The 70,501-nt window shown below is 45.7% G+C and overlaps 4 protein-coding genes across 5 annotated transcripts; 3 read left to right on the forward strand and 1 right to left on the reverse strand.

The window, feature by feature from the left end:
- The first annotated feature begins 5,117 nt into the window (after positions 1-5,117).
- On the forward strand, positions 5,118-8,573 carry HMX3 (H6 family homeobox 3). Its single transcript, XM_002821233.4, has 2 exons — positions 5,118-5,598; positions 6,212-8,573. The coding sequence occupies exons 1-2, from the start codon at positions 5,199-5,201 to the stop codon at positions 6,883-6,885; spliced, it is 1,074 nt and encodes a 357-aa protein (XP_002821279.1). The 5' UTR covers positions 5,118-5,198; the 3' UTR covers positions 6,886-8,573.
- Positions 8,574-17,294: 8,721 nt separating this feature from the next.
- Positions 17,295-19,851, forward strand: HMX2 (H6 family homeobox 2). Its single transcript, XM_002821234.3, has 2 exons — positions 17,295-17,805; positions 18,728-19,851. Exons 1-2 carry the CDS (start codon positions 17,538-17,540, stop codon positions 19,279-19,281), a joined length of 822 nt encoding a protein of 273 aa, XP_002821280.1. The 5' UTR covers positions 17,295-17,537; the 3' UTR covers positions 19,282-19,851.
- A 3,551-nt stretch (positions 19,852-23,402) lies between these two features.
- BUB3 (BUB3 mitotic checkpoint protein) lies at positions 23,403-34,595 on the forward strand. 2 transcript variants are annotated; one of them, XM_009245877.3, is made up of 8 exons: positions 23,403-23,643; positions 24,078-24,272; positions 24,818-24,887; positions 26,921-27,072; positions 29,623-29,781; positions 31,458-31,635; positions 31,834-32,050; positions 34,273-34,595. In XM_009245877.3, exons 2-8 carry the CDS (start codon positions 24,078-24,080, stop codon positions 34,280-34,282), a joined length of 981 nt encoding a protein of 326 aa, XP_009244152.1. In that variant the 5' UTR covers positions 23,403-23,643; the 3' UTR covers positions 34,283-34,595.
- Positions 34,596-40,779: 6,184 nt separating this feature from the next.
- LOC100443670 (small ribosomal subunit protein eS26-like) lies at positions 40,780-41,137 on the reverse strand. The gene has a single exon (XM_063727789.1). The coding sequence runs from the start codon at positions 41,125-41,127 to the stop codon at positions 40,780-40,782; it is 348 nt and encodes a 115-aa protein (XP_063583859.1). The 5' UTR covers positions 41,128-41,137.
- Between the last annotated feature and the right edge of the window lie 29,364 nt (positions 41,138-70,501).

The raw sequence follows: 70,501 nt of genomic DNA on the forward strand, positions 1-70,501 counted from the left end.
GGGCCAGGAGAAAACTTTCAGGGTGGGGAAATACAGTTGATAATTACTCAGGGGTATACATTTGTCAAAGTTTATGAGGTTGTATTCTCAAAATTGTGGATTTTATTGCATTGTAAATTATACTTCTTCTCCCCTAATGAGAACTCTGAGGATAGAGAGAAACCTGCAAATAATTACACTTGAAAGATTCTTGGTTTGGGGAGAAAGACTTTTTAAAAAATGTTTTGTAGAGACAGGGTCTCACTGTGTTGTTCAGGTTGGTCTCAAACTCCTAGTCTTCAAATGAGGTGGCCCTCCCATCTCAGCTTCCCAAAGTGCTGGGATTACGGATGTGAGCCACTGTGCCTCACTATAAGAAGAACTTTTAAAGAAGACAAGGGAACCAGGAAGAGAAACGGGGACATGGGAGAGAGCTGGCTCATTTCTGGATAGAAGAGTAAGGCCTCCTTGAAGCAAGGAGGCAACTCTTGGGGCATCTCTCCATTGTAGAACTGTGTTAGCTTTCTCAAGGCAACACTGCAAGAACAGACTTTGGCCTGTGGGTTCATCTTGAAGAATGAGTGAATGAGGAATAACAGCACAATAGCTAGGACTTACATAGCACTTACTGTAGGCCAGCCCTGTCCTTGTAACAACCCTATGAGGCTAAATGTTTTAATACTCTCTCCAGCTCTTCTTGTCATACTTGGGACCTCAGTTTCCCCATCTATCAATTAGAAATAATAATAGTACCTACCTCACCAAGTTATAGTGCCTGGCTTCTAATAAGGATTCAATGACCGTGAGCCGATATTACCTCTATATAACTGTCACCCTCACTGTCATGAAAGGGTAAGGCATTCAGTCACTCTAAGGACATTGTACGTGATGCAGGAAACATATGTGATCAGGCACAGCTTGGCTATGACCTGTCTCCCAGGGCTGTGTATTTTCTAAGCGTCAGTCTTTAGTCAGAGGGAGACATCATTGGCAGCATTCCTGGTGGCATTGAGAAAGATGGGAGAGAACTTTCCAGGAAAGTTCCAGTAAAGAGCTTGTGTAGCATGTGTAGGTAGCACAGTTTCCCCAGGATCACAGTTCCAGGCTTTTGTCCATTCTGCCTTCAAAGCAAGGATCTGCAGGTCAGAAGAGATAGGTGGTAAAATGAGGCCATCAGGACCAGGGCAAACTCTCTATGTCAATTGTGGGGGCCTCCAGCCTGGGAGTTTTGCAGCTTTGGCTAGAAGCCTAAGCAGTCCCCACCCCCTCCATGGATAAGGAGGTGGGCTGTGCCAGGAAGCTGCTCCAAGGAGAAGGACTGTAGTATGGCTACGGAGGGAAGGAAGCAGCCTTCTCTTAGGTGAAGTACTGAAAAATATGGAAATGCTCCCCTCCTTTGGGAAGCGCCTTGCTTACTGACTTGTGTGTGTGCACAAACGTGTATGTGCTTTGTATCTGTGGTGGGCCTGGGGCAGGTGAGAACGCCATGCCAAGCACTCCTGTATCAGGCTTCATGCTTTTGTGTAAAAGTTGGGTGTTAATCACTGGCATTCTCCAGGCCCCTTCTGCCCTCTTGGCTCCTTGTCCCAAGGGTGGCTGGTGTAGAGACCCGCTCTCACAGCCCATTTGCCTGAGATTAGCCTGGGAAAGGTCCCCCAAAGGTCCTATTCCTTGGGCTCCTTTAGGTTTTGTAAAATGCAGCATCAAAAGATCTCAGATTTTCATTAAACTCTTTAAAAACAGCTTTTGGGTATGATCAGGCTATTTGAAGGTCCCTAATCAAGTGGGCCAATTCTCTGTAAGGGAACTGTGAATCCATTCATTCATTCATCCATTCATTCATTCGTCTCACTCAGGCATTCAGGCATTAACACAAGCGTTTCCTGAGCACAAGCGTTTCCTGAGCACAAGCGTTTCCTGAGCACAAGCGTCTCGTCCGCTGGTTGGCCGACGGCGCTGAGTCCTGTGAAGATGAATGAGGCAGGCCGGTCCCCTCCCCGAGTCCTTCCTGGAGAACACCTAGCCTGAGGTTAGGACCGGCACCTAAAGGATAGAACGAGACGGGGACCACAGAATGGGCCCTAAAACAGGCAGGAAAAGCGGGAAGGAGGATGACAGGCAGGCGAGACCACTTCCTGTCGTGGCCAGGTAGAGATCAGCAGAGATCTGAAAGCGATTTCACCCACTTCTCCCGGGATCCAGAGAAAAAAATGCTTTTGTTCTCTAACTGCGGCGGCGAAGGGCGAGACCTCAATGGCTTTTAAACGTCCTGCGCCGGGACAGTGGTTTCTCCAGCGGAACCTGCAGGCTTGGTTCAGAGGCTGTCCCATAGAGGGCGCTGTCTGCCTGACTTTGAATGGAGTCGTGAGTGCAAGAATGCTGGCAACACCTCTCGCCAGAGGGCGAGTGAAGGGCTGAGTCCGCGCCCAGACCCGACTCCCACCAGCTTTCTCGAAGGGGAAGGGAAAGATCTACTCAATACATCCCGCTTTTCAAGCCCAGCAATCCCTAAAACTGAGAGGATGGGCTGAGAGTGCTGACACTGGAGAAGCTCCTCTCCCTGGCCAAACACAAGCACATAACAGCGCCCCTGCGCGCCCCTGGGAGGGGAGTCAACCGGAGAACTTGGGGCGACAACCGGAAAGCCGGGATCCGGTAGCCGCACAGCAGGGATGCGGGCGGCTGTCCCGGACTCTTCTCCCGCCACACTGGGCCTGTCCCCTCCCCATCTGAGTCTAGCCCTGGAGTTGTGATCAGCCACGAGTCTCCCTCCCCAGACTGAACCCTCAGCATTCCCAGTTTAAAGGCGACTTTCGTGCGTCAGAACTGTAGCCAAGTTTGCATGCGTCTGCCCTGAATGGCGGAGCTCCCAAAACACACAGGCATACACGCCGGGGTCTCTCCACGCATACTCGGCCGCGTGGCAGGCTGTGTGTAGGCGGTGCCCACCCAAACCTCATAGACCTACGTGCATCGAGCTACTTCTGCGGTTGGGGGAAAATGACCTCTGGGTATCCAGCAGCGGTTGGGCGACCTAGGCCCAGTTTCCTCCTCTCTGGGCACGGTTTTCCACTTACAAAATCCAAGTATGAGACCCACCCTGCTGGGGTCTCAGGGCAGTGATCCGTTCCAACCCAGATTTTGGATGGCGTAGCGTTTTGCATTCCAGTAAAGCCCTGTGTTAAACTCAAGGGAGTAATAACAGTAATTGTTTATGGAAGCGCCATTTACGTTTCCAGATTTCCAAAGCAAAAATGGGGTTCGCTGCTGTAGATGAATGCAAAAAGAAACATTACATATGCCCGTCGAGATTTGGTGGGGGAGGGTCTGACGCCCCAGGACCGAAAAACAAAATCTACGTCTCAAGTGGGGACCCCACACGGTCACGTCTGCCAATGCAGGGCGGCCTTGAATTAGGCGAGGCTCAATCTAACGAAAAAGAAAGCGGTGGGGAGGTGAAGGGATCCCCAAAAGCCCTCGTGTGCGGGAGCTTCACCAGGGTGGAAGAGGGTGAGGCCAGTTTGTCACCTTTCTCTGATAAGAAAGCTGTCTCTCGGAAGGGGACCTCACAAACAATTCTGATTTACTTGATGCTTAAATCTAGAGTCTTAAGTGTCTGCCTCACGGGCTTCTCGTGCGAACCGGGGAGCTGTTTTTAAAGCCAGTGGAGTGGAATGTCCTTTCACTAAGCCGTTCTGCAAAGGTCCAGTGTGGTTCTCTAAGGACTTGGCTGCTGTCGAGACGCGCAGCGGATGCCGCTGCTTGCCGCGGCGGGGGAAGCTACGCCGCTGCGCCTTCGGTTCACCTTGCCCCTATTAAAGCGTTAGTTGGGCAGCTCCAAAAGCCAGCCGGCAGGAAAGACTTCCTGGGAGAAAGTGCTGTCGTCGGGGTCACAGACTCGGAGTTGATCCGCAAGCCTTGGCACCGGCGGCCAGAGCAGAGGAGTGCCCTTCCGAGAGCAGCCGTCGGTGCCGAGAAGCTGTTGCCCCAGGAGCCCCACCGAGTGACGCGCGGGTTTTGGCCCCGGTCAGCGCGCATACGCACACAGGCACACCCACTCCTGGTCCCGGGGGAAGGCTCACTCTTCGGTTTTCCAGGGCTAAAGGCCAGGGCCACGCGGATTTCTGAGTCCGAAGACGCAGTGCGAGGACTTACACTCGGATTCCCTTACTATCGGCTGGACGGTGGGTGGGGAACCCAAATCCCTCTCTTCTTGGCCTCGCCCTTCCTAGCAGGCTTTAGGAAAGATACTGAGGTCGCCGGACCCCAAAGGGTAGGAAAGTGATGAGTTCTCCGCGGGCCGAGGTCACGTCCTGCCTCTTGGGCCGGCGCTGCGTGGCTCTCCAGCCGCGTGGGGGCGGCGGGCCCCTGTCCAGCCCCAGGGGGCGGGGGAGCGGCAGCTGCGAGCGCAGATAACCCCGAGGTGACCCGGGAGGGCCTGGTCCGCCCCTCCCCCCTCCCGCAGGCCTGGCGGCGGGAAGCTGGTCCCTGCGCCGCAGGGGGGAGAGGCAGGCGCGGTCTCCGGGCTCGCGGCTGTCAGTGCGCTTCGGCCAGGGGCGCCGCCTGCTCCGCGTCCCTCGCTCGCCTCCTGCGCTCGCAGGAGCGCTCCGAGTGCCTCTTTAGCGGGAGCCAATATCCTTTTGTGCTAATAGGCTTGTCCTCATTTGCTACCTAATTGGACTATATAAAGCCAATAACAGGCGGGCTCTTATAGCCCGAAGCCAAAGCGCCAAAATCCGAGGGAAGGCGAGGAGGGGGCGGTGGCGGAGGCGGCTGCGGGGCCGGGGCTCGGCTGAGCCTTCGCCTGCCTAATCCCATTTGCCATTGTACGCGCCCAATCGCCGTATACTCCCCGCATTTAACTTGGATGACATTTTGATTTCATCATTAGCATCCGGCGCCGGATTGACGCAGCCTCGAGCCGGGGACTGCTCTTGCTGCCTCCTCCGCGGGAGCCGCAGCCGCAGCCGAGCCGCCTCGATCCCTCTGTGCGGCTGCAGGGCCGCTCCCCGCCTGGCCGCACCCCTCCCCCATGCGAGTCCGCCCGACTGGGTCCTCACCCCGCCCTCCTGCCGTTGGATTTGCGCCCGGGGCGGCCCCCGACTTTGCGCCCCGTAGTTGAGTTCCGTTTATGGTCTGATTTCCGGCCTCTCGCCTGCTCGCCCCGCCGCCCGCCTGTCCCGCTCCCTCCCTCCCGGGGACCCGGAGGAGAGGGGACCATGCCGGAACCCGGGCTGGACGCTCCCGGCACCGCCAGCGCACAGCCCCCACCGCCGCCGCCCCCACCACCCGCTCCCAAGGAGTCCCCGTTCTCCATCAAGAACCTGCTCAACGGAGACCACCACCGGCCGCCCCCTAAGCCGCAGCCGCCCCCACGGACGCTCTTCGCGCCAGCCTCGGCTGCCGCAGCCGCCGCCGCTGCCGCCGCCGCGGCGGCCAAGGGGGCCCTGGAGGGCGCCGCGGGTTTCGCGCTCTCGCAGGTGGGCGACCTGGCTTTCCCCCGCTTTGAGATCCCGGCGCAGAGGTTTGCCCTGCCCGCGCACTACCTGGAGCGCTCCCCAGCCTGGTGGTACCCCTACACCCTGACCCCCGCCGGCGGCCACCTCCCGCGACCTGAAGGTACCGACCTCTCTTTGAACTTTCGTTGTCCCCCTGCGCGCCCGTCCCGTCCCGTCCCCGCCCCGCGCTGCTTCCCTCCGCAGCTCTGGGACCCCAGCACCCGCAAACCCTCTGTTCGGCCAGTTTTTTTCCGGCCCCTGGCCTGCCCTTGCGCTGGGTTGCGCTGCCCGTTAATCCAATCCCACTTGGTGAGAAAAGAAGTGGAATTGGAGCCCCGGGCACGGTGCTTCCCGGGAAAAGTGGCCTCGGGCGTGAATAGGGAGGCTTCGGACGGCCGGGGCTCGGGACACGGCCTGGAAGGAGGGGGTGATTCCAATGCGCCTAAGCCGAAAGGGAACCGTTCTGCCGGCCCCTGGCGAGGAAGCTGAGGGAATGGAAGGAGGTGGCCGCGCTGCCACCATCTGCTCGCCTGTCCTCGGGAGGAGGGGGATCCCAGGACCTGGCGTCCCTTCTCTAGCCCAGCCTAGAAGGAGGCAGCCCGCGGGGATGGTGAGGCCTCAAGGCCTGGGACCTGGAGGCCGGCGCGGGTTGAGCCTGCCGTCCCCAGGCGCCGGGCCTCGCTCAAGGCTGTGTCGGTGTGCATGTGTGTGCGTCCGTCTGTCTGTCTCCCCAGCCTCGGAGAAGGCCCTCCTGAGAGACTCCTCCCCCGCCTCAGGCACGGACCGCGACTCTCCGGAGCCACTGCTCAAGGCCGACCCCGACCACAAGGAGCTGGACTCCAAGAGCCCGGACGAGATCATTCTGGAGGAGAGCGACTCCGAGGAAAGCAAGAAGGAAGGCGAAGCGGCGCCAGGCGCGGCCGGGGCGGGCGTAGGGGCGGTGGCGGCCACTCCGGGCGCAGAGGACTGGAAGAAGGGCGCCGAGAGTCCGGAGAAGAAGCCGGCGTGCCGCAAGAAGAAGACGCGCACCGTCTTCTCGCGCAGCCAGGTCTTCCAGCTCGAGTCCACCTTCGACATGAAGCGCTACTTGAGCAGCTCGGAGCGAGCCGGCCTGGCCGCGTCCCTGCACCTCACCGAGACGCAGGTCAAGATCTGGTTCCAGAACCGCCGCAACAAGTGGAAGCGGCAGCTGGCGGCGGAGCTGGAGGCGGCCAACCTGAGCCACGCCGCGGCGCAGCGCATCGTGCGGGTGCCCATCCTCTACCACGAGAACTCGGCGGCCGAGGGCGCGGCGGCTGCAGCCGCGGGGGCCCCGGTGCCAGTCAGCCAGCCGCTGCTCACCTTCCCGCACCCCGTCTACTACTCGCACCCGGTGGTCTCTTCCGTGCCGCTGCTACGGCCGGTCTGAGGCCCCAGAGGGATGGGGGAGGGAGCGCCCGGCCTCCTTGTCCGGACCCCGGAGGAGACTGGGCTGGGCCGAGGGCGCCGAGACGTCCAGCGGCCTTCAGGAACTGGGGCTTCGGCGCGCAGCCTCGGCTTCCCCTCCCCCAGTCGGTAGCATTTTGTAAGTATTTGCAATGCATTTTCGTGCAATTCATCCCTAATGGATTGGAGGCGCTTCCCCTCTTACTTTTGGTTTTTGGCTTATATTAAGAGAAAGCAGGAACAAGACAAAATTTCCGGGTCAAATATTTCTGCCGATAGTTTTTGTAAAATGTGCAGCCCTCCCTTCCAAATTTCCATTGCGCTGTGGCTTTTTGGTTTTATTTTTATAGAAAGAAAATAAGCGCAAAACCTAAATCCCTCTAGTTTATTCTTTTTTGCTTTTTTTTTTTTTTTTTCGAGACGGAATGTTGCTCTATCTATCGCCCAAGCTGGAGTGCAGTGGCGCGATCTCGGCTCACTTCAACCTCCGCCTCCCGGGTTCAAGTGATTCTCCTGTCTCAGCCTCCCGAGTAGCTGGGATTGCAGGTGTGTGCCACCACGTCCGGCTAATTTTTGTATTTTTAGTAGAGACGCGGTTTCACCATGTTGGCCAGGCTGGTCTTGAGCTCCTGACCTCGTGATCCGCCCGCCTCGGCCTCCCAAAGTGCTGGGATTACAGGCATGAGCCACTGCGCCCGGCCTAGTTTATTCATTTTCTATAGAACTGTTTTCAGAATCCAGAGAAGGAGAGAATTCATATGATAGTACTTTTATTTCTGGATTTCTGGGTATGTTTCTTCCTCCCAACCCCCAAATCAATTATCCACCTTAATTTTCAGAATATGAGCAGCCTCTCATTAGAATCCCGACTCAGGCCGCTTTTCTCTTCTGGAGAGGTCTGTCACGATTAGCCTCTTCGTCGGTCTTACTTTGTGATGGAAGAATTCTCTAAGCGTTTAAAGGGAAAAGACAGCCAAAAATCAGAACTCTGACTATTGAAACAGCTCCATATCTGGCCTGGTCTAAGTGGTCTTATTTATTAGTAGCATTTATTTTGAGAATTTCATTTGTAAATTATTATTAATATTACTATTATTACTTTGTTCCCTGTTTTGAGAGAGTAATTTCAGTATTTTTAATATGATATCTTTTATCCTTTCCTCTTACTTTTCATGTTCTGCAGTAATTGTTGTACGTTGACCTGTGCAATATTGTACAAAATCTCCTGAGAAAGCTGTTTCCTCCTCCACCGTGGGAAACAGACCTTTTCACTGTATAATCATGGTCATTCATTTAGAAAGAAAAAATTAGGCAGGGGAAAGCGGGGAAGAAAGAAACAAGCTTAGGTAGTTATGCTAAAAGGAATAAGTTAGGCATACTGGAGCGCTTTAAGTGAAGGACAATCAATTTAGAAGAATTTTAACTTATTTGATAAATGTACAGATTTCTTGTAAAGTTCACCCTCTACTCCACAGGGCTCCTGGCTCTGTCACCCAATCTGTTTTCTTTCAGTCGGTACACCTGTTGTTCTGCGATAGTTTGTTTCTCCTCATCTCCCTCACCTCTGCCTGGGTTGAGTCCCTTTTTAAGAAAAAGAGAAAAAAACCCCACAAAATATTGTTACACTAATGTTGTCGTGACATTGAATTAATTAAAAAGAAAAGAAAAGCTTTTCATGTTGCCAGAGTGTGTAAGTTTGGACGATTTTCCCTAGAGCAAGTGTCTCCAAAACTCTTTTCTGTCTTGCTCGCTGACTGCCTCTGCGCTCCCTAAGTACAACCTGGACGCACAACCCTGTATTCCGGGAGGCGGTGGAGACAGAGGCGGCTTTGTTCGCGACCAGAGGCAGTCTCTCCCCTGTACCTTCCGCGGCCTGAAACGCCCAGCGAGCAGGGAAGAATGCTGGGCGGAAGGGGAGTGGACCTAGGCTTATCTAGTTGGCGAAATTGAGCAAAGCGACAGCGCACGAGGTGAGATACCAGAGACAGCTGGTATTTCCGAACACTGGTCTGCAGCCTCCTGTTCTGTTCTTAAACCTGGGTTCCTTCGGGAGCCGAGAGCTTTTGGGCAGGGCATCCCTGGGCATTCGTCAGTTGGTTAACTTTGGTGGGCTCTGGTTGGAGGGAAGAAGGGAGTGAGTTCAGAGTTTAGCTGCAGCCGTAGGCCGATTGCCAGGTCAGGCTAGGAAAGGCTGGGCCACAAGAGGACAACCCCAGGGACAGCCAGCTCTTGGGACAGCGGCTGCCACTACCAGGAGAGGGGAACTTCCGCAGGGCTTGCGGAGCTGAGATTCCCGGGGCTGCTCGAGCATGGGCGCGGTCCTGATGTACTAAGTGTGAGGGAACAGAGGCTACCTCCTAGCTGCGGCAGCTGCAATAGAGAAGACCTTGTTTCTTCCGTGCCAGGCTCTTCTCTTTCCCCTGGCGCCCAACACCTCCTGGGCGGCATCTCTAGATCCCCGACCCTGTCCTGGCAGACGCCGGGAAGCGTAGCGCTCACCACACCCGCCCGCTACTGGGCTCCAGGCCGCTGCGCTCTTAGTGAGCAGCCTGCGGAGGCACAGCGCTCCGGAACCGCCTGGGAAGGTGGGTCCGCCCGACAGAAGCAGGTGCCTGGGCGACACTCGCTGGCCGGGTGTGGCCTCCTGCCTTTAAGCTGGGGGTCTGCACGTACAATTCCTGGCGGGGCACCTTTGAACCTGGGGAGCCGAAAGGGGGAGATGAGGAACCTAGAGGCTGAAAAGATTCCAGAGAGCAGCCATAGGGCGCGACCGCTGGGGAGCGCCTGCACGCCTCCCTTTCCACTCGCAGTGCGTTGCTAGGCTCCTCAAATTCAATCGACACAATTGATTCTACTGCGGCTGAAACGTCCAGGATAGTTTTCTGTTAATGGAAAACTGCCCTCCGAATAAACCGACATGCGTATTTATGGCAAAATTTTAGCCTGGACCCCAGTGAAGATAGATCTCTCTTTATTTCCCTCTGGTTTGGAATAAAAACGAGGCCATGTGTCATAAATGAAAAATAAACAGAAATTCGGGTCAAAATATGTTGTTCCTTGTGTTACCTACAAACATGGTGATGCCTTTTACTGTTGGCAATACCAACCGCAGGACAGGCCAATAACAGCTCATTAAAAATAATGTTGCAATAGCAAACACGTTCTTAGATTTTTACAGCCAGAACACGATGTTATCAAAGGCCAAGAAAATGCTTCTTTATTTGTGTTTGGATTCTAGAAAACGGTTCTTGACTGACCAGGTCTTTACAAAGTCAGGAAATAACTGGTTCTCCACAAGCACAGTTTATCCTTTGTCCTGCTCCTACAGCCTCCCTTTTCCTCCTGTTGGGGAGCCCCACGGCCCTGGACCCCTGAGCATTCCTCCCCCAAACAGTGATGTGCGCCCTGGAGGAGGGAAGTGGTGCCAACTTGGCCTGGGGACTGGTGGCTGTGTGAGTCTAGAAGCTGGCCCAGGTGGGAAATGTCCCCTTCCCTCCTGTCAGGGGTCACCATATTTATCCCAGGGCAAGCGAGGGGGTTGAGCCAGGGTGCGGGGCTGTGGAGCACAGAAGCCACTCTACAGAAAGCATCCTAAGCTCAACTGCAAGTTTTTCTGTGGTTTTCACGCCAGGAGAAGCCAAGAAGGCACTTAGTGGGGCTGTCACAACTCCAGAGCTGGCCGTCTGCTTCCCCCACCCAGAATGCCCCCCTCCCTGCTGCCTCTGCAAAGATTACTGGGAGCTGCTGCCACCACTCACCAAAATGGGCCTTTTTTGGGAAAAGTGAATGTGCCTACACAAAATTCCTCCTGGACATTCCCTAGGGGAAGACAGGGCATCCCATGTCCTCTCTCCTAGGACACTGAACTGGCACTCTCGATTTTGTCTTTTCACCCCTCCTTCAGACTGTGGAGCCCAGCTTCTCTCTGCCAACCCTAGCTTTAGATTCTTCCCCATCTGCACCCCAATTAATCTTCAAGTCAATGCAAATGACTTCAGCTTCCAGGCTAAATCCTTTCTGCATCACCCAAAGAGACACACATGGAAACAACACACGGGATACACTCACATTTGATATAAACACTCACCATACACATCCACACACTGTAGACCTCCTAACACCATTTCCGTGGGTTCCTAGCATACCCAATCACAAATGTGTTTGGCATCACCACCATCGTTAAGGCACAGAGTAATTACACACATCTTGTTCGAAGTGACCCTTTTCTCCGATGGCCTTAGGCTTAGGCAAGCTGGGAAGAATCCTGGGAAAGGACTGGGCAGAGTGAGGTGGCGCTCCCACCTCTGCTGCAGGAAGCCTGAATGAACATCCTTTGGACCGGGATGCCTCGAAATCCCTCCTCACAAGCCATCTGGGATAAACTAGCGGAGCCTGCCACCATCCCACCGCAGACCCCCATGCTCTTGTAGGCTGGGATCCTACTCAGTGTTCGCCTCCTTACAGTGCCAGGCTCTGCCGCTCTGAGCACCCCCGAGGCCTCTGGACCCTGGGAGACCAAAGAGCCAGAACGCGAACTGTTTCTGTTGGCAACACAGATGTATTTCTTTTATTTGGTAGTAAATAGAGTGGGTGTGTGTACATCAAACAACAGCAAGACAGATATAAACTGCCCCCCCACCACCGGGCGCTCATTCTGAGCCGCGACGCCCCCTCAACAGGCTCCCGGCACCGCAGAGCCAGAGGCCACGCGGTGAGAACCCCAGTGCGTGCGCTCTTCTTGTGTGAGAGGCCGGAGGTAGAGTTGGGAGAAAGAGGAGCAGGCGAAAAGATCAGTGGAATCTGCTTTCCCTTCTGCGGCCTTCTGGGCCAGCTAGGGCCTGGGAGTTGGGGACCAGGGTCGGAGGCTTGGGGGCGGGAGGGCGGTGCTGCCGGCAGCTTCCTGCAAGCGCTTTGACGAAGCCTCGCGTTGTCCGGCCGCCTGCGCAAGGGCCACGCGCTGCTGCTTTCACCCCCTTGCGCCCGCGGGGCACCTGGACTCCCCTTGAGAGTCCCCGTGGGGCCTGAGCTTCTGCTGGGCGCTACCCTGCCCTCCACGATTCCATTTTGCCCCATTTATTCGGGTCGTCCACTTCCCGCGGCTCAGTGACCCAGCCAGGGGGCGTCTTCCGCTTAGCGGTCCAAATGTAGACTCTGCAAAGGGGCTAAGAAGACCTGTCTACCGGGGTGCGCACGATGGGGTCAGGGTGTAAGAACACAGGAGCCTCATAGAAACCTCTGCTTGGGGTCCAAAGCGCAGCCTGGCACTTCCAGAGGACAACATCCGCTCCCGCATGTACACGTGGCCCCTCAGGAGCCAGCCGCGGGGCTCCCACTCTCGGCTCCCCGCCCTCTTGCTGACCCCCACCCCCTAACCCGGGCTTTGAGGTGTGAGCGATTCCTTGCCTCTGGGCCTAGGACTCTGGAAGTGTGCACGGCCGTTGTGCTGGGTGGATGGTGTTGACCTTTTGACCTGAAAACAGTTTGGGGGCTGGGGAGCGGGGGAAGGATGGCGGAAGAGAGGAAAGAGCCACGAGAACAACTAGGCGGGATGTACTTTTGAGCCCTGCCGGGTGCCTCCGATCAGAGTCTGGGGTTGAGATTTGGGCTGCACTTGTCCCCGGTGTGTCTCCCCCGCGGAGTACCCTGAAGGTGCACGAGGTGGGGGGCATAGGCTGAGGTGGGTAATCGGATCCTGGATAGAAACACAACCCTCGTCCTCACTGGGGCCCATGTATGCGCCTGGGATTCCTCCCCACCCTTCCATCTCCAGGACCCCTAAGGGTATCACTCGAGCGACGGGGCGGTTCCGGAGACCCGAAGGAAGGGATAGCTGGAGACTGCAGCGCGCCTTCTCCGAGAGTCCCCTGGAGGTGCGCATGAGTTGTACTCGCCAAGATCTCTTCCTTGGCTGCTGCTCCTGACGATGCATTTCCGGGGGAAACTTCCCAAAGTCTGAGTTGCCGGGGTTCCAAAAGGATACCTTTGGGTTTAGGCCTGGGAGAGGTATAGATCCAGCGAGAGAGCGCGTTGCGCCTATCACTGAGGCAGGAGCGGTGAGGTGGAGTCACCTGCTGTGCCTCACCCAAGCGCTAATGTCTTAAAGAAATATAAAGAATCCCCTTCTTTCGTGAGCTCCTTCACCGCCCTCACCCCCGTTGGTGATGGAGTGCACGCATCAGATTTTCATCAAAGTTCTATTAAGTGAAACATAGGTTGCAGGGCACCCTTTGATTGAAACAGTTTAAATTTTAATTGTGTTTTTAATTTGACATATAGTTGCAGAAAGGAATGACACTGCGTCGCCAAGGGGCGGTCGATTTTCTTAATTTCTCCCAGAGGAATTGATGAGTCTATCAGGCCACTAGATTGGAAACCCATTAAAGCTCTCTGGTTAGGCTGTTAATTGGAACTTGATGGATGTGGGGGGGAGGGGGGTGGGGAGTGTCGGGACTCGGCTATGCTGATCCAATCTTCATGACTTTGTTTTCCAATAAATTACACAATTCATTTTCCAGCCGCAGATTACATAAATTGTACACCTCTGGGGCTCTCTTTTTCAAATAGGGAGCCCTTTTCCCCAAAAGCCTATTGTGAGATGTCATTTGCACCAAAGAACGAACAGCAGAGGCCCTTGAATGAAAATCGAAACATAATCAACGTTTATACTTAGAAAATTTATTGAGATCATTTTCTCTGCTATTTCCTTATTTTAAAGTTTGGACGCGCCATATATCATAATCCACTCGCGTGGGGGGGGGGCAGACTGTGTTTAATATTTATCGAAGCTTGATTCCAAGATCAAACTTGTTTATGACTTCATCTGTCATTTCGGAGGGAGCCTTCTTCTACTATTACCCGGCTCAGCCAGCCTATTTCCCAACTGCCGCAGAGCAGAGAGGATCAATTTTTATTAGGCTCCTCGGCAAGTTTGCTCTGGGCCGCTTTAATATTGAGCACTGGCATAATCTCGGGACCTAAACTTTAAGCGTTCTTTCAGGCTCAGAAAGTTTATCATTCCTTGGAACCTGGTTATGCCTAATTCCTAGGAGAGGGAGACAGGGGGTCGATCCCAAAGATGCAGAGGGGCCATTCTCCAAGGTGTGGGTATTAAACTGAGTAGGATTGGGCGGAGCTATCCCAAGGCTAGGGGGGTGGGCGGGGTGTGGGATAGTACTGAGTTGAAGGATTGCCACTCCTTAGGGGAGAGACACGAGGTGTCTGTGGGTGATGGTTCCAGGAACTGAGTGTTCCTGGGAGTGAGTTTTGTAGCTACACTGGGCCCAGGAGAGGGCGTCTGGGCCTCCGTGCTCCCGGTGAAGATCCCCATATGCTAGAAAGGGGTGGCAAGGCAGGTTGTTTCTTGTCCCTCCCGTCCTTGCGGTGTGACGGCTATAGGTGCTGGAGGGGCGGGAGGTCCCTCGGGCTATCAATCGAGGGGAGCTCAGGGGAGCTGCAGTCAGTCAGGCTGCAGAGCTGGGTCTCCACCACAGCCTTCCTTGCCCCAGCCCCGTGACCACCACCATCTCTTCCCTGGTTAAGTGCACACACTAGTAGGAGCTCAGTGAACGTTTGCTGAATGAATGTGTGAGTGTGCGTAGGCGTTTATGCAAGTGCCTTCATGGGAATTAATGCGTCCTTTGCCGGGTGTGGCAGCAGAGGAAGTGCCTCGGTGAAGATCAGACCCTCGAAGCGATTAGAGGGACGGGGCAGAGGAAATACAAGACAAGATGGATCTTTTTGACTTCCCAAACTATCCCTAGGGGAAGGAGAGACAGGGACACAAGGCTTCATAACTTCCTTGTTTAGAGTCTGCAAGCCAGGCTCCTTGCAAGGGTCGACTCCCCAGTCTCTCACTGTTTCAGGGCCTGGGAGTTGCTTTTCCGAGGCCCACTTCGAGGTCCCCTGTCCTGACAGAGATCACTCCTTGGGCTCTTGCCCCACCCATATACCCGCCCCCGCCATCCCGAGTCAGCAGGATCCTCACAGTCTCCCCCGCAGCCATCCTCCAAGCTCAATGCCAGTGTCTGCTCCTCTCTCCCTCCTCCCAAATGCGATGTATTGGCAGTGGAACAACCTTGAGCACGAGTCTTGCTTTCTCTGCCTGGGCTAGTCTCTTGTTTTCTTGAGCCTCAGTTTCCCGGCCTGTACATTGAGTGACTAGATCTGTGTCACTTGTTTGCCATCAGGATTAAAGCGAAAAATGATGGGGAGCTTCCAGCATGTTCCCGGCACGAAGTATTTACAGTTCAGGAAGGTTCGACCAACTCTCCCTACCTGCCCCCAGCTTTCTTCCCCAGCGGGGTGGCTGGCACTGCTCCCCGAGTTAGCTGGCCAGTTCCCCTCGGGGCTGCCTTGACCCTGGCTCTGGAGGCAGCGCCTAGCTCAGGATGCCTGCGAGAAGCGGATGGTTAGTGAGAATCGGACGATTCTTTCGCTGAACCTCCCGTGTACCCCCCAACAGCGCGGGAGCACGCGCGACCCGCTGCGACGTGGCCCAGGAGCCTGCGCCGCCGCGGCGCAGAGGAGAACGCACAAATTGTATTTCAGCGCCAGGTCCTTCCGGGTTAATGAGCTGACACCATGATTAAAGCTGACCATTTGTAATGTGTCTCGACCCTGCCGCTGAGCCCTGAAGAGGTTAATGCGGTGACGGAGGCAGGCACCTGCCCCTCGCTGGCCTCCCGGGCCGTGGCGCGCAACCCCTGGCCCCCGCCCCCTCGCCTGCCCCTGCCCCGGCTGCGCGGCCGATTCCTAATCAATTAGCCCATTAACGAGCCCTTCGAGGAGTTAAGTAGGGAGAGTTCTGCCACGGGCAGGGCCGCAGTCGGTAACTCACCGCGGCTAATGATATTATAAGCGCTTTACTTAATAACCCGGGCGCGGCGCAGGCGAGGAAGGAACTGCACCGTCATGGTGCAGCGTCTGGACATTTGTGGGGACTGATTCCAGAGTCTCCACTTACCCTTGGCTGCACTTGGGGGGCACCCTAAAGACAGGGCTTCCGGAATCTCTTGGCCAAGAGGTCCAGAGGCCACAGCCTGAGGGGGCGGGGTTGCTTGAGCACTTCGGGCCTTGCCTCATTTCAGTTTCCAGGAAGCTTGCGCAGACGACTGTGGCCCCAAACCGCTTTGCTTGGCTGGGCTAATTCTAGCTGGGGTAACAGCTGATCTAGGAATTAAAGGGGCGAGAGCCAGGGCACAGAAGGGGGCTATGAGAACACAGAGGGAATCACTACTTACTGAGCACCACGGTGTGCCAGGCTCGGTGCTGAGTAGTTTGACCTCACAACAGCCTCTGCGAGGGAGGCACTGCTTCCTCCAATTTTAGGAATAAAGAAACCGAGCCTCAGAATTTCCAAATGTCTTCCTCAAGATCACCTAGCCGAGATTTGAGTCGAGTCTGCTCAATTCTAAAACCGAGTCCTGTCACCAGCTCCTTATCTTCTTCCTGGGAGCAAAGCATCTATTTCTGCAGCAGTTCGGAAACCTTCAATATTTACAAAACAAAAACACAGATTCACTCAAAACACGGGTGGGCCGTGGGCTACCCGGCCAGGTTTATGGAGTACCTAATATGCGCTGCTAGTGCTTCGAGGCTTTTAATCCCTACCTGAGGCAATCCGAGAAGTTATTTTCAACTATGAGGGCAGAGAGGCTTTAATCGGTATGAGTTGTGCAAGTTCACGCAGTGTGTAAATAGTTGTGCCGGGATTTGAACCCAGATCTCCTGACTAGAGGTCTTACGGCTTCCTCCCTCCCCCTAAAGATTCCGTAGGTCCGTAGGACCTGTGACAGGGATGAGGCCTGCAGACGGGGAAGGGGACTGTCTGCTCCCAAGACTCCTGGCCATGCTGGAGAGGATGAACGTCCGCCTGGAGACGCCTGCTCCTAACCCACCTCACCCCCACGCAGGGCGCCACGGTCCCAGGAGTGCCGGCTTTGCCCGCCCACTGAGGCTAGAAGGGGTGGAGGGCTAGGGGAGGATCGTGGAGCAGACTGTACAAGCCCCTGGGAGGCGCGGAGACCCGTCGCCTGCGGAGGCGTCGAGCCACTCCAGCTCCAAGTCCCGCACCGCCCCTGCCTCTGGAGAGAGGGGTCCAAGGGGTCCAAGGAGTCGGAGTCGCCACAGCTGCCGCAGCCGCCAGGGACCTGGGCTGGAATCTGCAGCTGCTTTCAGCCCTGGCTGCCCCTGGTTAGACACCGCTGATGCCCGCCAGGCCCTCGGTGCGCTCTAGGGGCGCACCGGTGCTGTGTGCCTGGCCGGAGCGTTTTGAAATTTTCCGGGGCCGCTCGGCGGCGCTGCGATTGGCCGCGTTCGGGTAACCTCTATGCAAATAAGGCCGCGCCGCCTCCGCGCCGCCGGAGACCCGGCGAGCTGGCAGGCGAGGAAGGGGCATTTGCACCGGGGCTGGGCGGGCGCACCCAGAGCCGGGCGGGCAGGAACCCCTGCGCAGCCATCCGGTGCCCGCATGTCCCTGGCGCGGAAGGGACGGCTCACCAGTCTCGGCGCCCCCTCCCCCTAGATTCCCTCCCCGCCCCTCCCCGCTGCCTGCCTGCTGCACCACCTTCCACCCAGATCACCCAGATCGTCTCTGAAGGGAGTTCTTGGTTTCCTTCGATTTCTTATGAACCCAGGATGGGCAGCAAAGAAGATGCGGGCAAGGGGTGTCCGGCGGCCGGTGGCGTCTCCAGCTTCACCATCCAGTCCATCCTGGGCGGGGGCCCCTCGGAGGCACCGCGGGAGCCCATCAGCTGGCCAGCCAGGAAGCGCAGCCTGTCGGTGTCCTCGGAGGAGGAGGAGCCGGACGACGGCTGGAAGGCGGCCGCCTGCTTCTGCCCAGACCCGCACGGCCCTAAGGAGCAGGGCCCCAAGCACCACCCCCCCATCCCTTTTCCTTGCCTGGGTAAGGATCGCACGTCGCCAGTGTGGCAGCGAGCGAGCGCGAGGGGAGGGAGGCTGAGCGCCCCGCCAAGACTCCCGCGCTGGGACCCCTCTGGCCAGAGCTGCGGCAGCCGGGGTTCGGGACCGCGGGGAGAGGGGCGCGCACTGTGGTGCCTCCTCCGCCCGGTGGGCCCCTGGGAGGAGGCGAACACAGACCCGTGCGGGCTTGGGCTTCTTGGGGAAGGTTGAGTTGTTAAGAGAGTGGACCACAGCGAGAGGGACGCGCGGCCGGCCTTACACGCGGCTGTCCTCAATCACTGCACATCTGGTACTTTCTTTCCGGACACGAGGTGGAGATCTGCAAGTCGGGTCTGGGCAGTCTGTCTCCACCGTAATCTCTTTCTGAGTCTTCTTCCTCACTCGCTCCGTATCTCTGCCTTTCTCTCTCTCTCCTCCTTGGAATGATTAGCACTCCAAGATGATTGACAATGGTACATTTCAGAGACGGTTCCTCTTTACAACATTTGACGAAGGGGAGCCCTGCGTTAGTCCTTAGCGTGATTTCCAAACAAACGGCCTGTGAAATGATGCCACCTTATAAAGCTCGATGAACTCTTCCAGCTCAGTTACCACCAGGCAAATTCGCCTTTTAAAACTATGCTAATGTTTCCCCTTCCAGATCTCCTCTCCCTGTTGCCCCTGGCCCGCTCATAAAGGTGGGAGCACAGAGACCCCATACTCCAAGTAGCTGGGTCCGTCTCTTGTCGCTTTTAAGGGACGGGGTGCTGGGTTTGGGGGGCCAGTGAGAGGGATAAGAGGAGGGGATTGGTAAGGTGGGACCAAGACTGCAGGCGCTTGCCAACCGCTTGGTCCCAGGGAGAGCTGGCGGTCTCCGAGGCTCCCCAACCAACTCCATGGCCTTTCTGTCTGCTCTCGCTCCTTAGGTACCCCCAAGGGCAGCGGAGGCTCGGGCCCGGGCGGCTCTGAGCGCACGCCTTTCCTCTCTCCTTCGCACTCGGACTTTAAAGAAGAGAAAGAGAGGCTCCTGCCCGCGGGCTCGCCCTCGCCGGGGTCCGAGCGGCCGCGGGACGGCGGCGCTGAGCGGCAGGCCGGCGCGGCCAAGAAGAAGACGCGCACCGTCTTTTCGCGCAGCCAGGTGTACCAGCTCGAGTCCACCTTCGACATGAAGCGCTACCTGAGCAGCTCGGAGCGCGCCTGCCTCGCCTCCAGCCTGCAGCTCACGGAGACCCAGGTCAAGACTTGGTTCCAGAACCGCCGCAACAAGTGGAAGCGGCAGCTCTCGGCTGAGCTGGAGGCGGCCAACATGGCGCACGCGTCGGCGCAGACTCTGGTGAGCATGCCGCTGGTGTTCCGGGACAGTTCGCTGCTGCGCGTGCCGGTGCCGCGCTCGCTCGCCTTTCCCGCGCCGCTCTACTACCCGGGCAGCAACCTCTCAGCCTTACCTCTCTACAACCTATACAACAAGCTCGACTACTGACCCGACCGCCGCCCCGTGTCGCCCGCCTGCTCCCCGGGCCGCCTCCAGCTGCCCGCAGAGCCGGGCGCGGACTGTACTCTAAGCAGGGCTCCGGAGCAAGGCGACGTGTTTCCAGAAATATGAAGTGATACACCATGTGTATTCATTAGCTCTTATTTATGGCCTCTGCCTTACTTTTTGTTTTGATTATTTCGGGTATTTATCGGCATTCCTTAAGTCAGAGCGCCTGCTTTCTACCTAGACCGAACCAGTACCCTTTGAAAACCATTCGGAGTGGGATGTTCTCAGGTGGTGGTGGGAAAGGGAGATTTGGCCAGACAGGCTGTGGTTGGTAGGGAAAAAAATCAGGAAAACACCTACAAAACCAGGTACACTCCTCCCCCATATATACACCTGTATATATGTACATGCATACACGCTTGGCCAAGCCAGGCTCTCAGAGGCTTTGGACAATTACCAAATTGCTTCTTTTCGTTTCCCTCATCCCGAGGATGGGTAGGGACGAAAAGGGGAGAGTTCAGATCTGTAAATATTTTTAAAAAGCAAAAAAAATAAAACATTTTAAACATCTTTGCTAACTTTGGTGGGATTGGTTGCCCGGCATGATAACGCACGGAAGGTTTTCAGGTTTTTCGGTGGAAAGACTTGCATGCGTCTGCCTGCAGAAGCCTGGCTCGCTCCACGTGGAGGGTGGGACCGGGGTCAAGGGTTAAAGGTCGGGACCTTGGCGCCGCCCAGACTGCACGTGGCTGGAGCTGCCCGCCCACTCTCCCTCCTACGCCCAGAATCGTCGCGCGGGCTGGGGCGCACCCCGGCTGGAATCCAGCTCCAGAGTCCGCGCGGAGAAAGACAAAGACTGGGAGGCAGGCCTCGCCATTTAAGCGATTGCCTTACGGGAACAAGCGAGCCGGGTGCCCAGCGTCATATTCCCGGCACTGGTCTCGCCTTGAGCTTGGCCACAGCAGCTCAGGCTACTACATGCCCTGTGCCGCGCACTTCCTCTCCAGGGGTATAAAGCAGGCGATGGCGCTGCTTGTATCTGGTAAAGCCTCCACTTTGCTCGCCGCGAGCTTGGCGCGACCAGCTTGTCGCTGCGCCCAGCTACCCGGCCGGTGGCAGAGTTATGTGTCTCGCGCGGAGAGGGAACTGGGCGCGGTGAGGCAGTTCTTCGGCTCAGGAGAGATCCAGGGCCCGGGACCAGGCAAAGAAGGTGAGGGAGGCAAAGGCGCTTCCCTACACTCTTTTGTTGTTAATAGTTTGCATTGGTTCAGCGTGTGGCTGGATCACCGGCTAGCACGCTGCCGCTTGCTCTGAATGGAACCGTGATGCGCGGCGGGGGCGCCCACGGACTTCCTCGCCCTGACACCTGCGGCCGCGCAGGGGCTGGGAGGGCGCTGCATCGGGAGAATAGCCGCGGGAGTATCGTGCAAATTGCAGATTCTCGCTCCCGATAGATTGCAGCCACCTGTTCTTGGCAAAACCTCGGAAAAGGAAGCCTGAGCTTGGAGGAAGCCGGTGGTTCAGCACCACCTGGGGCGAGCTCCTCCGGCCTCTGGCTCGGCAGAGCGGATGCAAAGGAGCCTGGAGTCAGCAGCGCTGAGACCCTATCTCATCCGCTAGAAGGAAAACATTTGCGTGTGAGAGTTGACTCTGAGCTGCAAGTCATCGAAATCATCTACATTTGTGAATATATACAGGATATCTGTAAACGTCTATGTGACTCGCAGTATTTTTTGTAAACTGGCCAAACATATTCTATCTCATGTCCATTTTGAGATCATGATTTTTCTTCTCACATTAGATTTCATAAAAATCACAATCTATTCCAAGGTGATGTCAGAAGGATGTTACCCAAGAACACATCTGCCGACACTAAGTTAGTTCAATTACATTTATTTCAACTGAGCTTACATCAGTAAATATTTACTGGGCCCTAGTACCTGCTGGGAAACTATGCTATTGGGTAGTCAGATAAAAGAGACAGTGGATTCGTTTTCTTGTGATTTATTGTATACGTATACTTCGTTTCAATGAAATTCTTTTGCTTCAGATGGCCCTTTTGAAATATTTTCTAATGTTCTTGGAATATTCCACGAAAAAACCAAACTGCGTCCAAAGAACTGCTTCTATAGGAATATTCCATCCATATCATTTTTGTTTGCATTTCAATAGATTACAGTTTTTACAAAAGATCATGGTTTTAACAGTATTGGGTCACTGTATCCTCTGTAGGTTTCCCTTATAGGAAGTGGTTTCTTATAGCCATTTCAGTCACTTAATGACAGTGATTTGTGCCCTTAAAATTTTAGAGAATGATCCTTTTCCAGTTTGTCATGATGTGTATATTTCATTCTTTTTACTAATCCAGAAACTAGCTGTCAACCGTGATCCAACAGTATAATTAGTTCTTAGGAATTCCTCTCTTACAGGTAACTAGGTTTTACACACACACACACACACACACAACTTTGCATTTGGATTTAAATGTTCAGGACTCCATTGTTGCCAGATTTCCTGTCTCAAGACTATCAATTCATTTGAATAATCAGCAAAATCATCAGCCTCCTTTCAGCCTCTAAACTGGATTTAAAAGATTGACGTTTCTTAAAACTCAAATCGAGTCGGGCTGCAACTGCACGCCCAGAGGGACCTGAATCATACACACACTGGATAATGAAATACACTTAGATTTTATTAGTGGGTAATTCATGCTCAGAATCTTGGAACAATAATATAATTAAATAAACAACTGGGAGAAGGAACCAGATAAGTCAGGAGGTAAAATTATTTAGGTAAAGTTAGAATGGAAGTAAGGAACTGCATTTCAAAATTTTGAATTCAGCCGTTAACTTGTGGAAAGAGAAGAGATAGAGAACCAAGTACCAGGACTGGCAAGGAAGGAGGGCAAGAGTCTTTCAGCAGTAATATCATCAATGCAGTAGGCAGAAAAGTTGCTGTTGTATGTATGTTTCTTGTGTCAAGAATCATACAAAGAGGTGCATCCAATTCAGGGTGTGTGAATGCATAAAGATCATCAATACTTTCTCATTAATGTCCCTTAAAAGTTAATCACTTTAACCCCACAATTTTCTCTCACTTCATACAAAATCAAATAAAACAATATATATTTTTCTTTTACAAAAGGCAGTGAAAAAGCAGTTAAAGCATGGATTAAATTGAAATTTTTCAGTGAGCCTTTGACATTCAAGAATAACTCAGTCACTTCATTCTACTGATTAAGTATTGCTTTTCTTTCATAGAGATAAAATAATTTGTCATTACTCAAGCAACCTTCTTGATCCTCATTTCTAGAGGATTCTAGAAAACAGCAAATGGAGCACACTGAGCCTGCAACTTTGGGGAGTGGCAGGACAGAGTGGAAGGGGAGAGGCTTGTAGCTGTCGTTTCAGGACCCTTTAAAAAACAGCTCTAAAAGAAGTGGTGGGAGCTTTAACACATTGCAGAGTACTGTCTCCCAGGCTGTTCACCCTTCTGAAGGGGGGTTCCTCGAGGGCAAAGGCTGGTCTGATTACATGCATCTTTCCAGAGCCTCTCACCAGGCCTGGCGCCAGTGGAGGCTCAATAAATGTTTGTGGAAAGATGGGGTGGAGAGATAAAGCATAATATAAATATGAATGGGTTTCTTCAGCAGAACTTGAGACAATGGGAAATGGGAGACCCTGGTTTATAGGTGGAAATTCCAAAGAAATGAGAAAAAAAAATCAAGGCAAAATAATGCAGTTGATAGAGCAAATATTTCCTTCTCTACATCAACTTTTGGTTAGCTTCATGGGCGTGTGCACGCCCAGGCATAGGGAGAAAACTTTAGCACTATAGAAGTATTGACCAAAATGGGATTCTTGTGTTTCAGAGACTAACTTCAAGAGGAGGGCGCCATGGACAGAGCTGTAAAGATCTTTCCCGCTTTCTATTAAGAGGGCGGGCAGAGCGTCAGCCCCTAGAAAACTACATTTTCCAGAATGCCATACGCGGGCGGGAGACGGCGCGAACAGAGCCTTGGCGCGATGCTCCTTGGGAGGTGTAGTTTCCACGCCTCCAGCTCGCACGCCGATGCCTCAGCGCAGTGGTAAAATGAGCCCACGTGATCGGAAAAGCAGCGGTTTCCCTTTGAGCCGGAACAGGATGACTGGGTTGACCGATGCTCGGCAGCTGAGCAGACCAATCGGTCGCCTAGACTGAGACGTTGGCGTTTGAAATCAGCCAATGGCAGGTCTACACTGGAGCTTCCTCTCCGCCTCCTTCGCCCAGCCTGAGAGTGCTCTGAGGAAAGCAAGGAGGCGGCGGCGGCGGCGAGCGGCGAGCGGCGAGTAGTGGAAACGTTGCTTCTGAGGAGAGCCCAAGGTAGGGAGGCGAGGCGACGGTGTGTGGGAGCGGGCTCTCCAGGGACTTCCCGGGTCCGCAACTGGCAGGGCCATTCGATTCGCAGGGGATCCCGTTTCGTTTCTATTGTTTTCCCTTTATCTTTAGGAGTGCCCGGGGCGACGGGACCCGGGAGAGGGGAAAGGGAACAGTCTGGGGTCCGGGCATCGCTGCGGGCCGGGCTGGGTTTAGGGGGACGGCGGTGCGGGCTGGGCCGGTTTGGGCGCGGCGGGGGCCGGGTGATGGGGCGAGTCTCGACCTTGGCGGGCGAGTGCTCGGCGCAGGCGCAAGCGCAGAGGCTCCTCGTGGTCATTCCCTCGGCCCCTCCCTTTGGGGGTCCCCCAATGCCAGGCTATCAGTGCGCAGCCCCAGCCCGCGGGACCCCTGGGGACTCTGACTGAGCGCCTGTTCTGCAGATGACCGGTTCTAACGAGTTCAAGCTGAACCAGCCACCCGAGGATGGCATCTCCTCAGTGAAGTTTAGCCCCAACACCTCCCAGTTCCTGCTTGTCTCCTCCTGGGACACGTCCGTGCGTCTCTACGATGTGCCGGCCAACTCCATGCGGCTCAAGTACCAGCACACCGGCGCCGTCCTGGACTGCGCCTTCTACGTAGGTGCCCTCCCGCCCCGCTTCTGCCCTCTTACTGTGTTAACGATTCTCCATGTTCGGAGCGTTTCTTTTCCAGTGTTGGGTAGAGGCGTCTGTCGGTGGGATTATTTGGACAATTCTTTAGCTTTTCAGGAGCACCTACCTTGAACCGGTACCGTTTTGGGCTGAGGACATGCAGACATTGGAAACTCCGTCTCCCCTTTCCGTTACAGGCTTGTGGAGTAACTCTGTAAACTTCCTGAACATATGATCATTATATTTGCAACAATACTGTTTTGGCTGCCGTATTGAAAGGGACCGTTTAGGGGAAATGTATGTTTACCCTGAGCTAGCGTGTTGGCTAGAATAAAGCAGCCCTCCTTTAATTTCCTGACACAGGAGTTTAGTGACCACTTGCTTTTGATGCTGTTTTTTGGTTTGTTTACCGTGAATAGTTGAGCCCAGTGCATATCCCGAGCGTAAACTGAACACTTAGTTGTAGAAATAGGAATGTTGAAACCCTTTCAAAAGTTCTAGTTTTTAAATGGTTCAAAACTATTTTATAGGATCCAACGCATGCCTGGAGTGGAGGACTAGATCATCAGTTGAAAATGCATGATTTGAACACTGATCAAGGTAATGTGACCATATCTTTACCAGTTTGTTTTCTTGGCTAGTGTTCTAAAGTATAAATGTTTATATAGGAAGAGTAGTTCCTAAATTAATTAGTTACGAAGTTGCTTAAGTACAGGTGGCTTGAATTTAGGATTTTTTTATTTAAATGATAACCATTAAGTTACTGATTACAGAATATTATGCATGTATTTTTGCAGTAAAGCCAGTTATGGTCACCATTGTCAGTGTTTACATAAATTGACACTTAAGTATTTGGCCTTTATTTTGTCCTTAGAAGTGGGCTGGATCCCAGACTGGCCAGCGTTTCATTAGGATTTTCCACTACAATGCTGATGTTTTGAGAGTTCAGTTTTCAGAAGCTAATTTAGTTTTCAGAAGCTAAAGGTAGATTTAAAACCTGACAAAAAATAGGCAGTCATGTCTATATTAATTGTGTTTGTTTTAGGTATTTAGCAAAATATGTTTCTGTTGCATTGTTTGAATGAGTAACTAGATGATACATTTCTTTTCAGTTAAGTAATTTCTTAGAGGTCCAGATATGAAATGACTTACTCAGATTTTTTTGGTGACATTGGCACAGTGTAGAGATTGGACTGGAACCCAAATGCATAGAGCTCTCTAGCTGAGCATTTGTTTGCATGTGTATTCATCAGACATAGATATCCTAAGGAGATAGGAGGGTACAGAGATATGACTAGATAGAAGATGAGTTGAGCAACAGGAGAATGGATGGAGGATGGCCACATTTTGTCAAAAAACTAAGCACCCAATTAGAAGAGGCTTTTGCATGAAAGCTACTTTCTTCTGTAACTTATACTGCAGGTATTTGGTTTTGTTTGCCAGTAGCTTACCTTGTGTAATAAGTAAGCTTGTAGGTCTAGGTTCTATTTTTTGAGAAACTTGTAGGGGTAGGGAGAAACACTGAAAATCAAGAAGTTTGCTTTTCAGTGTTTCTCCCTACCCCTACAAGTTTCTGAACAAATATTCCCTACATAGAGAATTAGCTGTTTATTCTGTGAAAGTCACTGCCAAACTTCATGAAATCCTTTTTCTTTCTTGTTTTTTTTTTTTTTTTTTTGAGATGGAGTCTCACTCTGTTGACCAGGCTGGAGTGCAGTGGTGTGATCTTGGCTCACCACAGCCTCCGCCTCCCGCATTCAGGCAATTCTGCCTCAGCCTCCCGAGTAGCTGGGACCACAGGCGTGCTTGGCTAATTTTTGTATTTTTTAGTAGAGGCGGGGTTTCACTGTGTTGTCCAGGATGGTCTTGAACTCCTGATCTCATGATCCGCCCACCTTGGCCTCCCAAAGTGCTGGGACTAATCTTACTGTTTGCAGGTCAGGACCATATATTGTTCATTCCTATATCCTTAGCAGTTGGCACAGATTCTGGTACACAGTAGATGTTAGTTGAAGGAATAAATGAGATATAGTGAGAAGGTTCAAATTGAAAAGAAAGAAAATGTCTATTGAAAATTTGAACCACAGTGGAACCAAGTGGAGTAATGAGAGGACTTTGCTCCCAGTTCTCATACCCTTTAGCCATGTAAATAAGTTTCTTAGCAGCATTGGCTTAATGTTCAACATAAATGTTGTTGATCCAGAAGACCAGAGTTCTCCATTCATTTGTTCATTCAACAGATATTTCTTGAGCTCCTAGCCTGTACCAGACCTTGCACTAGATACGGGCAGAGATAACAGAGTTAAACGTAGTTCCTGGTAGGAAATCTAGAATCAAGTGAGGAAGATAACAGACATGCCACTATGTTAATGTAATCTGAAATTCAAGACAGCCTTTGGTATGTGCCATACTAGTGAGTCATGTGAAGTGTGCACTATAAGGTGAACAGAGAGGAATGGATAACTTTGTAGTCATGGAGAGATTTTTCTGTCTGTAGACATTTCCATGGGGTTGGATGAGGCAAATTCATTACAGTTGAATGAATGTTTCTTTTAATTGTTTATTTTAGGAATCTTTAGTAAAGGTAGTAAGCTAGATGTTGGGGATTTTTTCCCCTTTTTTTTTCCCTATAGAAAATCTTGTTGGGACCCATGATGCCCCTATCAGATGTGTTGAATACTGTCCAGAAGTGAATGTGATGGTCACTGGAAGTTGGGATCAGACAGTTAAACTGTGGGATCCCAGAACTCCTTGTAATGCCGGGACCTTCTCTCAGCCTGAAAAGGTAGGCTCTTTATATTCATTGCAGGAGTTGATGGTTTTGGGGTGATTTTTGTCTTGATACATGATTGTTGACTATGCTTGTTGAATTTAAAGGTGAAAAGTCAACATGGGGGAAAAAAAGTTGACAGTTGGTTTTATAAATCCAACTACATAGAAATGCTTTAATGCAAAAGAAAATTAACTTTGGGATTTTGGGCCAACTTTTATTTGTCAGTTGTTATATTTGCTTCCATGTATTGTTAATGCTTTAAATCGCAGAATTGAGAAGCAACTCGCTGCCTTTTCAGAGAAGTCATTTAGCAGACTGTTCGATTGTCTTAAATTGACACTCAGTCCCAAACCAGAAAATTGGATGGAGCATCACTTATTTTCATTTGTTATCTGAGGTTTCTTTTGAGTTGACTGTTGAGAGGGCAAAATGGGTTATCTTTTCAAGTTCAGTGAGAAAGGTGTTTTATGTTCCCTGGCTTCTACTGTTTGTATATTTATTTTTTAATACTGACAGATGTAGTTTCAAGGTGCCTTAGTGAACAAAGCTTTTTAAAACCAAAACTTTGTGTATTATTCTAACCTTTTGATCTGTATGATAAAAGTGTAATTGAGTATTCCTTCTGTATCCTCATCAGACTTTATCAGGTGGTAGTTAATTTTAAAGATTGATTGTTTAAGCAGTTTAAAGGTATCCTTCACTTGAGTCTATTTCCTTAGCGTAAATATACTATTCAATTCCTGTTAGCCATCATTATATACAATAGTGCATCCAAAGAGCCATTATTTTTGTCACATCATAGTCGAATCTACTCCTGGCAAGACCTTTGTTCAGAATAAAATAATTGCATTGTTTCTAGTTTTGATTTATGGTTGTATGTAACATGTTAAGAACTGTGATAAATTGCTGACAGAATATCATATAATGGACAGCCACACTGAATCAAGCTGCTTATTGGTTCAGCAAGGTTCATTATGTCACTTTTTTTAATACTTCCTTTGATAAATGTATATACCTAGTCAGTAGCATGACAGCGGTTTCACTTGATTTATGATCAGTGGGGATAGAAAGCACTATTAGAAGCTTGTGTGTCACCTATATAGTAAAGATTTAAGATAAAATTCCCAGTATGATTGTACCATTATAAATCGATCTGTTTCTGGATTCTCCATTTTTAAAGTTTGGTACTTTATACGTCTTAGATTAATTTTCATTTTACTGCAAACATTTTGTTTTCTGAGTAAGCTATGATAAATCTTAACATTTCTGACATTTAAATCTGCTTATATTAAAGCTATTGTTTTGAATCTTAATTTTAATTCCTTATTTTTCCTTGGTCACATTAATTGTTGAATTTTAAGGCCAGATTCTAGAGAGGGATGGGACATGGCATTGTTAAAGCTAACTTGGTTCTTCAGCTGATGGTATGTGGTTAACATACTAGTGATTATTAACATATGGCTTAAGTATTGAATGTTGAAGAGACATCTTACTTTGCCATGGGGCCTCTCTACATTTTTTATGGCGGTTCTTCAGGTTTGAAAATGCTAAGTCAGATTAGAGTTTCTTATTAATTGAAAATAATAGAGCACAGTTGTGAATCGCAAGTCTAGAGTTTTTAAGAGTGACTGAACATGATCAGGAGAATATTTTTTTGCCACCTTTTTAATGAGTTGGCTACCTCTGTTTTGTTTCCAAGTAACATTATATTTGCGAATAAACCACTAAATGTTTGCTTGTAGGAAATTCTATGGTTTATTTTAAAGGAATTTTTGTGGAAAGTTTAATATTGAAGAAAGACATTGTAAGGGGAAAAATAGGGGATACACTACTTTTAAAAATTTTCCCTAATGTTGAACTTCTATCTTGAATGCGTAGTATTACGTCAGGGCACAAGAATTGCTTTGTCATATGTCAGACCACTATCTTGTCTTTTAATTTTGAGTTTGTATGCCACCAAAGGCTACTAAACATCTAATTAGTGGTGGCTCCCTCACCCTTCCTGGAAAGGCCTATTGATTCCATGTAACAACTGGGGAGAAAAAATCAAGATTTTTAGAGTTGCAAAATGAAATATTCTAAAAGGTGGTTATAGAAAAATAATTTTGAAAATGATTGTTTTATGAAAAGCCAGAAACCCATTAAACTCTACCTTGAATTATTTTATGGCTCTATTATCTCATTTTTCAATTTTCTTTACACTTTTATGTTGTCTCTAAATGAAACATGAAGGCTGGGAAAAATAGTTTAATTTGTTTTAGTAGTGGAGAGAATTAAGACTTCAAAAGCTCCTTTACAGAATTACTTAGAATGTACATTATATGATGCTTGGTGAAGTATGAAGAGCATCATGGATTTGCTATTTTGTGTGAATTACTTGGTTTGAATAGTTGCAGTATCTAAAATTGGTTTGAATAATTGCAGTATCTAAAATTGTTACCTGTGGGGAATTCAGTCAGCTAATTTTTTATGGTCTTATGATCAGATGGGCTTTATTTTGGGGCAAAATGCCATTTTCAGGCAAGAAGGTGATTTTTAGCAAGTTTTGATCTTTTTTAAAAGGTATATACCCTCTCAGTGTCTGGAGACCGGCTGATTGTGGGAACAGCAGGCCGCAGAGTGTTGGTGTGGGACTTACGGAACATGGGTTACGTGCAGCAGCGGAGGGAGTCCAGCCTGAAATACCAGACTCGCTGCATACGAGCGTTTCCAAACAAGCAGGTACTGAACTATACCTCCTCTTCTTTCTGGAATTTGAAAATAATATGATCTTATATTAAAATGATTTGGCGACTAGCCCCTGAAGCCTTCTTTTTTTTTTTTTCAGTAGTGATTTAGAATTTGCTGTTAGGTGTATTCTTCCTTGATATTTTTGACAGCCATGTGTTAAAAGGAAGTGTGTTAACCCCCATTTTAGAGACGACCTTGATGTTCAGAGAGACCAAGTAACCTGCTCGGGAAGTGGTTTGAATAGAGGAGGTCTTCTGATCTTTTGTTGATCCTGGTCCAGGATGCTTCATAGGTATACAGTAATCAAAGAGGGCTTTGCAGATATTTCAATTTACAAAATGCTGAATTAAAATTTATATCTGGATTTTAAGCTTATGGAATTTGCTGTTTTCTTTTTGCCTTTTTGTAACCCTAATGCTCATAGAGTTCTTTCCTCAGTTTGACAATAGAACTTTGATAGTTTTTTTTTTTCTTAAACTCAACTGAGGTTAGAGAGGCAGGGCCCCTCTTATGACTGACTCTTGATGTACAGGGTGGGTCACCTTCCATCATTGCTAAATGATATTAGCCTGTTTATTAGTGAGCTCCGTTCTCCCTCAAGTCCTTAAAGCTCTAAGAGGAGATGGTGGTGTGGTCAGGTGCAATAGGAATTTTGCAAGAGGAAAAGTCATTAAAAACAGAAGGTGTCTCTGGTATCTTATTGCTGTCCTTTGGTGGTTGTAGAACTTGAAGCAGGTATGTTATTCTCTTTGCTTTTTAACCTGCAAAGGCCAGTACCTCAAATGGTGATCACAGTTCCTTTTTTTAGGAAATTGTAAGTTTCCATTGAAGATAAAAAATTGCAGTTATGTGAAACTTTAGAGATATAAATATGTGATTAAAATATGCTTACATTGTGAACATTATTTTAATGCCATTATATCTAATATTTTCTATAGGATTATTTTTACTTTGTAATGGAAGTTAAAAAGTAGGATTTTACTGACTTATTTATTTCTTCATAAACAGTTTTCAGGAATCTTTTTCATACCTTGAAGGATTAAAAAATCACAGATGTCATATTTGGTGTGTTATCTCTTATTTTTTAAGATACTGTCATTTCAACGAAAGATGAAAAAACGTTTGAAATTGTAAACCACTTTTGAATGTCCCTGAAAGTCTTTGTGCAAACCTGATTTGCTATATTAAATGCAAGAAGTAGTATGACTGAGATGGAAGACTGGTGTTCTAGTTGATTTGGATTATTGATGCCCCCAATGAAGGAAACACAATTCTTAACAGTTGTTCGTGATGAAGAGGCACAGAACATAGAAGAATATATTTTAACTGAGGGAACAAACTTGAGTCTGCTGGGCAGGACAACAGGACAACAAATAAGCGACACTAAAACACTTTAAAATTTTCTTTAGGTTTGATGAAATAAGTAGACATTTTTTATTGTAATGTGCAAGGCCCTGGTACCTGTGAGGAAAGCATGTGATGACAGTCTTATTTTCTTTTTAAAGTCGTCATAGCTATGTTAGTACAGCCTAAACACTTCATTAAAGCCTGCTGTACTTCTCATTTCTGAAATAATCACTCTTTAGTGTGGGTTGAATTTGGGAATTAGCACCTTGTTTTTGGAAGCTGGAATTTACCATTTTCTTCCTCTGGTTCTCTCTTGGCAGGGTTATGTATTAAGCTCTATTGAAGGCCGAGTGGCAGTTGAGTATTTGGACCCAAGCCCTGAGGTACAGAAGAAGAAGTATGCCTTCAAATGTCACAGACTAAAAGAAAATAATATTGAGCAGATTTACCCAGTCAATGCCATTTCTTTTCACAATATCCACAATACATTTGCCACAGGTAAAGTATGGCATGCTGACCTATATTTAATTATTATATTATTTGGTGCTTGCTTTTTATGGTATTTAGTGAAAAAAAGTCTGTACAGTGCTTTAGGGAAATGTAACTTCTATGACCTTAAAAATTAACTGTTAAGAGAATGGTTATTTCTGTATCTGGTGTTAAGCACCATTTTAACTGTTTTCAAATTACTTCCAGGTGGTTCTGATGGCTTTGTAAATATTTGGGATCCATTTAACAAAAAGCGACTGTGCCAATTCCATCGGTACCCCACGAGCATCGCATCACTTGCCTTCAGTAATGATGGGACTACGCTTGCAATAGCATCATCATATATGTATGAAATGGATGACACAGAACATCCTGAAGATGGTATCTTCATTCGCCAAGTGACAGATGCAGAAACAAAACCCAAGTGAGTATGCTTCACCTGTATTTGAGCCTTTTCTTGCATTCAACCCAGGATTTATTAATTTTTCTAAATTCATGAATAGCATTGTTGATGCCTGCTCGATATTACAGCTGACTGTAGGGTTGGAGTTGATGTTATCATGTTCTCCCAAGCTTTCAATATCCGTAGGTTGATAGACGTCTGATGGATAAAATTGTGCCTAGTTGTTTTGTAGAGAAGAATGTCAAACTCTCATTCTTCTTGAATAGGCTCTATTATTTGAATCTCTGGAGTTATTACCAGCTCATTGCTTCAAAATTAAGTTGAGGAATTCAAGAATAATTTATTTTAGTAAATTCTATTTAAGATGTTTAAGAATTTGAACTGCCAAAAATCTTTCCTCTCCACAGAGGTTGTTTCTTTAATATTAACACAAAGTAAGTGACCTTCAGGTCTTATTGGAAACCCAGAGTAATATGGCCTTGCCTGGAATTGCAAATTTCCTTAGTTTTGAAATTTTCATAGATGTCTTTGGTTCTTGGTTGTAACTGTTGACTGAGAAGAGCCATTTACATTTTTTGATACCAACAGGGCAAAGCTTTTTACTTAATTACCTCCACCAGTCTTAAGGGAAATCTGATACTTCAGCATGTGTTAAACTATGAAATACCTACCCCAAGTATCTGCCCAGTTCCCTGTCCCCTCTCCCCAGGCCCTTAAAGGAAGTTTCTCGATACATATTTGTAGAATAACTGAATGTTTTCAGGATTCCTATACTTTGCTGAGTTAAAATGGGTATGGTACCCTTGCTGATTGGTTGAGCCCCTGAGAGGGGGCAGAATATTAAATATTCCATATCAGATATGCTTTTACAGGTTTGACTTTAGAAAAGTCTTAGCATGTGAAGCCTGTTGGATAAAGGGCTGTGTTTGCATTTAATCTGTCACTTTTGTATCTCCTGTCCTGGCTGGCCATTTTGATCTCATGCTGTTCTTTTTTTCTTTTGAACTTGTAGGTCACCATGTACTTGACAAGATTTCATTTACTTAAGTGCCATGTTGATGATAATAAAACAATTCGTACTCCCCAATGGTGGATTTATTACTATTAAAGAAACCAGGGAAAATATTAATTTTAATATTATAACAACCTGAAAATAATGGAAAAGAGGTTTTTGAATTTTTTTTTTTTAAATAAACACCTTCTTAAGTGCATGAGATGGTTTGATGGTTTGCTGCATTAAAGGTATTTGGGCAAACAAAATTGGAGGGCAAGTGACTGCAGTTTTGAGAATCAGTTTTGACCTTGGTGATTTTTTGTTTCCACTGTGGAAATAAATGTTTGTAAATAAGTGTAATAAAAATCCCTTTGCATTCTTCCTGGACCTTAAATGGTAGAGGAAAAGGCTCGTGAGCCATTTGTTTCTTTTGCTGGTTATAGTTGCTAATTCTAAAGCTGCTTCAGACTGCTTCATGAGGAGGTTAATCTACAATTAAACAATATTTCCTCTTGGCCGTCCATTATTTTCTGAAGCAGATGGTTCATCATTTCCTGGGCTGTTAAACAAAGCGAGGTTAAGGTTAGACTCTTGGGAATCAGCTAGTTTTCAATCTTATTAGGGTGCAGAAGGAAAACTAATAAGAAAACCTCCTAATATCATTTTGTGACTGTAAACAATTATTTATTAGCAAACAATTGATCCCAGAAGGGCAAATTGTTTGAGTCAGTAATGAGCTGAGAAAAGACAGAGCATATCTGTGTATTTGGAAAAATAATTGTAACGTAATTGCAGTGCATTTAGACAGGCATCTATTTGGACCTGTTTCTATCTCTAAATGAATTTTTGGAAACATTAATGAGGTTTACATATTTCTCTGACATTTATATAGTTCTCATGTCCATTTCAGTTGACCAGCCGCTGGTGATTAAGGTTAAAAAGAAAAAAATTATAGTGAGAATGAGATTCATTTCAATGTAATGCACTAAAGCAGAACACGAACTTAGCTTGGCCTATTCTAGGTAGTTCCAAATAGTATTTTTGTTGTCAAACTTTAAAATTTATATTAATTTGCAAATGTATGTCTCTGAATAGGACTTGGACCTTTCCTGAGATTTATTTTATCCGTGATGTATTTTTTTTTAAATTCTTTTGATACAGAGAAGGGTCTTTTTTTTTTTTAAGTATTTCGGTGAAAACTTGGTGTAAGTCTGAACCCATCTTTTGAAATGTATTTTCTTCATTGCAGGTCCACCTAATCATCCTGTGAAAGTGGTTTCTCTATGGAAAGCTTTGTTTGCTTCCTACAAATACATGCTTATTCCTTAAGGGATGTGTTAGAGTTACTGTGGATTTCTCTGTTTTCTGTCTTACAAGAAACTTGTCTATGTACCTTAATACTTTGTTTAGGATGAGGAGTCTTTGTGTCCCTGTACAGTAGTCTGACGTATTCCCCCTTCTGTCCCCTAGTAAGCCCAGTTGCTGTATCTGAACAGTTTGAGCTCTTTTTGTAATATACTCTAAACCTGTTATTTCTGTGCTGTCTAATAAACGAGATTCAGAACCCTTGAATGTTGGATGTTTTTGAATGTTGGTAATTAATATAATTTACTTAAAAAGGCTTGTGTAAGGCAAAACTCGTCATCACAGTCATGTTGGGGGATGACATTTTACCTTTAAGTCCACTCTCCCTCGTCTAATTGTCTCCTCTGATGTGCGTTGGGGATTCAGTCCTGCATAAAGTGATTTGTTGGAGTTCAGCCATTTCCCTCATGCCCCCTTGTGCCCTCTTGGTGGATCAGCAGGGCCTTTGAGCCAAGTGTGCAGCTTCACTCAGGATGGGCAGAGACTATGTGGCAGCCTCTGGGGACCTTTTGGCTCAGTGCTCTCCTACTAGTGCCGGTGCAGTAGTGCTTAGGTAGCTTGTGCATCCGTGTTGATGTAGTCATAGTCCACACGGAGCCAAATAACAGACCCTTCTGTACTTAGCCATCAAATACTAAATCACAGTGAAGCCCTTGGGATGGTAAATAATGTAATAGCCAGGGACTGATGGTATTAGTTCTTTAGTGTGATTATGTGCTTCTAAAAGTGCCTAACCACTTGGTTGAGGACAGACCATAAGTTTAAAACATTGTATAAGTGAAAGAATTAATGTAGTATTGTTATAGGTAACCAAATTAAAGTAATGTTGTGGACTTGTTTTTGAGGTGGTGAGGGAGTCTTTATTTTGTGGTTCCATGTGGATGTCCTCTTGTCTCTGGAAATCAAATGTGCCTCCCTGCCATCTCTACATACCCCTTAACCAGCTCTCCACAATTTACTTGTTTATGGTTATAGCTACCTTTTCCCGAAGTTACCCAGGTGTAGTTACCTTGGCCTTCTCATTGGTTTCCCTTACCCACATAATCTTTAAGTGTCTCTTCTGTTTATCTTTTCTTCCTACTGCTACCATCCCAGGGCCTTCTGGGTGAATGTGGCAGCCTCCAGTTTCTGCCTTAAGTCCTCCGTCTAATAAAGCAGTGACTTTTGAACCTTGTAGTTGTGACCCAAGTAAGAAATACATTTTGAACTACAGTTCAGAACACAGAGGTCAGTATATTATATATGACAGAAGGATCCTGAAACATGACTTGCCCTTCTTGCATGTGATGTATCTGGTGCATGCGTGCATTTTTTTCTTTGCTTTTTAAGAAATCCTGGTTATGTCACCTTGAATTGATTTTACAACAAAGGCCTGTCACCTGTAATTTGCAAAAACTGCTCGATCAGATTCTAAAAAATTTCTAAAAGATTTTTAAAAAATGTATTCTTATGTCATACTTGGAATCCTCCACTGCTTCCTGTTGCTCATAGTCGCCCTTCAGTGATTTCATAAGGAGGCGTGCTGCTTCCCAAGCTTCCAGATCATCAGGAAGGGGCCGCGGACTGTAAGGTGCTCTCAGAAGATGGGACTAACCTTCGTTGGGAATATAAGTAAGCGGATGGGATGGGAAGTGACAGCAATATCTGGTTCTGAGTTCTGTTGTGTAAAAACTTAAAGGTATATTAGCAGGTTAGCCTTTGTTCTGTGGGAGATCCAGGCCTTGTTAGAAGGACCAAGGCCAGAATGCCCAGTTTAGCCTTAGCATTCAAACCCTTCATTGTTTTTCCTCCATTATCTGTTAAACTCCTGCTTTGCCAAAGGTATTTTCTATACCCTAATAACACTAGCTTCCTTCCCTCAGTGGGGACTCAATGCACATTACCCTACTGAGAGCTTAGATCACTACAACGAATCCTTGTAAATTTGTTTAACTCAGTTTTCCCCAAATTCATTTGAGCCGGTTCTACTTTTTCTGGTCTTGTTCCCACAATCATTTTACCTTTTACCACTGCCCCAGAAAACACTGGGGTTCTTCTCTTACGCTGAGAGCCAGGTTACTTTCTTCACTATCACTCCGACGCTTGTGTTGATTCCCAAATCTCAGTCTGCCCAGGGTCATTCTCTTTCTGAATTGCTCTTTCAGGATTTGATTTGAATCCTGCAAAGTCCTGTTCAAGGCCCCCTTTTCCATGAAGCCCTTCTTCCTTGTTGCAGCTCACAAATAAGTGTGCCCTTCCTCAAAACATGTATGAAACACCTCCTGCTTGTATACCTTTAGCAGTAGTTACTCATATTGCCTAGCATTTAAACATTTTTGTATGCGTACATCTTGCTTTCCTACTTAAAGCAAGAGCAGGACTGCATCTTTTTGTATGCTCTCTGGCACATGACTGTTGGACCACTTTGATATTGCTGAATTATATAGACTCCTTTTAAAATAATTTGAAATATAATTTTGGAGTACAGACATCTTGTCCAGTGCACTAGACAGGTGACCTTTGGCTTTGTTCATTAAGCATTTAGTAAGTGTCTTAGAAGTGATATGTTTACTGCAGAAAAATTGGGATAGCATGCAAAAAATGAAACATACTATCGCAATCCTATGATACAACTTAAAATATTTCTTTCCAGCTTCATGGAGGTATTTGATGAAAATTGTATATATTTAAGGTATACAATGTTTTGATACATGTATACATTGTGAAATGATGATTACCACAATGAGGTTACTAAACATCTCCATCACCTTGTTAAATTGAGTTAAACAAATTTACAAGTTGACAAATTACATTTATAAATTTATGTAATTTTTTATTTTTATTTTTTTGTCTTTTTTTTTTTCCTTTTTCTGGAGAACGGGGTCTCGCTATATTGCCCAGGCAGGTCTCGAACTCCTGGGCACGAGCTATCCTCCCGCCTCTTGCCTCCCTAAGAGCTGGGATTACAGGCGTGAGCCACCGCACCTGGCCTATGTAATTTTTTTATGTGCTGAGAATAAATAATCTCAGCAAATTTCAAGTATACAATTCATTATTACTAAGATAGCCACCACACTGTATGTCAGGGCTCCAGAACTTACTCATCTCATGGGAGGCAGCTACTTTTAACATTTTTGGTGTATATCCATCCTTCAGGATTTTCTGTATATTTCTCTAACAGTAAAAGTTTTTGTTAGCTACATCATGTGAAATGGCTGGGTAGACAGATTTAAAGATGTTATTTGGGATGGTGTGACTTGTACAAGCCACAGAGCCTGCATGGTGTCCACTTTGAGGGGGATGCCCATAGCTATACTTAGAAGTCATCCCCTAGAGCAAGCTTGTCGAATTTGTTGTCCATGGGCCACATGGTGCCCAGGATGGCTTTGAAGGTGGCCCAAAACAAATTCATAAACTTTTGTAAAACGTGAGATTTTTTGCGATTTTTTTTTTTCCGAGACAGTCTCGTTCTGTCGCCGAGGCTGGAGTGCAAGTGGCGCGATCTCCGCTCATTGCAAGCTCCACCTCTCGGGTTCAAGCAATTCTCCTGCCTCAGCCACCCGAGTAGCTGGGATTACAGGCACCCGCCATCACGCCCGGCTAATTTTTGTATTTCTTTTAGTAGAGACGGGGTTTCACCATGTTGGCCAGGTTGGTCTGGAACTCCTGACCTCAGGTAATCCGCCCTCGTTGGTCTCCCAAAGTGCTGGGATACAGGCACAAGCCACTGCACCCAGCTGTGACTTTTTATTTTTTTAAGCTCATCAGCTATTGTTAGTATATTTTATGTGTAGCTCAAGACAGTTCTTCCAGTGTGGACCAGGAAAGCCAAAAGACTGGACACCCCTGCCCTAGAGCATCTGACGCCTGGATACAAAAGAGCCTGTGGCTATGACTAACAGGATTCTGGCCATGAGGAATTCCGTGACATGTAGGGAAAATGGCAACTTCAAATTTGCACCCCCAGGTATCATGTGGGCAGGTGCTCCATGTGGCTGGTGATAGTTGTGAGTGAGTGTTGCACGGGCTTTCCCTCTATCGGCTGTTCCAGAGCGAGAGGCTGCAGGTATCTACTTACATACCTATGGCTAAGATGCGCCTGAGCAAGTGAGGGCCAGTTAGTATACATAATTTTTACAAAATTTGGATATTACATAAATATCTTGCTTCATGCACTTAATATGAGATTTTGCCCATGATTTATTTTTTACCTTATTTTTAAGGGCTGCCTAGTTAGTATTTGATTATTTGAGCAACTATTTAGTGCCTGTGATGTGCCAGCCACTGCTAGGTTCTGGGGCTCAAAACACTGTGACAGACGCTGTGCTACCACAACGTGGCCACATTTTGTTTTCAAGACCTTGGCCAACCTTTGGTCTTCACAGCCACTGCCCTGGTAGTAAGGGACTTAGTTAAGTTTGGTGACTGCTTGAAGTCTGAGATCACCAAAGTGGCTAATGCAGGCACTGACAAGCTGGGCACTAGGAAAAGCAATGTGGGCAGAAATTCCCTGTTCGAGAGCCTTCTGGTTATACTTTAAAAAGAAGAGAGCCTAGCATCTTGTCAAATCTTTGAGCCCACTCACTCAGAGGGCCTGTCACTCATCCAGAATTGAATCTGCTGGTTTAACAGGTCAGGCAGTGTGATTTGACAGCGTGAATCTGAGAGTCCAGCCTTTGAACCTGGTTTTGAATCCTGACTTCACTGCTTATTCAGGGGGCCACTAGCTAAGTTAATTTGTGAGCCTGGGCAACATGGCGCAACCCATCTGTACAAAAGATACAAAAATTAACTGGATGTGGTGGTGCATGCCTGTAGTTCATAGCTACTCTGGAGGCCGAGGCGGGAGGATAACCTGAGCCCAGGAGGTTGAGGTTGCAGTGAGCTGAAGTTGCACCACTGCACTCCAGCCTAGGTGACAGAGTGAGACCTTGTCTTAATCTAAAAAATGAAATTTCTGAGCCTTATTTTGCTCATCTGTAAAATGAAGAGAATACCTGGCTCATGGAGTTAGAAACAAGTGTGTTAAATATTTATCAGAGTGTGCCTGACAGTGAGTAGAAAATATCTGCTCTCTTTGGATGAAAAATATTTAACACTTCACTCTCAGATATAATTATTAGCTGACTTTTTAGATTCTTTTTTCTTTTACATGATATAGTTCTCAGATATATACGGGATTTCTAGTTCTTAAATGCCAGTATTTTTTTTCTGTTAAAATATTTATGAACTATTTCAAACATTCAGAAAAACTAAAGATCATACCCATAAACCCACTGTCTAGATTTTAAAATGTTCAATGTTTTTCCGTATTTTATCTCTTCATTTTAAAATAAAGTTTTGCACATGTTTGAAGCCTCATTTGTACCCCTCCCTCGCCCCATTTCCATTTTCCACTTTTCTTCAGTGTTGTACCCATTTATGCTTTTTTTGCTTATGTAGTATCCATATAAAATATGGGCTTTGTATTTTTGCAAGTTTGTATAAATGGTAACTGGTAACCATTTCTATCCCAGAATAAGCCCACCCCTATTTAACATCAAGTGTGGTTAATAAGATGTAGGAAAGGGAAAGGGACAAAGCTACAATCCGTCACTGACTGGGAAACAACTTAGCAACAGCAAGGCTGGGCAGGGGAGTGGCAGAACTGAGCGCCCCTCCTTTGAGGTCAGCCACCATTTTTGTAATGGAATGACAGTTGTCTCTGACTTGGTGAAAACTGCATAGTCAAACAGAAATTGTTCTTTTCCTCAGGAAACTATATGAGCATGTTAGTATTCAATAGATAAGGTGGATTAAAAACAACATCTGTGTTGACATCTGAGGAGCAAACACAGCGCTGGTTTCATGGTTCTTCTCTCCTTTGACTTCCCCACTTCAGTCTTTGAAATGTCTCTGGGTAGCCCATCTTTCACTTGGGAAAGTACTGATTTATGCTATTAAGACTAGTTATAGCAGTTTCCTTTCAGAATGGCACCTGGCTATGTTGCCTTTGGAATTAGCACTAAGAGAAATGAAAGAAAGCTGCTGTACCGGTGGCCGCAAATACCAATTGCGCCATTGAGTACAAAGGCACTTTCCCCTTGATCAGTGGTGTGTTGTAACGGTGCTTTCATTTTCGAAGGATGCCCACGGAACTTGTCCTGGGGTGGTTGTAAGGCACTTAGTTGGGAATCATTTTGTGTCCTGATGAAAAAAAAATCAGAAGATAAAAACTAGACTGTACTGTGATTTATAGAGGGCTGTAACTGGGAGAACATGACGTGAGTTGGCCAGCCCATTTAATATAACCCATGATTTGGCAAGTGGTCTTCAGACTTTATTTATTTATTTATTTATTTTTAAAGTACAATTTCCATTTTATTTTTTCTCCAGAGAATAGTCTGTCTTCAGTCTTTAAGGACTCAGCTCCTTACATGGGCTTTGGTAGGGGAGGTGGGGCAGCACCTGCAGGTCTACATTGGGGTGGGGGTGTTCGGTCCTTGCGGGCTTCACGAGATTGATTCCTGACTACTTTGCTGTGAATTGCACAACTCACACAGTAATGTAGCTTCACATAGAGCTTGGGAAGCACGTAGGCATCGAAGATGCTTGCTTCAGAAATGTCCCTGACTGCTGTGGCCTCCACTATGTTTCGAATGACGAATTTCTTAATGGCCTTGTCCTTGGGCATGCATTGGGCACAGTTAGTGCAGCAAATAGGCTGCACGTGGCCATGGCCCTTTTTGGCACGACTGTTGTTCCTTCTTTTCTTTGTCATCTTGGAGGCACAGACCAGAGAGACTTCAGACTTATTTTAAATGAAAAGCAATTGGTTTTATTTTGTTGTTTTGCTTTCCTTAAATACACCACTGGTATGACTTTCCAAATCGCCTGACTTGAATAGAAAAAAGGAAAATGAAATGCTTTACTGAGCTTTATTTTAGCAGGTGTCAGATTTCAGTAATTGAAGGTTCATTTCCAATGGTTTACTTTGTTGACTAATTTCCCAAGAAATATTCTTTCACCTCTGACCATACTAGCCAACTCTGTGCAGTTAACACAAACCTGAAGAAGCCATACAAATTATACCTACCGGTCTCAGAAGCACCTAAGTTTGCTTTTCTAATGTTGTAATGAAGTACCTTTCATCCCCTTTATAGGACTCTGTTATAGGCTATTGCAGTAATTTAAAACCTATGTACCTAGACTCCTGACCTTGTTATAACATCACTTTATAATTCTCAAAATACTTGGCTCTTGAAGATTTTCTTAGCACCAGCCATGTATTCTTAAAGAGCCCAGACAATTTGTCTTCAGTGTTATATTACCCTTCTCAGCTGCTGAGACCTAACATTCTTATTGAATTGTCTGACAAAAAATCCTTCGGTTCCTTCATCATTTCACAGGCTAACATGGCATTCAGTTATTAGCATTCTCCACGTAAAGAAATACCCTCGCACGGAATAGTAGCAATGTATGCCTTCATCAAGCATTGGATATAGAAGCAACTCTCTTGCTGGGTTCACTGTTAGTTCATCAAAATTGCTGGTCATATGGAGAAACACAGCTTTCCATATGTGACTCTAGCATAAAGGTGATCATGGAAATGGAGGACAAGTATACCAATAAGCTTCTCAACACAATACCTTTTGTTTCTCCTGTTTATCAGGTGAACATTGACCTCAGTTGCTAGTAGAAGTCTAGAATGGGCATTGTTCATTGAGAGCTTGTTACTTGGTAGCTTGGCTTTCTGATCACTTTAGTTATACTAACAGAATATATATTGTTAGTTGTGTACTGTTAGAATGTGGACTTCACCTTTGCTTTGCTTAGCTTTGCAATAGGACATACTATCTCAAAACATCCCGTACTTGTGTTGCCATCCATTACCCAGGGTTTTGCTTTTGTTTATTTATTTATTTTTTTGAGATGGAGTCTTGCTCTGTCACCCAGGCTGGAGTGCAGTGGTGCGATCTCGGCTCACTGCAAGCTCCGCCTCCTGGGTTCATGCCATTCTCCTGCCTCAGCCTCCCGAGTAGCTGGGACTACAGGTGCCTGCCACCATGCCCGGCTAACTTTTTGCATTTTTAGTAGAGACGGGGTTTCACCATGTTAGCCAGGGTGGTCTTGATCTGACCTCCTGATCCGCCTGCCTTGGCCTCCCAAAGTGCTGGGATTATAGGCGTGAGCCACCACGCCCGGCCCAGGGTTTTGCTTTTGACTCAACTCTAAAGCTATTGAAAAGTTAGATCAGTTGCATTTATTTGGACTCCACTGACACAGAATATGATAAATTGACATGACAGGAAAAAAATCAAATGAGATTACAGAGGATATCCTAACTCCTAAATTGTGAATTCTTTATAGATTTTAACACATTGTTAATAATAATAGTGATATTTGACCTGTATATTGAACAAGACCTCTGTGTGGAAACACTTGACTAGCTATCTGCATTACTGAGGTTGGACACATTTAATATTTCTAGGAAAACACTTTTTGGCTGAAAACAATAAATCAGTTCGATTCACCCAAGACCTCCAATTCAGGACAACCCTATGGAAACGTGCAGGGAAACTAGCCTATGTGGATGAACTGGGAAATAATTGGACTAATGCAAAATTTAAATTTGAAATTTTAATTTGGCCACTAGTCAGAACTTTAGCAAAGATTTTCTTATTCACTTTTGACTCCAAAATAAATAGAACTCAGGAAAAAGCTTTCTTTTCTCTTTTGGGCTGTGTTTAGATTTCTTTGGCCAACGTTCCTGATCAATTTCACCTTTTTAATCTAAACTGGCTTCTCCCTGATTAGAGCTTAGTAAAATGGATGAGAAGAAAAAATAAGATTAGGCGAAATTGTTTTTAATACCTGTTGCTATAAGCATCTAGTTATTGATTTGGAATTATGAGGATAGATATGCTTGTAAAAGGTCCTGCTTTTGGGCAACTCAGGAGAACCTGGTAAGAGAAGGAAGAGGACTTGTTGAGCAGATTAACAGCTGTGCCAGAGTATGAGCCAATAAATTTGTGGGTGGAATTGTCATTACTTTTGTGAGATAGGGATTCATCTTTGTTTTTATTAGCTCTCCAGAAATAGAGATAAAGGTCAGGAATTGGTAACTGAAGGAATCAGTTTGAAACAAGCCTCCTCTGAGCTATTTTGAAACTTGCTGAATGTGGTTCTCTCAACCCTTTGGACATCCAAGAATTGAGATCTAAAAAGCTTCTTAAGGCCCAGCCTCTTAACTGGATGCTGAGGGCCTCTGAGAAAACATGGAGTCATGGCTGCTCTAATGGAGTCATCCGTCACTGCCAACTGCTTGCTGGAAAAATTAGGGGTCTTTCACAAGACCCTCATAACCTTCAGGGATTAGAAGCCTGTGCCAGGCTGAATGTTACAATGGCATTCCATTGAAGGTCTTCTCTTGACCACTGCTTACAGGTAATCATGAAGGTCTGTAATTCAGGGCATACGGTGTCTTTTTCTTCTCTTTTTGCTGTTTCTCTCTCACTTCTTTCTTTGTGTCTCCCTTCCTTCTTTCCTTCAATCAATAAACAGTAAAAGGCATTTGTGCACAGCTTGACTTAGGAAAATGTGGCTGGTGGGGTTTTGAAATAGTTGTTTGCTACTCCATTATGCCATTTGGTCCAGGTGGTGGTGGGTGGCAATGGATAAATGAGCCTGTTGGCATGCCCATAAGCCCAAGAGTTGGATCTGATCTAGCATGCATATGCCATGAAGGAATTGTGTCTTTTGAAGGCGTGGTGACAGGGCCCATTTTACTTATAGTACAGTGAAACCTTGAAACACATGTATTGTGGAGAGAATCTTCCAGGCAGTAGCTTAGGAGACACTCTTATCCTCACTTTTGGGCCCCGCTCAGGTTTAGCTGAACATGGAGTTTCAGAAGATAGTAGGTATTTGGGGACACCATCAGGTGTTAAAATTGCATATTAATCAGGTGGTTATTGGGATACTATAGAGATTTTTCAAGTCTAGTAATTTTGGAGGGAGGAAGATGGGAAAATATTGTGAGCTTGTTCTTGAAATTTTCATTCTGAAATAAGACTTCATGAGAGAATGTAGGGTAGTGATAATAGCTTTGGGCTAGTTGTCAGGAGACATGTGGCTTGGGAGATCATGTTTGAAGACCTTGAGTTACCTTCTGACCATATCTCAGTCATGATTTTAATCACATCCTCAGCCATTTGAATTATTTAGCATCTTTTTGAAATTACATATTTTACTCCTAATTATATGACAAAGATATATACCATGAAATATTTATCATGTAATTATGATTAAAATGTGCAGTCTCCCCAAAGATGTGAATAATCACTTTAAGTATTCTATATTTAATTAAAGGAGTCTGGTGGACTGTGCTGGGTCAACTTGGTTAAGCTGAGAACTACATTTCCCAGCGTCCCCTTCCCTATATGCTTCCGAGTTAGAGCTGGCCAAAAGGGGAACACACATGGACAGGGAAGGCTGAAGAAACATGGTGGCCATAATCTTTGGGGTTTCTTTGCTGTCAGGTGCAGTGATGGATGGTTGCAGAGGTGCCTGATAGAGTTTAGCTTCTCTTTACTCATTGGCTTTGCCCAAGGGCCCACCACCAGATGCTTGGCTATAGACCCACAGGACATTAGCTACACAGCCTTTGCTCAGATCCTTTTGCAGTTCTGTGGTGGCTAAACGTGCCTGGCCTCTCTGACTGCTTGTGTTTGCCGATCCTCCAGCACCCCATCCATACCTTCATGCCTCCCCAACAGCTCCTCCCACAACTACAAGGTCAGATTCCTATAATAAAGCCCTATTCCATGAGCCCCTGGGACTCTGCTTCCCTGTCTGAACCCTGACTGGATATAGGGAGTAAGAGAGTTACAGGCAAGTGTGAATGAAGTCTGTTCAAAAGGGCTTTCGTTCTTTAAAAGCCTTTTGCTTTTAAAGTTGTTGTGAAGGGCAAATGTTTAGAGGTGGATGAAGGTGCTAAAACCTTTCAGCTCCTGCGGTCTCTAGAACATAATGGGAGTCTTTTTCATATGAAGATGATCCTTCTGACCCTCCACCATTTCTGAAGGTGGATTTGTGCTGATCAGACAAATTCAGATTTGTGAAACCTAAAACAAAATCAATACTCACCGCATGTCTATTTCTGTCCTTCGTTCCTTCATCTCTCTTTCCGTCTCATATGACCCTTATGCTTTTAGGACTTGTGGTGGGGATTTTTTATTAGAGGTGAAGGTTTTTTATTTTTTATTAGAGGTTCCTAGACCAGGAATACAGCAAATCCATGCCCTTGACCTCACTCAGGAACATGCCTTAATGTGCTTAGCTCACCAACCACCACAGTACTGTCTTTGTGGATCACGTTTTGTTTTCCTAAAAGATTCATTCATGTGTCCATCCATCCATCCATCCATCCATCCATCCATCATCCATTCACCCATTCATTCATCTCTTGAACCTAACATTTCTGACCTAGCCTTGGACATAGCATTGAGTTTAGGAAGCTGGGCTCTATAGTAGACCTATCAGGCTTGAATGCAGGTGCTGTAACTCCCTAGCTATGGGATTTGGGATCATTAACTTCTGAGCCTTGTGTTCTTACCTTTAAGTGGTGATAATAACAATGCCTATTGCATAGGGTTGTTACATGTATTAGCTGAGATAGCAGATATAAAGTGATTAACACCATGCACAGTGTTAATTGCTGTTATTGTTATTATTCAAAGATGAATCACATGTGACCTTTGTCTTCAAGAAACATAGTTTACTGGGATGGGACAGGCATATAAATCAGCCAGGTGGCCTGAGGCTGAGAGAAAGGAGACACTAATTAGTCCACTTAGAAAGAAGCCCCCTCTCCCTGACCTTGAAAGGGATGTGAATAAGCAAACACATTTGAATAAGTTCCAAAGTTACCCAAAGTCATTTCCAGTTCCCTCATATGTCATTTCTTTTGAGTTGTCATACATTTTTGTATTTGCTTCTTCCCCTTTATGTAAGCAGGCATTTTCTCTCTTAAGCCTAGAGATATTAGAGTTGTAGTGGATGAACATTATGTAGATACATATAAAATTTAAATACTTTGCATAATCATTATGAAAATCATTGTTAAGAAAAAGTTTCCCAAGCTATCGCTTTGCCACCATAATCTCTGCATGGGGGCTCTTCCAGTCCTGGACTAAGCCCCTTTTTGGGGATGGTACCCAAAGCCACAGAACTATGTACATGCCCCTCTCCACCCCCAACACCTCCCTAATATATTTAAGTGGACACCAGATGGATACTTGACTCAAGGGCCTGAAGACAGTGACCTTGGACTTTAGTTGTCCTTCTCAAGAAAGATGAGCTGGATCAACTGGAATTCATTCCTAGGGGACTAAAGAGACTGAACCCATTGGTGGTGGTCTTTGCAGCTAGGTGGAGAGTCCTGTGGATTTGGGGGCTGGGGAAGCCACTTCTGGTCCACATGCAAGCAGGTGAGAAAGTTGAGAAGGAGCAGAGGTATGCACTGAGGAGCAGAGACGATGAGGCCCCTGAGAAATGGAGGTCTTGCCTTCATTGAGACTTGGTCTAGGGATATGTTTTGCAATGGCATCTAGGCTATATTTTCTAATACACATCCTGCATACCTAACTTTGTTGGGTATGCAGAAACGTAACCTTTGTTGGGAAACGTACCCTTTGTTGGGAAACATACCCTTGGTTGGGTATGCAGATCTTGTAGAACTGGGATACAATTCTACAGGATCACTTGTAGGGCTTTTTTCTGTTCTGCATTGTAGTTAAAAATCAGTTGGCTAAAAATTGACAAATGTGATCTAATTAAACTAAAGAGCTCTGCACAGCAAAAGAAGCTATTATCAGTGAACAGGCAACCTACAGAATGGGAGGAAATTTTTGCAATCTATCCATCTGACAAAGGGCTAATATCTGGACTCTACAAAGAACTTAAATTTACAAGAAAAAAACAACCCCATCAAAAAGTAGGCGAAGGATATGAACAGACATTTCTCAAAAGACGACAATTATCTAGCCAACAAACATAGAAAAAAAGCTTATAATCACTGGTCATTAGAGAAATGCAAATCAAAACCACAATGAGATACCATCTCATGCCAGTTAGAACGGCGATCATTAAAAAGTCAGGAAGCAAGGGATGCTGGAGAGGATGTGGGGAAATAGGAACACTTTTACACTGTTGATGGGAGTGTAAATTAGTTCAACCATTGTGGAAGATAGTATGGCAATTCCTCAAGGATCGAGAACCAGAAATACCATTTGACCCAGCAATCCCATTACTGGGTATATACCCGAAGGATTATACATAATTCTACTATAAAGACCCATGCACACATATGTTTATTGTGGTACTGTTCACAATAGCAAAGACTTGGAATCAACCCAGATGCCCATCAGTGATAGGCTAGATAAAGAAAATGTGGTACATATATACCATGGAATACTATGCAGCCATAAGAAAGGATGAGTTCATGTCCTTTGCAGGGATATGGATGAAGCTGGAAACCATCATTCTCAGCAAACTAACACAGGAACAGAAACCCAAACACTGCATTTTCTCACTCATAAGTGGGAGTCAAACAATGAGAACACATGGACACAGGGAGGGGAACATCATACACCAGGGCCTGTCTAGGGGTGGGGGCTAGGGGAGGGATAGCATTAGGAGAAATACCTAATGTAGATGGCGGGTTGATGGGTGCAGCAAACCACCATGGCACATGTATACGTATGTAACAAATCTACACGTTTTGCACATGTATCCCAGAACTTAAAGTATAATAATAATAACAAATCAATTGGCTATTAATCACCAGATATATGCTATTCCATTTACATTTGGGAGCTTTATTTTTGGAGGTACAAACCCTTCCCAATTTTCTGGTGAGTTTGTAAGGCAATCCAATCTTGAGCCTTCAGCATTTAATGTGTGCCACAGTTCAAAGAGGACCAGTTGGGTGTGTGCTCTGCATGGTTCCCACTGGGAGAAGAATTTTGTCAATAACTGGGAAGCAACAAGTTCATGTGAGAACTGCAGCATGGCTTATGAAGATCCTTTTCAGGGAAGCTCCCATTTTCTGAAGTGTGTGGGCGCTGTCTTAGTGAGCAAAGTGGAGCTTGCACTGAGGTTTTAGAAAGAAAATTGAAGCAGCACAAAAAACATCTTGAAGTCGTATGACTTGTAGAATGGAAAATTCCAAATCAGGCAGCCCATGGCTCGAATCCTAGCTTTGCCAGTGATTAGCTATGTGATCCTGGGCAAATTTTCTACGTCCTAGGCTCCAGCTGCCTCATTTGTTAAAGAAAACCCAAAATATTGTTAGGAAGATTAAATGAAAATGTATGTAACATATTTAATCCAGTGCCTGGCATATAGTGATAACTCAATACATGCTAATTATTGATATTTAAAAAAATATTATCGCTAGTATTATATATAAATATATTAAATATATGTAAATATATATTAATTTATATATAATACTAGCCATTATTTGTTTTCAAATAATATATATGGCATATATATACCTTCAAAAAGAATATATATATTTTGTATGTATATGTCTTCAAAAGGAGTATATATATTTTACAGAGAGAGATATATATATTCCTTTTGAAGATGGTCTTTGACCAAAGAAGCCAAAAAATAAATAAAAATTTCTTTTTTTTTTCTTTTGGGCTATATGAATGTCATGTTATTCTGTAACATTAGATTCTTAGGGCATTCATTAAATCTAATATTCTTTTCCTAATGGGAGAGAACTTTTTATTTCAGGCAGTGCATTATGTAACTACATCTTCCTAATTTCCATTTTATTCTCCAGTCTCTTTCAACACATAAGTTGAGTTATAAACTCTGAACTGCTAATGTGAGAGTGGGAGTCCACCTCTGAGGATGCCTACAGTGCTCTCTAGTATTAATAAAGTCCCTGCTACTGCAATGAGATGCCACCTCACCCATTAGGATAGCCGTTATTAAAATTCTGGAAAATAGCAAGTGTAGGTGAGGATGTGGAGAGATTGGAACTCTTGTGCACTGCTAGTAGGAATGTAAAATGGTGCAGTCTCTATGTAAAGCAGTATAGTGGTTTCTCAAGAAAATTAAACAGAATTACCATATGATCCAACAATTCTGCCTCTGGGTATATACCTAAAGGAATTAAGAGCAGGGACTTGAAGAGATACTTGTACACTCATGTTCATACAGCATTATTCACAACAGCCAAAAGATAGAAACAATTCAAGTGCCCATGGATGGATGAATGAATAAAGAAAATGTGTATACACACAATGGAATATTAGCCTTAAAAGAAGGGAAATTCTGACATATGCTACAACATGGATGAACCCCCTCAGAACAGTATGCTAAGTGAAATAAGCTAGATGTGAAAAGACAACTGCTGTGTGATTCCACTTATGTGAAGTGTCTAGAGTAATCAAATTCATAGAGACAGAGAATAAAACGGTGGTTGCCAGAGGCTGGGAAAAGGGTGGATTTGGGGAGTCATTGCTTAATGAGTACAGAATTTCAGTTTGGGAAAATGAAAAAGTTGTGGAGTGGATGGTGAGATGGTTGCACAACTATGTGAATGTACTTAATGCCACTGAAATGTACACTTAAAAATGGTTAAAGTAATAAATTTTATGTACATTTTAACCCACACATCTTAGCAAAGTGTTCAGCACACAGTCTGAATAAACACTGGCTGCCTTCAAAAAAAAAAAGGGCCTCTTGGGTTTGTGTTATTATGCCCTGGAGGTACAGCCTCATGACCAAGGTTTGACTGATTTCATCTCCACCTGAATCACCTAGTCTTACCCCATAGCAAGCAAAATACGGCTTTGCAGAAATGTAGCAGAGGGAAAAAAGAATGCCCTTTCCGATTCCGATTCTTGCTGGATTCTTGCTTGTCTTTCCGATTCTTCCACCTTCTTTTTTTTTTTTTTTGAGATGGAGTCTCGCTTTGTTGTGCAGGCTGGAGTGCAGTGGCGCCATCTCGGCTCACTGCAGCCTCCATCTCCTGGGTTCAAGCAATTCTCCTACCTCGGCCTCCCGAGTAGCTGGAATTAGAGGGGGCCCGCCACCACGCCCATCTAATTTTTGCATTTTTAGTAGAGACGGGGTTTCACCACGTTGGCCAGGACAGTCTCGAACTCCTGACCTCAGGTGATCCACCCACCTCGGCCTCCCAAAGTTCTGGGATTACAGGCGTGAGCCACCACATCCAGCCTTAATTCTCCCACCTTCTTTAGGTTTATTCTTCTGTTCTCTTTCTGACTTCTTAAGCTAAATACAATATTCACTAATTCTCAATCTTTCTCATTTAAAAATAAATTTATATAAAGTTACACATTTACTTTCAAATACGTCCTTTACTACATCTCACACATTTTTTTTTTTTTTTTTTTTAAGCAACAGGGTCTTGCTTTGTCACCCAAGTGAGAGTCCAGTGGTGTGATCATTGCTCACTGTAGCCTCCACCTCTTGGGCTCAAGTGATCCTCCCACCTCAGCCTCCTAAGTAGCTGGGATTACAGGTGCACATCACCATGCCTGACTAATTAAAAAAAATTTTTTTTTAAATCTGTGGAGACAAGGTCTCACTATGTCGCTGAGGCTGGTCTCAAACTCCTGGACCCAAATGATCCTCCCCTGTTAGCCCTCCCAAAGTGCTGGGATTACAGGTGTGAGCCACCATGCCTGGCCCGTCTCAAAAGTTTTGATGTGAGATATTTTCATAATTGTTTTGTTCTACATACTTATAATTTCCACTGAGATTTCCTCTTTTACCATAAATTACTGAGATGTATATTTTTAAGTTTACAAATGTGGGCTATTTTTTATTGCTCATTTATAACTTAATGGCAGTGTAGTCAGAGTCATCTGAATGATACCAATTTTTGTGATTTGTTAAGTTTTCCATTGTAACACAATTAATCTTTATAAATGGCTTATAATACACCTGCAAATAACTTTCTCTATTTGTTAGGTACAATGTTGAATTTTTATATTCATTAGATTGTTAATTGTGTTATTCAGTTATCTTATGTTCCTATTAAATTTTGACCTACATTATCTATCAATTTTCTGATACGTTAAGATCTCTCATTATGTTGATTTGTCAGTTTCTGCTTTAAATCGGTTTTTGCTTTATGTAATTTGTTACTTGTTTTGCCTTAATATTTTTAATGTATTTAATGAATTATATAATTTTGAGGCTGTGTTATTAGTCGCATACAAGTTTATGATTATTAATAATTATTATATCCTCTAGGTGAATTTTTTTCCTTTATTATTACAAAGTATGCCTCTTCATCCCTATTAACACCTTTTGCTTTACATATTATCTGATGCAATATTCTGTGAGCTTTATTTTGGTTAATATTTGCATGTGACATATATTTATGTTTTATTATTTTCAGTCTTTCTTGTGGGTTTTACGTGTGTCTATTTTTTGTTTTTTTTTTTTGAGACGGAATCTTGCTCTGTTGCCCAGGCTGGAGTGCAGTGGCATGATCTTGGCTCACTGCAACCTCCTTCCCCTGCGTTCAAGCAATTCTCCTGCCTCAGCCTCCCTAGTAGCTGGGATTACAGGTGTGTGCCACCACATCTGGCTAGTTTTTGTATTTTTAGTAGAGACGGGGTTTCACCATGTTGGTCAGGCTGGCCTGGAACTCCTGACCTCAAGTGATCTGCCTGTCTTGGCCTCCCAAAATGCTGGGATTACAGGTGTGAGCCACCATGCCCGGCCAGGTGTGTCTATTTTAAGCATCATATAGCTAGATTAAAAATGCAAATGCAGTATAATAATTTCGGTCTTTAAATAGGTAGATTTAATCCATTTAGATTTCTTTGTGATTAGTAATGTATATGAGTTTATTTCTTCAGTTCTGCTGCCTTATTTAGGTATTTTTACTTATAATGCTTTTGTTTTCTCTTTCTTCGTCCTCTGCCTTTTGTTGGATTGATAGTTTTTCATATTTCTCCCCTGTTCCCCACCTCACTTCTGGCTTGAAAGCTGTAGATTGATAGTTACCTTTAAAGTATTCTCTCTATTTTCCATCAAACTCTATAGTTATTCAATAATTCTAGCTTCTTTCCAATAGTAACAGTCATTTTTCATGTTACCTACTCACAGAACACTCCTTTTAACTACCTTATAATTGCTATTTATAGTTTTTCTTCAGTTTTAAAATATCAAAGTTAGTTATTTTTATAGTTCAGCAGTTACTTATATTAATATACTATGTGTGTATGTGTGTATGTATATATATCTGCCAATAGTTGCTTTTTACCTTTGAGTTACTTTTTTTCTTGCTGAAATATATCCTTTAGTAATTTTTTGTTTTGTTTGTTTTGTAATGAGAATCAGAGTATGTTTTTGTATTCCAGATAATGTCTTTATTTTGTCCTCACTCTCAAAAGATAGTTTAGCTGGATATGAAATTCTAGGTTGATGGTTAATGTTCTCTCTGCATACTTTTTGTACATCTGTACTTCCTGTTGAGAAGTCCGCTGTGAGCGTAACTATTGTTCCTTTAGAAGCTATCTTTCTTTCGCTCTGTGTATTAGTTAGGTTTTGCCCGAGAAACAGAATCAATAAAATAATGTGTGTGTGTGTGTGTGTGTGTGTGTATACATACATACATATATATGTAGTTATACATACACATACACACATATATATGTATAAAGATATTTATTGTAAAGAATTAGCTCATGCAACACGGAGGCTTGGCAAGTTTAAAATTTGATAGAGGAGACTGGACAATCAGGGAAGAGTTGCAGTTCAAATCCAAATGCAATCTGGTGGTAAACAAGGAGTAGCCAATGTTGCAAATGAAGTCTGAAGGCAATCTGCTGACAGAATTCTCTCTTGCTTGGGGAAGGTCAGCCCTTTGTTCTGTTCAGGTCTTCAGCACATTGGATGAGCCCTACCCATATTATGGAGAGCAATTTGCTTTACTCAAAGTTGATTTAAATGTAAATCTCATCTAAAAACACCCTCACAGAAACATCTAGAATAATTTCCAAATGTCTAGGTATCCTGGCCCAGTGAAGTTGACACATAAAAGTAGCCATAGCACTCTGGAAGCTATTAAGATTATCTTTTTATTCTGCAGTTTCATTGTGATATGTCTAGTTGTAGATTTATTTTCATATATTCTTGCTTAGTACTGAAAATGTAATATACATCTTCAGTTCTTAAAGATTTTTCAGCATTTATATTTCTGAATAGTGCTTCCCCACCAGTCCCTACATTCTCTTGTTCTGGTATTCCTGCTTGGTGAATGTTGGAACCTTATAATTCTCCCTCTGTGTCTCTTAATTGCTCTTCCATATTTTAATTTTGTTTTCTCTCTATCCTATGTTCTGGATGAGTTCCTCAGAACTCTCTGCAATTTACTAATTCTCCCTTTGTGTCTAATCCAGAATTTATTTCACCTAGTAAGTTTTCAAAAAAATTCTTGGATTTCTATTTTATTTCATATCTACCTCTTCTTGTTTTGCATTTGCTTATTTTTGATACATAATTTCTTGAATTTTTTGTTTGTTTGTTTTTTTCTTTGAGATGGAGTTTTGCTCTTGGCTGCCCAGCCTGCCCAGTTGCCCAGGCCGGAGTCCAGTGGTGTGATCTCAGTTTACCACAACCTCCGCCTCCTGGGTTCAAGTGATTCTCCTGCCTCAGCCTCCCGAGTAGCTGGGATTACAGGCATGCGCCACCACACCTGGGTAATTTTGTATTTTTAGTAGAGATGGGGTTTCTCCATATTGGTCAGGCTGGTCTCGAACTCCCGACCTCAGGTAATCTGCCCACCTCGGCATCTGAAAGTGCTGGGATTACGGGCGTGAGTCACCATGCCCAGCCTCTTGAATTGTTTTCAATGAAGTTATACATTCATTTACCTCCTTGAATATTTTTAACATAAATGAAGGCTTTGGGACATGGAGCTATAAAATTTTAATTTCGTCTAGGGTAAATATATATTTCAATTTTGATTTTGAGGGCTGACTTACAATTTTGATTTCCAGGCTTTATTTTTTGAGACAGGGTCTTGTTCTGTTGTCCAGGCTGAAATGCAATGGTGTGATCATAGCTCACTGCAGCCTCGACCTCCTGGACTCAGGCAATCCTCCCACGTCTGGAGTAGCTGCAACTGCAGCTGTGGTGGTAAACTCCCTGCCACTGCTTCCTGCTTCCAGCCCCAGAGATCAGCTATTTAAGTCCACAGAAATGTTTATTTTTTACTTTGGAGTCTGACTGTGTCTTTTTTGTTTTTTCTTATGATTTAGCTGTCATTGCTGTGGTGTTTGGAGCAGAGAGTGATCAATGTGAGCTTATTGTGTCAACTTAACTGGTTAACTCATATGATTAAAAATTTTTGCCTTACTAATGTCACAAGATAGATGATCTGATGGGAAACAATTAGAAAATAAAAATAAAGGAAACAATTAGAAAGTAAAAACTTCTTTTATTGGTAAGCAATAGGTATTGCTTATATTGAGAAAATAAACATTGGTTGTGTTTGCAAATCTTAGTCCAGATAGATCTTCTTTCAGAATTTGTTCTACTCTCACTACCAGTATGATCATCAGTCGGGAGAAAGTATCACTGGTCTTGGCAGCTGGTGGCAGGATGACTTTGCCCTGATCATTTCAAGTTTTGATATGAAATGGAGATTGTTCCATCCTTATCTACCTCATTGGCGAGAACATGTGTGAAAGCTCTTTGAAATACATTGGGATGCTATAGTATGGTGAATGCTATTACTAATGCTCCTTGTTTATACTCATTGGAGAGGACAGCATTGTGTGGCCCAGGGAAATAGTTTTGGAAGCAGGTGGATCTGTGTTTTGATTCTGGGTTTCCCTTATTTTTTGTGTGATCTTAGCAGGCAAGTCGGTTAACCTGACTCATCATGAAATGATATTATACTGTGTGCTTTTTTTTCCTTTTACCTGGGATAGGACGTTGGCTTCCTCTTTGTTTCCTATCACCCAAACACTTCATTAGTGCCAAATTCCGTCTTGGAGTTTAATGAGGGGACCTAAAATGCCCAGGGCACTTTGCCCGTTATCAATCTTAAATGTGGTTTCTTTTTCCAGGGCTTTCTCTATGTGAAGCTCTTCACATATTTGCCTTTGCCTTTCATTATTTCTTTTTATTTCTTGGGTATAGGGCCCTAGAACTTGAAAGTGGTTCTGAGGGACATGTCCAAGGGCCCAGGGAGACAGAGGAATAGATCAAGCTCAGCTATCTCCTGTACTAGCTCTGCTGCCTTCTCCGCCTACCATCTCCAACCACCCCAAGGGCAGGGGTTTGTGATGAGCACACCTATGGTGCTGGCACTTTGTCATCTCTTCTTACTATCATATTTACATGTACTGGACCAGGAAGCAATGTATTTAGACTACGGAACCTCTGTGAGGGGATAGAGAATTCAGATGAGGTGTGGTAAGTAGGAATGTCATTCCTGCCCTGCTGAGAGGTGACTGTGCTTGACATATATGAATCTGGACTTGGCCACAAGGGACTGGAACAGGGAACTCTGAGACCTTGGCTGGTTTCAGCTTCGTCATTGCTGAAAAGGGGTGTTGCTGTTGATGGTGGCGTGAAGTCCATGGCTGAGGGAATGGCACTTTTTGTTGCTCTGGCTGCACCTGTTCCAGGGAAGGCCCTGGTCCTCATGCAGTGGTGAGGATTGGTGGCTCTTTGTTGGGTCTCAGGGCAGGATATCTCAGGATGATATTGCAGTCCCTTCCCTGACTCATTTCTTCTTTAAAATGGCCTCTTGAGAGCCTTCTTTGGCCACCTGCTAGGAATCTGACCAATACCAATTACTTTCTGAGTTTTTCTTGCCCTAAAGTCAAGAAACTAAGATGGAGTGACCAGTATCAATATACTTTCCTGTTCTGGTTTCTGGGTGAAGAAAGATTAGCATTGCTGGAAGGTGAGATGGTTATATTAAATTCATTGCTTCCATGCTAAATCTTGACAAATATGAAAAGCAAAGGGAAAAGGGGGAGGGGATCCTAACTCAAGCCTGGAAGCTTTTGAATGGCTAGAAAATCATTGCATTAAGACACAATAAACATCAACCTGCAGGTATGTTATAATTTTATTTTTTTAAGATAACATTGACTGGCTGTAACTGCTTTTGTATCGGAGCAGGGAAGCCATACCCGAACTTGAAAATCTTTCATCTATTATCCCTAATACATACTCACAAGCACATCGCAGTCTTGAGGAAGGACAATTAAAAAGGGGGTAATCCTTTTTTCAAGTCCTCAGGTTTAATTTTCCTGATTATGGTAGATTATGAGTCATTCTGGGTCTTGGTCTCCAAGAGAGACAGCGCCTTCCCTTCAGTCCCTTTCAACAGTTGTTTATGGCAGTTTCAGCCTCTTTCTGCCTCTCGGAGGCTCTTTATTTTTAAAGCAAGGCAGACAAGGCCTAAAATTATTCCATTAAAGAGGGGCAATTTTTGTAATGGGACTTAGAGTGCTTTGCAGAAGTGCAGGCAAGTTTCTTCAATATCCTGAGCATTATTCGCTCATTTAGTTAAATGATGTTTCTAATTCCCTGGTAATTACGTGTAATGAGGCACTTTTTCTCTTCTTGATGAGACTTTAGCTTAATATGAGATGGCGTATTTTTTTCTTTTTTTTTTTTTTCATGGGGATAATTACCCCTTCCCAGGAAAAGCAGGGTTTGTTGTGCAGAATATAGCAAATTATTTTATTTCCTGCCATCTTGACTGCCAGTAAATTATAAAATTAAGTTTCAGTGGCGCATTAGCACCATTTTGGAAAAGGCTCAAGACTCCATTTTTTCTTTTTCTTTCTTTTTCTTTTTCTCTTTCTTTTTTTTTTTTTTCAATTCATGTATTGCTGTCCTCTGGGACTGTAGAGGCTATTATTCATAGAACAGATTTTTTTTTTCTGCCAATTCCTAGTATTCAGATGTATTGAAGCAGCAACATAGGTTTAATTTTTCTGGATGATATCCAGCGTAGAATGTTCTTATAAGCGTCTTTGTGTTCAGGTAATTATCATCATAAAGTTAAGTAATATGTCCCCTCTTTTCTCTGGTCTCCTCTCACTCTTCCTTTGGATGTCAAATTACCTATTTTTGTGCAATGCTTTAATTAGGTGCAAAGCAACTAAATTTGAATCACATGAAGTTGGTGACACCAACTATTAAAAGGCAAGAAACTCAGTTAATATAGTCACTCTACTTAACTCTTTCTGTTGTTAAAAAGCAAATTTGAGAGAAAAATATGGGGAGAGCATCATTTAATTAAGGACAGTGTCATGCTGAACTTTGGTTTTCTGGATTTAATTATTTTTACCAATTTTAAGAATTATATGTTTGTGTGTGTTTGTGCAAATGCACACTTCTGCCATTTTTTATTTTTGTTTGTGCAGAAGAAACATTTCTTTGGAAGAAGCAGCCAAATGAGATGAAAAGAGGAAAAGAGAGCTTTGGCCGGGGAGCCAGGGGGCTGGAGTTGTAGGGTAGACTCCATTTACTCCCACCTGGCTGTGTGCTTCGGGCAAGACAACCTTTTTGGGCTTCAGCTCCCTCCTGTGTAAAATGCATGAGTCGCAGCAGAGGATCTCCAGTCTTTAGAAACTTGAAAGATCTTCCTATCAGTTAGCAAAAGAACCATGTGTTGGGGTTATAGCAAAGTAGCCCAGATTTAAAGTTTGAGGTTGGATTGTTGTTGTCATTTTTTGCCCCCCACCACCTGCTCTATCATCCCTTGTAAAGACGCTGGTTCCCAGGGATCCAGGTGCCCCCATCTCCTGTCTTGCTGATGGTCTTATGGTTCCTGTTTGGGTTCTACTAAACTTCTAGGCCTGGAAAGTAGGGAGATGCCACCAGTGCCCTGTCCACGCAGGATCAGTGTTTCAGGTGCGAGTGAACCAGGGTCATTCGCTGCAGAGGGAGATGCCACCCAGTGCCCTGTCCACCCAGGATCAGTTTCAGGTGTGAGTGAACTGGGATGCCCTGTCCACACAGGGTCAGTGTTTCAGGTGTGAATGAACTGGGGTCCTTCACTGCAGCCCTCAGTTTCCTTGAGTCATGGGTAGCCTAATATTTTCCTTTTCTTGAGGGCAGCCGGAGAATTTTTTTGTTTGTTTGCATGTTTGAAATCAACAGCAGTGTTCTGAAAATAATACCGTCCTTTTCAGATACATGTCAAAAGACTGATGTGAGCTGATTTCTTCATGTTTGGGGAATGGGGAATGTTTACCAAAATGACAAGTCTTTCTCACTTGTATAATTAGCCTGCAATAAAAACCTCCCATCGGGAGTTTTTATTTTAAGAAGCTGCTGTTTGGAATAATTCTGTTATGGGATAGTTATGTTGGTCACTTCACTTTTTCACTTGGGATCACCGAGGAGGCTCATGCCAGCTTCCTGATGGGTCCTCCATAGGCATAGCTCCAGGCACGTGCCTTCTCAGCTCAGCACCCTGCAGGAGCTCCATGATGACCACATCACAGTGTAAACTCCGAATCCCAGCATGGACCAGAGGTGGGCCCAGAGTCAGATGGATTCGGATCTGAGTCTTAGATCTGCCATTCACAGATTCTGTGATCTTGAGCAAGTTGCTTACCATTTCTGAGCCTGTTTTCTCATCTGAAAAATGAGCGTCGTAATAATACCTCGTCAAGTAAAATAAGATACATGTAAGGTACAGAGCTTGGGACTTAACTGCTGAGTAATGTGAACTGCTGGTATTCTTATTGTTGTTGTTACGATTACTACCTCACTTTCTACTGCTTGCTTAAATGTATGTGTGCCACATCCCAGCCACTGGTTCCTAACTCATCCCAGGCTCTCCTGTCCTTGTGCCTCTGTTTATACAGGTTTCTCTGCCCAGCATATTTTTCCTTTCTTACTTCCCCTGCCATTCATTCATTCATCTCCATTCATTTATTCACCAAATACTTATGGGGAGCATCCGTGATGTGCCCGTCCTATTGGCCTGTTGGGCTCATCTCAGACACAGCTTTGGTGACTGTCCTAGTGGGAAGGGCCCTCTGCATCCCCCACAGGCCTGCAGGCCCATGCTTTGCTGTGGCCACATATAACGCACAGGGCCCTCTCTCAGTCACTCCTGTTCTCCTCTTTTCCACGTTGGTCCTAGTACATCATTTCCCATGGAGGAGCTATGTGAACAGAGACTGAATTGAGGGAAATCACTTTTGGAATCCCAGCCCTCTCCTCAGGTGCCAGTGGAGCATGAGCTGTGCTGTGGATGAAGTCCGTTGGCACAGTGAGTCCCTGGGATGGAACCTGCACTCGCTGCTTGACCCATGGCTGGGTGAGTGGTGAAGCGGTCAGCACAAGCTTCTAGCCCAGGCTTCCCTCTTAGCAGCATGTGGCCTTGGGCATGTCACAGAGTCTCCCTTCCCTCTCCCCCATTTTCTCTTCTGTCAACGGAGCATAACTGATGCTACAATCTCACTGACAGATGGTGAGTGAGGACGGAGTGAGCGGGCATGTGAGGCACTTAGCTCCATGCATGGCTCACCGATGTTGGCCACTCTTGTTATCATTACAATGATGATTATTAGCCTTTCTATATGAGAGATTCTCAAACCTGGCTGCTACCCATGAGAATCATGTGGACAGTGCTTAAACAAAGATTCCTGGGCTCTCCCTTGAACTTCTGCATCAGGACTGCCAAGATGGAGTCTGGGAATGTGTTAGCTACGTGCTTTTAGGATGACTCTGGTGCCCAGCCTGGGAACCCACAAGGGGCATACTCGTGGCATGGGCAATGTCTGTGTTTAGTGGGGCCAAATACTACCCTGTTGAATCAAGAAGTGCACTCTATACTGGGCTGAATAGTGTCCCCTCCCAAAATTCCTGTCCACCTGGAATCCATGAATGTAACCTTATTTGGAAATACGGTTTTTGCAGATATAATCAAGTTAAGATGAGGTCATGCTGGAATAAGATGGGCCATAAATTCAATGTAACTGGGTATCCTTATAAGAAGAGGGGAACTTTGTACGCAGAAACAGACATAGATGGAAGTTGGTCATTTGCCTGTGGAGGCAGAGATTGGAGTGATGCTGTCACAAGCCAAGGAACGGCTACCAGAAGCTGAAATAGGCAAGGACAGATTCTTCTCTAGAGGCTCTGGAAGGGGCAGACTTCTGACTTCCAGAACTGCGAAAGAATACATTCCTATTGTTTGAACCCCTCAAGTTGGGGACCATTTGTTATGGCAGCCCTAGGAAACGTGACAGGCTCCAAGTCCCATTCTGAGAATCCTACATTGAGGCAAGGCAGAAACTCTGCTGATGAGGCCCACTTTGTGAATAGTTGACATGCTTCCAGCTTTATAAACATCAATTCAAATCTTAGGAGAGAATTTCCCCCTCTGGGCAAAATGGGTGTTGATGTATTTTTTTAAATGGGAGTTAAATGCTGAGGGTATAAGGCATCTCTGGCCCATATGGGACTGGCTGAGTCCCAGGTCTTCTGTCTGCCCGGCCAGGCCTGAGCATATGCAGGGAGGAGGCCGACAACTGGCTGGGCAGATGCAAACCTCCATTTGTGTATTGCTACCTTTCCAGAGCCTCGGGGATGCTCGGTGGACACCTCACAGGAGGTGAGATTGACAGAGCCGGTTCTAGTCTTAGGTATCTTCTTCCTTCCTGAAGGTTCCTGGACAAGTCACCTGATCTTGTGGAACCCAAGTTTCTCCACCTCTAAATGGAACACACTAAATTGTTATGAGTGAGCATCGAAGGAAATAAGAATGTGTGATTTAACTCTGCATGCAACGGGCTCTCTAGATAATTTTCATTGCAGTTATTTTGACTTCAGTTTGGTGAGTCAACTACCCCAGGTTTTGAAATGAACACAGGGAGGCAGAATACGTGTTGTAATCCCAGGCTACAGTTCTGGAGCCTTTATTGAAGGAGAAGATATTTTTTATTTGTAAGAATGAAAAACGGAAGGCGGGGAGCCTATGTGGCACGGAATTCAAGAAATGGAGCAACTGGCCACTGGCGATGGGAAGGCCCATGGCAGATTCTGCAAATCTCTCTGGAGTGTCTGCTTGAGTTCCTGTTCGCCGCTGTGAGCCCCTCACTCTCTCGTTGCTGAGACACCTTCACCATGGCTCAGGGCGCCACGTGCTATTCCTCAGGTGGCGGAGGGCAGAGACCGAGGGAGTCAGTAAAAAGGAGAGGGCTGGAAAATTCCTCTTAGCATAAGAATAAACAGTGATTTGAATATTCAGCTGTGAGGGTTATAAATAACTGTGAGTTTTCATTGACGTGTAAGCAGTGATACATTTTGTACAATAATTAGTTATTTGATTACTTTTGTTTTAGCCTGAAGTAGAGGACAATTGACAAATGTGAATACCTCTGAGACTGATGGGGCGCAGTAAACTAACTTTATTTATTACAAAATGCAATTTTATTAATATGAATTGACAGTAATTAATTTGCTGGTGTTGATGTTGTTAATAATTGCATGTAATTTATGAAATATTCATGCTAGAGCAGAATAAAATAATGCACGGGTCCTCTGGCTTGTTTGTTAAGCCTGTGAATATTTCAACAAAACCTTTCTAATTCAATGTATTCATAGTACAGTGGTTTAAAATCCCACAAAATTACCAAAAATATTTTAATTTCTTATTTGAGTGTTTCTTAACTCAACTTCCAGGGATACTGTGCTTATACTTCAGGGCACCATGAAACTTCCTAAAATTAAATGGAGGAGGTGTTTTTTTTGAGAGCCTCCCCCAGAAGATTAAGTACCAGTGCATTGTCTAACTTAATCTTCATCAAAGCTCCAAAAATACTTTATTCCCATTTCATAGATACAGAAACCAAGGCTGAGAGAGATGTCATTGTTGCTGGTCCCATGTAAATTGAAGTGTCAGAGGTAAGATTCAACTCTGTCCTCTGGCTTCTAAATCCAGGACCCATGGAGTAAAATCTAATTTTGCCTTTATTCCAATTTTTTTTTTTTCTGATTGAAAGTATGGACTGTTTCCCCTCCTAATTCAGTTTGGCCCTCTTGTTCCTAGAAAAGGATTATAATTAGAGGGCATCACAATTGAACTCAGCTAATGTGATCAGCAACATGGGGGCCCCGCTGGAGCCTGTGGTCAGGCTCTGTGGAGGCGCTTCAGTCTGCTCCCTTGCTTTGGAGACCCCCTCCCCACTCTGAGGGCTGCAGGCCAGGGGCCAGGAAGAGGCAGCTGTGGGGTGCTGGCACATGCTCTAAATCCCCTAAGAAGTCAGGGCTCAGTTCCTAACTCCAGGGCTGACTTCCTGGGCCTGCACCATGTTTGCGGGCTGAGAAGGGCTCCACATTTGGTTCAGTGCTCTAGTGTCACCAATCCTTAGTATCTTTTGAACAAGGACTCTACATTTTCAAGTTCCCTGGCCCTGCAAATTATGTAGCCACTTCTGTATTCCCTCTGGGACTCTAAGACAAGTTATTTCGCTTCTCTGAGCCTCAGCTCTTCATCTGGGAAACGGGGACGAGATGTTTTACTCTCTCAGATTCTAGAGGGTGATAAATGAATGCATGCCCAAAATGCGTTTTACATTCTGAAGCCCAGGGCCAATGCCAGGGATTTGTATCAGAGTGTTGTCTTCCAGTGTCTGCACCTTCCAGCTCTCCTGGGAGGGAGCAAGAGCTGCAGAAGGACGACCACAGGAGACTGAGTGTCCAGAGCTCTTTCTCAGCCCCCTTGACCCTCATCCCAGGGCAGAGGCGTCGAACAAAGACCTAAGTCCATGGATGAGCCAAGGCAGTAAATGCGCTCCGCATTCTTGGCTGGAGGTCTGGGAGGTTAGCACCGAAGCCATCACACGGGAAGCTTTAGGGTTTGAGAAAGCACCACCATTACCTATGTGTTTTCACCCCCCAGGCATGCTCCCTATTTGTTTTGAGAAGAAAATGAAAGAAACAAATTTTCTGCACAAAGTTTCCACCTGGCAAACATTTTTCCAGCTGTGAGACCTTGGACACATTTTCATCTCAGAACTGTTTTTTCTTTTGTAAAATGATGTAATAATTGCAGTTATCTCCCTGGGCTGTGGTGGGTATTAGACAAGAAAATGCAAGTAGAACTCACAGAGATTGGCCTGTAGGAAGCACTCAGTAACAGTTAGTTTTGCTTTGTCTTCTTCTTGTGATTGTTATTCATTAATAAAATTTATGCTGCTTACAGAGCTCTGTTATTTATTTATTTTTTTGAGACAGGGTCTTGCCCTATCCCTCAGGGTGGAGGGCAGTGGTGTGGTCATGGCTCATTGCAGGCTCTGCTTCCCGGACTCAAGCAATCCTCCCATCTCAGCCTCCCAAGTAATTGGGATTACAGTGGTGCACTGTAACATCTGGCTAATTTTTGTATTTTTTATGGAGACGGGGTTTTGCCATGTTGCCCAGGCTGGTCTTGAACTCCTGAGCAATCCCCATGTCTCGACCTTGCAAAATGTTGGGATTACAGGCATGAGCCACCACACCCAGCTAAGTCTGTTATCTTTGACAGGGTGGATGAAGGGTTAAGGTTGGAGTGAGAAGGTGGAATTGGTCTTGTCACTCTCGGCCTGCCTAGCTCCTCTTGCTCACTTACCTCCCCCATTTTCTCACTCTGTTTATCCTCCCTGAGTATCTGGGGAGACTTGCACCCTACCACCTCCAACCCCCAACACCTGGGGAGGGAGTTCAGGTGGGAGCTGGGCTACCACACTGCAGGCTGCTTCTTTTCCCCGGAACCTTGATTTTTACTACTCAGACCTCATCTCAGTGATCTTCCTGCACTGGGATTGTGGTTAAATGTCTGTACTCAGGATCCACATGAGGGTGAGCCGCTTATGGAGGGAGAGCACTTTTCCTCCACCTCATCCCAGGCCTAGCTCGGCACGGGGCCTGCCCTGGCTGATTCCCAGTGAACACTTGTCGAATAAACAGGGAAACCGAACCTTGAAAGGAAAGGGGCGTCTGCATCTAGACAACACTTCTTCTTCTTTTTTTCTTCTTTCTTCTTTTTTTCTTTTTCTTTTTTAACCCTCTTAACCATTTCCAAGTGTACAATTCAGTGCATTAAGCACATTCGCAGTGTTGTGCAACCATCACCACCATCCGTTTCGAGAACTTTCCTTCATCCCTTACAGAAACTCTGTACCCATTAAGCAGTAACTCCACATTCTCTCCTCCCCAGCCTTTATTTTACTTTCCATCTTTATGAATTTGCCTATTCTGGATGCCTCACATAGGTGGAATTGTACAAGATTTGGCCTTTTAGATCTGGCTTCTTTCATTTAGTATGTTTTCAGCATTTATCCATGTTGTAGCAGATATCAGAATTTCATTTATTTCTAAGCCTGAATAATATTCCCCTGCATAGATTTTGGTCATTCATTTTGTTTATCCATTTAATTGTTGATGGACACTTGGGCTGTTTCTACCTTTTGGCCATTGTGATGAGTGCTGCTATGAACATTGGTGTACAAATATCTGTTTAAGTGACTGCTTTCAGTTCTTTTGGGTGAAAATTACCTAGATGTGTAATTGCTGGGTCATTGGTAATTGTATGTTTAACTTTGTGAGGAGCTACCAAACTGTTTTCCACGTGAACCGCACCATTTCACATTCCCACCAGCAATGTCTGAGGATTCCAGTTTCCCCACTTCTTCACTGACACTTGTTATTTTAGACAGCACTTTTAATCATTGGGCAAATAATTGCCTCCTTCTTCACAGGCATCTTCGCTTGAAGCAGACTCTAAACCAGGAAGAGCAGGTGCAGGAAAGGAGAGGGCCTGGGGAGCCACAGTTATTTACTTTTGCTCAGAGACACTGAGGGTACCCTTGCTCTTTAGAAAATAGCTGGGAGAATCTCTGGTTGAAGCTGCTGAAAGCCCATGTTCCTCTCTGCTCTTCCAGCAACAAGAGCAACAGGGAAACAGAGGACATTATATGAGTGAAGATGGCGGCCACCTTCTGATGCCATTCTTGGCTAATTCTGACTACATAATGTGGAGTAAAAATCTGTCTCCATATGACCTGCTGCAACAAGTACTGAACCATTATTCTCCTGGACAGAGGTGTGGTCAGGGTGTGTGGCTGGGACTGTCACCGTGGAGGTAAGATGAATGTACCAAGTACTCTCTATGCTGAGGACCCCATTGTTTTGGGGTTATAACACCCTAGTCGCTTTAGTCGTTCATGAGCTTCATGATGACATTGAGTCGTCTGACTACTCCCACCCTTTGTATGGGGCTCCACTGGGTGCCAAGCAGGGGCTGCTGTGTGCAGATGGTGTCCTGGGATTCTAAAAGACACAAAGTGCCCCCTGTCTCGTCAGGATCTCTTTCTGCATCAGGGACCCTCAATAGACGTTATCCAGACCCTTTGGTGAAGCCTCAACCTCCTGGGCTCAGGCAGGTGATCCTTTCATCGCAGCCTCCTGAGTAGCTGGGACTATCAGCATGTACCACCATGCCTGGCTATTTTTTTTTTTTTTAATTTTTATTTTTTTGTAGAGACTAGGTCTTATTATGTTGCCAGGGCTAGTCTTGAACTGCTGGCCTTAAGCAATCCTCCTGCCTCAGCCTCCCAGTGTGCTGGGATTACAAGCATGCACCACTGTGTGTGGCCAGGATTTGCTCATATTGCTGTTCTGTTTCTGTGCCCTGCTGTGGCCTGGGTTTGAATCCTGATGGAGGCAGAGACTACGGACAAAGGGGGTGAGAGTAGAGCAGCCTGCCCAGCACTGTCCTGTACCCTTAGCCCATCCTGGGCAAACAGCTTGGGGGACACCCCTCCTGACAGTGGAGACTGGTCCCAAGGCAAGAGCGTAGCAGCATGTCAGAGGGGCAGTCTCCCCCGAACCAGGGGTGTCTCTCTAGGGGCCTGCTGACCCCTCCTCTTTGCTAAGAATCAGCTCCAAGCTCCACACCCCCATGTCTGTTCCCAAAGAGACCAGAGACAAAAGGAAGATGCATTTTCTGTTATCAAGCCACGAAATCCTTATGCTTAATTAAAATGTGCCATGGCAACCAGTGAGGTGTGTGTAGCCTGGCGTAGAGTGGCCATCACCGCCAAAGGCGATGCCCACGTGCCACCCCTTTGTTCTCGGCTCTGGGAGAGGTGACCACACTGTTCCCTTTGTGAGTATGGCCTTTGTCTGCAGCACAGGGCAGAACCGCAGAGCCTCGGTGGGGCCGATGCCTGGGGCCTTCTTTGAGCCAGTGCCCTTGCCAGGCTGGGAAGCTGGGCAGTCCCAGGGCAGACATAGCCCAGTGTGTGTCAGCTGAGGGCTGTGCTGGGGACACAGGTGTGGTAAGACATGGTCCCTGCACTCTGGATGCTGCTGAGGGAGACAGACACACAGCCAGATTGCTATGTGACAGGGCTATAAGACTTTGGTAGGGCATGAGAAGCAAGGTACCATGGAGCCTAGGCAGGGGCCTGAGGGTGGAATCAGAGGCAGCTTCCTGGAGGAGGGGTCATTCGAGTAGTTGAGGACTAGTCAGGAGAAGGGAGATGAATGTGAGTGAGATCAGAAGTGAGGAGGGAAGGGATGCTCCTGGCAGAAGGAGGAGCACAAGCCAAGGTGTGCGGTCATGGTGTGCAGGGGCCGGTGCGCAGGTCCAAGCTCCTGGACCATAAGGATCAGGAGGAAGTTGCGGGGACTGCGGAGGCTGGAGCAGGATCCTGGAGAGCCTGTGTGCCAGGCTGAGAGACCTAGATGTGATGTGTCGGCAACATGAAGAACAGAAGGTGGCTAAGTGGATCAGAGTCAGATGAGAGGCTGCTCAACCAGTGGCCACCATTGTGCTCTGGAGAAACTCAGATGGCTCCTCTGTTCCCCTGTGAGGCTGACATGTGCAGGGGCCACAGGGGGGTCCTGAGGGACAGAGGGGGCGACCTGGGAGAACACTCACTTCCATTACGGAAGGACAGCGCGAACTGCAAGCCCGGTGAGTGGCAGATCAGCAGGGCCCTAGGAAGGAGGTAGCCCGGCATCCAGGGACCAGAGTTGGTCTTGGAATCAGGTACCATTACTGCTGTGTGACCTCAGACAAGTCACTTGACCCCTCTGGGCTTTGGGTTTCTCTCCCTCTCTCTCTCTCTTTTTTTTTTTTCCTTTTGAGACAGGTTCTTGCTCTGTAACCTAGGCTGGAGTATAGTGGCAGGATCATAGCTCACTGCAGCCTCCACCTCTCAGGCTCAATCGATCCTCCTGCCTCAGCCTCCCGAGTAGCTGAGACTACACACGTGCACCACCATGCCTGGCTAGTTTTTCTATTTTTCCTAGAGACAGGTATTCATTATGCTGTCTAGGCTGTGTTTCTCATTTCTAGCGTGAAGAGGAAATGAAATCACTGGCATGAATGGTCTGTTTCATCCACTGACCATGAGTAGAGATCATCAAATATTGACAGAATGAGTGAGGGAAGGTGGTGTTGACCCACAGCACTGGGCACTCACCAGGCCCAGCAGTTTAAATTGTCAGGAGATGCCAGGAGAGTTGTGACAGCATTGGCTGCAGCAAAAGAGTCATTAGACTTGAGTTTAAAAGCTAGGAGTGTGAGGTCACTGCAACTGTCTTAATATCCTAAATTAAAATCATATTAAGGCTTCATGAATGTTCCAGCTGCTTCTTAGTTGCCTTTGAACTGCTGCATGAAGAATGGGAGGGCCTTGGGTTGTTTTTCACAGGCTCCTGGCTTAGACTGGGCAGGAGAAGGCACAGCTGGGTGTGGCATGCATAGGGCCAAGGTAGAGAGCCCAGAAACCTCACTTGGGAAACTTCATGGTCCAGAGATAGAATATATCTCAGTACAAGGGCTGTTGCTTGTGTGGGGTAGATTTCCAGGATCTTTTAAAAGCCATCAATATAGAGGCTCCAGAGCCCCCGGACCGTGATTATTTAAGTCATTTATTCGACATGAGGCTCCCTCTCCCGCCCCATCCAATTTACCCTCTGTCTTCTCTAGGTCAGCCTAGAAAGGAGGAACTGATTTTCTTTAAATAAATATGGGTTGCAGCTTATGATTCAGAGGGTCTAAGGACTCTTGTGATTTCTCAGTCCCGTTGTAAGGTTTAGGTTTGGAACCGAATTAAAACACCAAAGGCAAGAAGTCTAAAAGGGAGAGATGATTCCTGCCGATTCCTTCTGGCACCTGCAGTGCCTGTGACAATTTGCCCCACGGGGAGCCCATGCCACTGAGAGGGAAATGGTTCAATTCAGGACGGGTAAGAAATTGGGCGCATATACCAGCCATTAGGGAACTTTACTTGATGAGAAAATGAGAACCTTTTGTAGTTGCTAAAGAGAGCACCATTCTTAATTTGACCTCTTCTTGGTCATGGGAGATGGGCACTTTATTGGAAACTCAAGTGCTCAGAGTAAGAAGAAAAAGGAAGCCGCTGGTGTGAGGAGCGGAGGCCAGCCACATCTTATTCCCTTGTGTCCATGCTGTGTTCTTGGTGTGCGGTCCCTGGAGCAAGTGCAAGGAATAAGACAAAGACATCAGTGACTGTGTGGAGGCTCCGATGGACAGAGATGCTAGTCTTTTGTAAGAGCTATGATGGGACAACATGGGGATGCATGAGAGCTCTCTCATGAGCAGCAGATGAAAACTGTTTTCAGAGCAGGGAAATCTATATTGGCATTTGGCACAACATTTGAATTATTTGATGAACTAGATAAGGTATGACATCCTTTTGGTCAGATTGGTTGCCCAAGGATTATACATGGGAACAGTCCAGTTAGACAAGTAGACTGAAGGGAAGTGGGATGAGGTTCAGAAGTGGGGTCTGGGAGGTTTGGGTTCTGCAGCTTGATCCATTTTGAGTTGTTTGACCTTGAACTATGTACTGTAACTTTTTGGACTTTATTTTTCTGAAAGATGAAACATGGATTTATGATCAAAATTGTTTCCAGGTCCAGGTATTATGAGTCTGTAATGATTTCCACTGCCCTAGATTCCCACCAAGGCACAGGTTGGCTTCCAGAAAAATTGTTCTGATGATCTCCTCCCTCTAGGCAGCCAAAGAGCAGCTGCCAATTAAGTCAGGGTTAACGGTGTCTATCTACCTCTCTGTGGAGTGCTGTGGTATGGTACACAGTTGGCTTTAGCAGGGCTTGTTACTTGACAATTTTGAAGCTGGAAAATGTGCTTTAGGACACCACGTATATTGGTCTAAACCACCGACTAGTTTAGTACTTGCAACAAATGGCCTTCACAGTCAACATTTGAAAGATGCGATTTTGCAGTAGCCTGGGAGAAAGCCCAAGTCTAGAAGGGAAGGAGAGCTTTGAGGGAGCCAGAGTAGTGGGGTGGAATTGTTTAAAAGAAGAATTAGAGGAAAAAAAACCAAGAAGCTTGCATGCATGCTACTTCCAATCCTGAGACTTTGTGATACAGAGCAGGGAATCAGCTTTAATCTGAATGCCTACCAAAAAAGTGGGAGGATCACTCATAATACGAGTAAATTTCTTATATCTAAAACAATGCTCTTCTCAGTTACATGGAGACAGTCACTGTCAGAACTGAATGGAGTCAGGGTGGCTCTCTGGCCCCTTCCTTATAATCAAATAAAAGGACACTTTTAGCAGCCTTAGCCTGTGTGGTAGATTTGTAGGGTAGCTTGTTGGTGACTTTCATTTGAATTTCTTGATTACAAAAGAGGTCAATTACCTTTTTATTAATATATATTTACTGGCATTTAGGTTTCCACTGTGTAAAATGTCTAGTCAAGTCTTCAAAAAAAAATACTGAATTGTCTGAGTTTCTCATACCGATTTCTGAGGCTTCTTGATATATTCTGGATGTGAGCCCTTTGTTGGTTTTATGTGTTGGAAATAATTTCTGCTCTGTGGCTTCCATTTCCTTTCTCTTACTAGTATGTTTTGATAAACAGAAGCTTTTAATTTGGATGTAATGAATGTTACCAATCTTTTCCTTTATAATTAATGTTTTATAATTCTTTCTCACAAAGACAGTCTTCTGTACTATTTTGCCTTTTACATTTAGGTCTATAATCTGCCTGGAGTTGACTTTTGAGTATGGTGTGAGGTAGAGGTCCACTTTAATTTTTTTCATATGG

The sequence above is a fragment of the Pongo abelii genome, chromosome 8, assembly GCF_028885655.2.
Source record: "Pongo abelii isolate AG06213 chromosome 8, NHGRI_mPonAbe1-v2.0_pri, whole genome shotgun sequence".
Classification (NCBI taxonomy): domain Eukaryota; kingdom Metazoa; phylum Chordata; class Mammalia; order Primates; family Hominidae; genus Pongo; species Pongo abelii.

Coding starts and splice junctions, on each gene's coding strand:
- HMX2 (XM_002821234.3), top strand. CDS start 17,538: ATGGGCAGCAAAGAAGATGCGGGCAAGGGGTGTCCGGCGGCCGGTGGC. Junction 17,806..18,727: donor CATCCCTTTTCCTTGCCTGG/GTAAGGATCGCA, acceptor CTCGCTCCTTAG/GTACCCCCAAGGGCAGCGGA.
- LOC100443670 (XM_063727789.1), bottom strand. CDS start 41,127: ATGACAAAGAAAAGAAGGAACAACAGTCGTGCCAAAAAGGGCCATGGC.
- HMX3 (XM_002821233.4), top strand. CDS start 5,199: ATGCCGGAACCCGGGCTGGACGCTCCCGGCACCGCCAGCGCACAGCCC. Junction 5,599..6,211: donor CCACCTCCCGCGACCTGAAG/GTACCGACCTCT, acceptor CTGTCTCCCCAG/CCTCGGAGAAGGCCCTCCTG.
- BUB3 (XM_009245877.3), top strand. CDS start 24,078: ATGACCGGTTCTAACGAGTTCAAGCTGAACCAGCCACCCGAGGATGGC. Junction 24,273..24,817: donor TCCTGGACTGCGCCTTCTAC/GTAGGTGCCCTC, acceptor ACTATTTTATAG/GATCCAACGCATGCCTGGAG. Junction 29,782..31,457: donor GAGCGTTTCCAAACAAGCAG/GTACTGAACTAT, acceptor CTCTCTTGGCAG/GGTTATGTATTAAGCTCTAT.